General features: G+C 46.2%; 2 protein-coding genes across 5 annotated transcripts in view; both read left to right on the plus strand.

Annotated features, from left to right (window-relative positions):
• Positions 1–16,921: 16,921 nt before the first annotated feature.
• On the plus strand, positions 16,922–37,737 carry Slc22a8 (solute carrier family 22 member 8). Of its 4 annotated transcripts, none has more exons than XM_031389562.1 (12): positions 16,922–17,073; positions 18,810–18,889; positions 19,509–19,865; positions 30,719–30,822; positions 31,472–31,626; positions 32,126–32,294; positions 34,070–34,193; positions 34,382–34,497; positions 35,368–35,582; positions 36,087–36,195; positions 36,332–36,535; positions 37,252–37,737. In XM_031389562.1, the coding sequence occupies exons 3-12, from the start codon at positions 19,533–19,535 to the stop codon at positions 37,331–37,333; spliced, it is 1,611 nt and encodes a 536-aa protein (XP_031245422.1). In that variant the 5' UTR covers positions 16,922–17,073; positions 18,810–18,889; positions 19,509–19,532; the 3' UTR covers positions 37,334–37,737. The 4 variants fall into 4 exon arrangements, with proteins under 4 accessions (XP_031245422.1, XP_031245423.1, XP_031245421.1 ...); XM_031389563.1 differs by having other exon boundaries at positions 16,922–17,070; XM_031389561.1 differs by lacking the exon at positions 16,922–17,073 and having other exon boundaries at positions 18,515–18,889.
• Positions 37,738–44,775: 7,038 nt separating this feature from the next.
• Positions 44,776–52,247, plus strand: part of Slc22a6 (solute carrier family 22 member 6) — an 8,818-nt gene continuing 1,346 nt past the window's right edge. Inside the window, exons 1-8 of the mRNA XM_031389560.1 lie at positions 44,776–45,538; positions 45,879–45,982; positions 46,207–46,361; positions 48,106–48,274; positions 48,704–48,827; positions 48,959–49,074; positions 50,512–50,726; positions 50,869–50,977. Of these exons, the coding sequence (XP_031245420.1) occupies positions 45,170–45,538; positions 45,879–45,982; positions 46,207–46,361; positions 48,106–48,274; positions 48,704–48,827; positions 48,959–49,074; positions 50,512–50,726; positions 50,869–50,977 (1,361 nt within the window). The 5' untranslated portion in view covers positions 44,776–45,169. The remainder of the gene's footprint in view (positions 45,539–45,878; positions 45,983–46,206; positions 46,362–48,105; positions 48,275–48,703; positions 48,828–48,958; positions 49,075–50,511; positions 50,727–50,868; positions 50,978–52,247) is intronic.

Below are 52,247 nucleotides of genomic sequence, written 5' to 3' on the forward strand. Positions count from 1 at the left end.
ACTGAGGACATGAATGACCACATTACAGACATGTATGAGAGTGTCATAATGAAACATTATGGAGATAGAACCTGAGGACGGAGGACATGAATGACCACATTACAGACATGTATGAGAGTGTCATAATGAAAACATTTTTGTGTAAAACTAACATGCTAACAAAACTGGGTATGGTAGCACATGCCTATAGGATTTGAAGAAGTCAAGGCAGCAGGATTAAGTTCAAGACCAACCTTAGTCTGTATAGTAAGAACCTGTCTCAAACCAAACAGCCATGATGGCCTGGTAGTGTAAATGAGAATGGGCTCTCCTAGGCCGTAGGCTCAGAAATTTGAGTATTTGTTCACAGTTGGTGGAACTCTTTGAGAAGAATTAGGAGGTAAGGCATTGTTGGAGGAAGGGTTTCACCAAGTAGGCTTTGAGAACACAAAAGGCCCATGCCATTCCTAGCTAGCTCATGCTCTCCGCCTCCCGTCTCTTCCCCCGCCTCTCCTGCCACTCCCTGCCTTGTGCTTGTGGGGTCAGATGTGAGCTCTCAGCTACTGTTCCAGTGCCATTCCTGCCTACTGCCATGTTCCCTGCCATGATGATAAACTCACCCTCTGAAAACTGTAAGCAAGCTCCCAACTGCTTTCTTTTATCAGTTGCCTTGGTCATGGCATCTGTTCACAGCAATAGAACAATAATGAAGACACCCGGCAAGGTAGTTCATCGAGTAAAGGGACTTGCTGTCAAACCTGATGATATGAGTTACCTGGCACTCAAGGGTTGTGAGAGAGAACTGACTCTCTCTTACAAGTTGTCCTCTGACCTCCACATCCATGCAATGAAATGCACACACACACACACACACACACACACACACACACACAAATAAATAAATAATAAATCAGTTTAAATATAGATGCTAATAAAAATAATAAAGCCAAAATCAGCCAATTGGAAAACAACAAAACTATAATAAATTCTGGAAGACATGCAATTAAAAAAAAAATCATCGTGGCCTTTAAACCCATCAGTGTGCACCTCTGAGATAACAGAACTCTTTAATGGATGGACTCAACAGTTGCTCACATACCTGAGGTAATAAGGCTGCACTCTTGAAATGTTTTCAAGGAAGGAAGGAGTGAGAGAAAATGCCAGGATGGGCTGGGGCTGATTTCCTGCTTTGTGCTCTACAAAGTCCAACCAGTCCAAAGGACAACAGCTCTGAAAAAGAAAAAACAGAACAGGGGGAGAAGATGAGGAGGTGAGGCAGCAGAGGACTGACCAGGAGTGAAGTCTCAGGCAAGACTGGTGACATCTGAGCTCACTTGACCTTCAAAGAAAACCAGAGACCTGCAGAGTGACTTGTGAGATCCAAACAAACCCTGGAGGCAGAGCAGAGCTTGGGGTGACAGCTTGATGGACGCCTTAAGGTGGTCAAGAAAGAAACTGAAAAGGACACTTGAGGGTGAAAAGATCGACCGTGGTCATGGACCAGCAGAATCTATGCTGAGAAAATGGCTGACCGACCAAAAGCCATCTACAGAGACAATGAAATCACAATCAAAGTCACAGGGCCGTTCTCCTCAGACACATAAAAAGCAATTTTAGAATTTATATGGAAGCTCAAAAGACCAAAGTGATCCTGGACAACAAGAAGAAAAACTACTGCTGATATCGACATACCTGATTTCAGGTTATATAGAGCTGTGTAACCGAAGCAGTACAGAACCAGCAATCAAAACAGCATGTAATCAGCAGGCTAGAATATACAGGACCCAGGTGAGACCACACAGCTACAGCTGCCTGACTTCTGACAGATATGCCAAAAATACACATTAGAGGAAAAACAGCCTCTTCAACAAATGGTACTAGGAAAACTGGATATCTCCACGTGAGATAATAAAACTAGATGCTTACCTCCCACCCAACCCAAAACTCAACACAAAGGACTAGAGTGGTTAAGAGCAATTGCTGTTCTTGCAGAGGTCCTAGGTTCACTTCCCAGCATATTCACAGCAGCTCACAACAGTCTGTAACTCCAGTTCCAGGGAATCTGGTTCCCTCTTCTGGCATTCATCGGTACGAGGCGTGTATGTGGTACACAAACATACAGGCAGGCAAACAGGCATACACATAAAACTTTAAAATATATAAACTAAAAATAATTTAAAACCTGAACTCCAAATGGAGCAGACTTCCATATAAGTTCTAAAACTCTGAAGCTCCAAGAGGGAAAAGCAACAAGCACACTTTAGCCTGTGGGCACAGGCAAGGGCTTTCTGAATTGGACTCCAGTAGCACAGAAAATGAAAGCAACAAACAACAAATGTAACCTCGGATCATGAAAAGGCTCCTATAGACCAAAGGAAACTATCAGCTGAATGATGAGGCAGTCCACAGAATGGAAGGAAATCTTTACCAACTACATATCTGACATAGATAGGTAGATAGATAGATAGATAGATAGATAGATAGATAGATAGATAGATAGATACTGTACGAGCCGTGTCTTGGAATTAACAAAGATCTCAAAAACTAAACATCAAAAAAAAAAAATAACCAGGAGCTGGAGGGATGGCTCAGTGGTGAAGATCATTGGCTGCTCTTCCAGAGGACCCAGGTTCAATTCCCAGCACCCATATGGAGGCTCATGACTGTCTATAACTCTAGTTCCAGAGGCTCTGACACCCTCACACAGATAAACATGCAGGTAAAACACCAACACAGATGAAATAAAAATACGTAAATAATTTTTAAAAAAAGAAAGAAAGAAAACCAACCCAACTGAAAAAGGGACAATGGAACTGAAAAGAGAGTTCTCAAAAGAAGAAGTAAAAATGGCTAGTAAATACTTTTAAATATTTATTACTTATTTTGTGTGTGTGTGTGTGGGGAGGGGTTACCTGCATGTATGCTGGGTGCCATGTGTATGCCTGATACCTGCAGAGGCCAGAAGAGCATATCTGTAGATCTCCTGGAACTGGACTTACAGATGGCTGAGAGCTGCCGTGTGGATGCTGGGAACTGAACTCAGGTCCTCGGGAAGAGCAGCCAGTGCTCTTAACTGCCAAGCCATTTCTTCAGTCCCTAATAAAAACTCTTAAAAGTGTCCAGCATCCTTTTCTATCAGAAAAAACACAGATTAAACTACTTTAAGGTTGTATCTCACACAGGTCAGAATGGCCATCTTCAAGAATACAAATGACTATAAATGCTAGCACAGATGTGAGGAGAGGAGAAACATTCCTACACTGTTGGTGGAGTGTGAATTGGTGCCACCACTGTGCCAATCAGTCTGGGTGTTTCTCAAAACACCAAAAAGACAGCCACCACATGACCCAGCTGCACCACTCCTAAACAATACCCAAAGAACTCTAATTCTACTACAGAGATACTCATGGCACGCATGTTTATTGCTATTCTAGTCACAATAACAGAAGCAGCCTAGATGGCCTCCCACTGAGGAACAGATAGTGAAAAGCAGTACACACACACAGAAGGATATCACTCATCTATAAAGGAAAATGAATCATGAAAGTTGTAGGTAAATGAATGGTACAAAAAACAAAAAAACAAAAAACAAAAACAAAAAAACAGTATACTGAGTGAAATGACCCAGGCACAGAAAAACACTTATTCTCTCTCACATGTGGATCCCAGCATCTCATCATTTGTTGCGTGTGCTTAATCTGTAGTATATACAGAAGCCAGGAAACTACAGTCAGGCCACTGGGGATAAGTGCATTAAGGGGGCCCGGGGAGATAGAAAAGGAAAGTAGAAAGGGTTACTACTGGGAGCAGAAAGTTCAAGCATAGAAGTAGGTAGGAGAGGGAAATGAGAAGATGGTCAAAGGCTTAGCCAAAATGAAAGATGCTTGAAAACTCTGTGGAAGCCTATGGTTTTCCAACATAAGAAACAAAATTGGTTAGCAGAGTCAGTAGAACACAGGCCACTTGAAAGGAGACAAGAGGAATGCTTGAGGTTAAAGGTTTAGGTGGAACTAGGGCTACTGGGGAGAGAACAAGGTAGGAGTAGGGTATTCAAAACTCAGGACACATAAATAAACCTTATAGAAATCCACTAGTTTGTAAGCTAGTTTTTCAAAACATAATAAATGTTTCAAAAAAAAAGGAATTTGAATAGAAGTAACCAGCATAGGCGGACAACATTGTTCCCGAAGGCATGAGTTATTAAACAAAACTCGCAGTACCAGGCACCAGATAGCTAGCTCCCTGCGAGTTGCTTGTCAGCAGGGCCACAGAGATGCCAAAACAACACGGGCTATTGCCATTGCTCTCTACATTCCAATAGAACTAGATGGTAAGGTGGTACAGAAATGGGGGTGGGGTCTCTATTGATGCAGACACTGCTCATGTTTATGGGAAACATAAACAAAATGTATTATCTTTTCTATCAAAGGGTTAAATAAGATAAAAAAATCTACTTTAAAAACATTGTAAAGAAGCCACTCAGAAAACTTCAAATTCCTCTGGGTCAGCACTTCTTGAAATCAAAATATATGCTCAAGTTTCATTTCTCCCTAGGACGTGTGCTATTCTGTATGCTAGAATGTTACCTCTCTAAAATTCCTCCTAGTGTCCCCCACCCTGTCTCTCTCCCAACTTCATGTCTTTTTTTAACTGTAATTAATAATCCCAAGTCCAATCAGTGCTGCCCATATGATCTTGAGGTGGGGGAGCTCCACTGGGGCATGAGAAACCTTCCAGAAGAAAGAAAAGTGACTCTCTGTCCCTCGACAGCTATCAACTGACAACTGCTCCTCTATTAGAGTCCCTCCCATCCCTGCTGGGATTGAGGTTAGCTTGATTTTGTTCAGGTTTTGTGCGGGTAGCCACTACTGTTATGAGCTCCAGGGATCTGCGATCTGGAGCAGATCCTGTAAAATCAACACCCTGATTTTACAAATCCCAGAGTGCTGGGGATCCAAATCCAATCCCATTTTTGTTTCCTGAGATACTGTCTTATGTATCCTCCTGCATCTGTTTCCGGAGTGCTGGGATTGCAGGCAAGCACAGATGCCACGCATGTTTGTGAGTACATTTCTATGGCCTTCTGCATACCCACAGTACTGAGCAATGATCACCACTACCCATCTCTAGACTTTCATGGGAAACAGAATTCTGAACTTATTAAGCAAACTTCCCTTCTAAACCCCCTCATTATGTGCAAACCTCTATTCTAATTCCTGAATATTTTAATTTTCCCTTTCTAGTGCTTCTTATAAGCAAAATTGCAGTTATCTGACTTTTGTGTTTTGTTTCACCAAGAAAAATGTGTGGAGGTCTCATTAATGTTGTAATATGTGACCGCATTTCAATCCCTTTTAATTCTTATACATAATTCAGTTGAATACGTATATCATAATATTTACCCCCATTCATCTGATGTTGATGGAGGGCATGATTTTGCCAAGATGTCTGATTCCAACCCTATGCTAAAGCCAGTGCAGTGACTTCCTGAAGCCACCAGAGGACGCATAGGGACCGCGAGGCCGGCGCTCTAGCAAAAGCTGTTTGTGGAAGAACCAGAAGCCTGGTTTTGTGCATATTAAGTAAGAACAGAGTCCCGCACATGGAGGGGGAGCTGGCCGGGTCTGGACGCAGGCCAGAGAGGTAACCGATCTTTCAAATCTGTTCATTGGATCCAATTGGAGGGGAAAAAAAGCATGGAGATCTACGCGGGAGAAGCTAGCCATGTAATCCTGACCCAACACCACACCCCACCCCCAAAATGGAAAGATTCCACCGACCACCCACAGCTTTCCTGCAAGCTGTCCTCCAGTGTGAGCCGCCCCCAGCGGGAGCTCGGAGAGGAGGATGGGAGAGTAAATTCAGCAAGGAATGAGCTTGGTCCCTGCCTTTTCCCAGCAACCATGCTGTGTTCAACCTGTGGCTTGAATGTTTCACAGAGAAGGAAACTGAAGCATGGTGCTATTGCAACAGTGTCCAGAGCAAATGCAAGAGGCGAGGTCTGAATGCCACCCCATGGCTCATGTAAACTTCTCCAAGCCCACTGATGGGGTTTCTCAGTAATGTTCGTCAGGGGCTTCATTCCACACTTCATCACAAAATGGTATGTGGCCCTAGAGACTGGTCCACAGGGCCTCTGTTATGGTGCCCTGGCTTGATTTTTGATAGCCACCTCACATTGACCAGAATTTCCACCACCCCACTTTTTCTCACATACACTGGTACTGAGACAGCTCTCCCCCACTGCAGCCCTGTGCAGCTGGGTCTTTGGATCTGAGTGCAGGAACTGACATTTCTCCCTGTCAGATTCATCTTGTTCACTGACAAACATTTGTTCAGTGCCTACGCAGTACCAGGTGCTGGTACTGAAATGAGAGACAAGTCCCCTGCCCTTAAGAAGCTCCCACTGACATCAATCCTGTCAATAGCCACCAGTTACTAAGAACTTACTCTGTGCCAGGCACACAAGGCTAGTATCATAACCATGAGTTGTCTCATGACCCCTTACAACACTGCAGTGGAGGTGGCATTGTCTGAATTTTGCAGATGGGAAAGCCAAAATTCAGAAAGCTTATGTGGGCTGGGGAGACTGCTATCTTGGTAAAATGCCTTCTGTGCAAGCATGAGGACCTGGGTTCAGGTCTCCAACACCCACATAAAAAGCTAAGCACGGTTTCTGAGGAAGCAGATAGGTGGATTCCTGAAATGCCTTGGCCAGCCAGCCTAGCTGAATGAATCTCTGAGCATCGGGTTCAGTGAGACTTTGACTTGAAAAAAGAAAGAGAGAGAGAGAGAGAGAGAGAGAGAGAGAGGAGGGAGGGACAGAGAAAGGAAGGAAGGAAGGAAGGGAGGGAGGAAGGAAGGAAGGAAGGAAGGGACTGGAGAGATGGCCTATCAGTTAAGAGCACTTTCTCTTCCAGAAGATCCAGGTTCGAGTTCCAGTCACCATGTGGCAGCTCACACCTATCCATAATAGCACTGCAGTTTACAGACACACATAGGGGCAAAATGTTCATATACATAAATAAATTTTAACTTTTTTTCAAATAAATAAAGGTGAACAGTAGTTGAGGAAAGATACCTGGACTGATCAGTAATTTTGTCAACTTGACACAAGTGGGAGAGAATCTTAACTGACAAAATGCCTCTATGAGACTGGTCTATAGCCGTGTCTGCTGGGCATTTTCTTGTTGTGGGAAATCCTAGCAAACTAGAGTTGGTGTCGCCCATGGGAAAGTTGTCCTGGGTTATATAGAAAAGCAGGCTGAGCAAGCCATGGGAAGTAAGCCAGTAAGCAGCATTCCTCTATGACTTCTGCTTCAGCTACTTCCTCCAGGTGTCCTGCCTTGGGGCCCTGTCCTGACTTCTCTTAAATAATGGGCTACAGCCATAAAGAGAAATAAACCTTTTCCTCCCCAAGTTGCTTTTAGTCATGCTCTTTATCACAGCAATAGAAAGCGAACTAAAGCAATACACACACACCACACACACACACACACACACACACACACACACACACACACACACGTATGTGACAGGCAGGCAGTAGGTGTAGCTCAGTGGCCGAGCACATGCCTGGCATATGTGAGGCCCCAGCTCAACTGTCATCTCTGGAAAAGAAAACTGTTAACCAACTGGTGGAAGGAGATACTGCTACAAAGTAGCAGCACCCAACACTCCCGTTGTTTTGGATTCTGATTCTCTCCTCCTACTTTCACTCCCTCTACCCAGCTTTGGGCTCTCACCAAACTCAGATAAAGTTTACTTATCTGAATTTCATCAACAGTGTTGTAGAAACTGGGCTGAGCTCAGAGCCCTGAGGTAGAATAGCCCACCCTGACACCCCATTAATGGTGAAAGACCCCGTGTCTTCAGCTATGCGAATTTAGCCAACCGGATGCCATGAGATGCTCTACCACCGTCAGCCCCAGTCTCAGATGCTCTTCCTTGTTCAAACAGCTGTGTATCTGGACCCTATTGCCAAGTCTTCCACATGTAGACTCCAAGCTTTATCTGTCCCTTGCCTTCGTCATAGTCAAATTGCATCTGCCAATCTGCTTCACAAGGACCCCCCCCCCCCCGTTCCTTTCCAAAAAGAAAGCCTGGGGCCTAGGGACAATTGAGTTGGTTTGGAGCATCTCCCCTAGGGTCTGTGGCTTCTTCTCTGTGGTACCATCTGCTCCTGACAACTCAACCCATCTTGATCACTCAGTGCCCCTACCACTGACTTCACTGAACGAGACCCACTACAAGGCAAGCCTATGTGTACCAGCCTTGGGAAGAATACAAGGCAGGCTAGAAAAATGCCCAGGTGCTGGATAAATATTTAACCAGGTCCTAATTACACATAAAAAGATAAAACAATATCATGTACAATCACAAACACATTCTATATTTAGCCAGATCAAAATTAAGCCCCACATAAGTATCCCTTTGTACAACCACAAACACATTATAAATTATATGAAGATGGCAATATCCCTTTCTGAAGGACAGTCTTTTAGTATCTCAAACTTAAATATGACAACCACTGAGATCCTCTTAATTGGTATTACATTACTTAATAAAGAAACTGAGGGGTTGGGGGAGGGGATGGCTATAGTGGTTAAGAGCACTTGTTCTTACAGAGGACCCAGGTCCAATTCCCAGCAACCACATGGCGACTCACAGTCATCCTAACTCAAGTTCTAGGGATCCGACAACTTCTGACCTCTGTGAGCAGGGTACACAGAATGTACATATACATACATACAAGGAAAATACTCATACACATAAAATAAAAATAAATCTTTTTTTAAAAAAAGAAGAAATTGAGGAAAGAAAACACAAATATCTGCACAAACACATTCCTAACAAAATATGACAGGAACATTTATATCAATTATAATCTTCATTTCTACAACTGGTAATGTGGTCTTAGCTTGTATTATAACTGCCTTCCCTACTGCCTATTCTGTGTTTCCTCCACCCTCAGCAAGCACCGCAGCAGGTCTAGTTGCCTTCATGGAGAAGTGACCCATACCATCATTTATGAAGGATCTAAGCCCTTTGTCATCCTGCTTGGATTAGGTTGTTGTATTTTCCCATTGACTTTAATCACAAGGACATGGTAGCACCAAGAGATGCTCTAAATGATCTCCTGGGCTCCAGACATAAATTTTCTTACCTCCATTGTGGAGAAGCAATTCAATTTCCCCCTTGGTAATCTGGATCAATTACCCTTCCTAACACTGTTATTCCTTTCTTAGACTGTTGGTTTAAGGGCATCAGAAGTCCAGGGGGAAGTCTGAGCTTCCAGTTCAATGGAATATTTGTTGTGGCTCCTGTCAGGAGTGCTCCCTGCTCATAGTTAAAGTAAGACCAGCAGAACTTAAGGCTGTAGGATCAGGAAGCATACTTTTTCCTAGTGGGTCACTAGGGATGATAGTGTGTGGAATTATTCCCTTTTCCATGCCTTGATTCCTGGATATAGGAGAAAGCATACCATATATTGGATGCTGATTCAAAGCACATACCATCTTCTGAAATCTGCCCCAGACCTCCAGGCTGCTACCACCTAATTGTGTCTTCAAAATACCACTCCATCTTTCTGTCAAGCCAACTGCTTCAGGATTGTAGGGAACATGGTAAAACCAGTGGATTCTATTCCATGATTACGGGCCCACTGTCACATTTTCCTGGCAGTGACGTGAATTCCTTTGTCAGAAGCAATACTATATGGAATACCATGAGAATGGATGCAGCATTCTGTAAGTCATGGATGGTAGTTTTGACAGAAGCATTACACGAAGGAAAGGTTTGGTGATTTGTCTAATTCTTGGCCCAGGGAGTAGCACTACTAGGAAGCATGACTTATTGGAGTAAGTGTAGCCTTGTTAGAGGAAGTGTGTCACTTTGGGAGTGAGCTCTGGGACCCTCCTCCTAGTTGCCTGGAAGTCAGTAGACATCTCCTAGATAATCTCTCCTGCCTTCTGATCAAGATGTAGAACTCTTCGCTCCTCTAGTACCATGCCTGCCTGGATGCCACCATGCTCCCTCCTTGATGACAATGGACTAAACCTCTGAATCTGTAAGTCAGCCTGAATTAAGTGTTGTCCTTTATAAGAGTTGCCATGAGGGGGCTGGAGAGATGGCTCGGTGATTACGAGCACTGACTGCTCTCCCAGAGGTCCTGAGTTCAATTCCCAGCAACCACATGGTGACTCACAACCATCTGTAATGGGATCCGATGTCCTCTTCTGGTGTGTCTAAAGACAGCTATAGTGTCCTCATATATCTATAAAAGAGTAAGAGTTGCTGTGCTCATGGTGTCTCTTCACAGCAATGAAAAAAACTAAGACAAAAGGCATATCCATACACAGAATAAATATCTACTTCAGTAAGGACAAGCATTGTCCTTTCCATGGAGGAAGTGGTCCAATGTAATCAGCCACCAGGTAACCAGCTGGTCACCCAGGAAAATGGTGCCTTATCTGGGACTCAGTGTTGGCCTCTGCTGTTGACAGATCTGGCACTCAGAAGCAGCAGTAGCCAGGACAACCTTAGTGAGTGACAAGTCCATGTTGTCAACCCCATCTCTATCTGCCACCATGGCCACTTTATTCATGGAATCATTGAACAATGACAAGAATGAACAGAACAGAAAAGAGCAGAACAGGTCATCTTATCTTGATAATTGAACTCATCTGCTAAATTCCCCTTTTGGTGAGCGTTTACGTGGGACACAAGTATCTTCATATCCTTTGCACAGTTGGAGAGATCTATCCACATACTTCTTCCCCAGATGTCATTCTCATCAATTTTCCAATCATGCTTTTTCCAAAGTCCCAGACCATCCATCCAATCCATTGGTTACACCCAATGAATATATTCCATGTCTAAAAACACCATGATTGATTAGTCAGTACCAAAGGTCCATATGTATCATGCATAAATAAAATTCCCTTTGCTTGTGCTGCACATTATGGGTTAAACAATTAGGGCCATTGTGTTGTCTGTGCTGCCCATTACAATAACTACAGTCACCTTGCTTTTGGCAATTCGGTGCTGCCAGCTGGGCCCTGCTGCTTTGAGACCCAATTAAACCCATTGCACTTAATTCATCTAACTGGGCAGCAGTGTCTCTAACCCTAAGATCTGGCACAAGGAAAAGTGCAATAACAAAGCTCTTCAAATGTGCTGGTGCCCCTCTCACCAATTTGCTTCTTATAGGATTTGTGAAGGGCTAGTCTTCTGGGCCTTCCCATTGTGGATTAGGTTTTACACAGTGTATCCACTCTAGCACTGCAATTTCCCTGGGCCTTAAAATCCCATCACCACCAAACCAAAGGATACCATGCATGTCCAAGCTTCTCAGTAGGCCATCTTTTGATAAATGCCCCCACCAACCATTCAGACATTTGACCCTTTTAAAACTGTGCGAGCATCCATATTAAACCTAGAATCTCCACTCAGAGGACCCATGTCAATTAACTCAGCCTGATCCAGTTTTATGTTCCTACTTCCATTATCCCACACCTTTAAAATCCATTCCCACACATATTCTTCAGACTTCTGCTTGAATGAATTAGCAAACTCATTAAGCTCCTTAGTAGTGTAGTTCCCCTCTTCATGGACTACACTTTCTACCTCCCCTCTAGGAGCCTGCTTAACCGTAATTCTGATTATAGATCTAATGATGGCTACAGGTGGGGCCTGAGGGACATCAGTAATTGTCTTGCTTAACTTTTTTTTTTTTAGAGAAAGTCAGGGCTAGTTTAGCAGACAATGAAGGATTAATTCCCTCAGTTGAAGATAGAAAAGGCAATATTTCAGGGGGTGGAGGTGGGAGCACATTTTCCGCTGAGGGCACAGAGACTCCTTCCTCAGGTAAGAGGAATCCTTGAGAATCTGATGTTCCAAGTTCTCAGCTTCAATAGGGTCCTCCTACACATCTCTATCCCAAGTTACAGGATTTCATTCTGTACCAATTAATGTCCTTATTTTACTGCCAACACCATCTGAAGCTGGGGTTTGAATTTTCACTGTAATTTAGCCAACCTTAAAGTGAAGGCTTCAGTTTGATTTTCTGCACCTTGAGCCCTGCGACTACTGGCGAGAAGGTCTTCTCCAGGGCACACTTAGAAACCTGTAGAGTGTTTGTGTGCATCTGGAGCTCTCAGTTTGATCACCGAGTTCCTTGTCCCTCACTGTCTTCTGAGATGCTAGAAGCTGGTTCATCTTATCATGGAGCTCCTTCTTCTCCTCTGTCAGTTTATCCAGAGATGGTAGGAGCAACCAAACAGCATCTTTTTTTTTTTTTTTTTACAAACTGTCAAAAGTGGTATATAGAGAGAGGGAGTCACCAAATCTTCTGTCTCTCGCAATCAATGGATCAGGATAATCAAATGTATTTGTTTCTTTAGTTTTGTAAAATAGTTTACCCCATGGGCTTTCCAAGCTTCAAGAAGAGGCTTCAGTAACTAGGTGTTGGCAAATTATAAAGCCTATTCCAGATACTTTTAAAAGTTATCCTTAGCCGGGCAGTGGTGGCGCATGCCTTTAATCCCAGCACTTGGGAGGCAGAGGCAGGTGGATTTCTGAGTTCTGAGTTCAAGGCCAGCCTGGTCTACAGAGTGAGTTCCAGGACAGCCAAGGCTACACAGAGAAACCCTGTTTCAAAAAAAAAAAAAAGTTATCCTTATACTTCATGTTGTTCTAGAATCACTTCTGGTACCAAAATCTGTAGTAGTCAGAGTTCTCTAGAGAAACAGAACTCATAGAAAGAGTTTACATAGAGAGATTCAATGTGTGTGATGTATGGTGTGTGTGTGTGTGTGTGTGTGTGTGTGTGTGTGTGTGTGTGTGTGTGTGTGAGATTTATAAGAACAGCTTACCCAGCTAGTGCAACAATGACTGTCTACCAACAAGAGATTAAAGAATCCAGTAGTTGTTCTGTCTGTGAGGCTGGATGTCACAGTCAGTCTTCAGTAGACATCGGAATCCCAAAGAAGTTGGCTCTAACGCCAGTGAAGGATTGGACTTCCCATCAAGCGCAAGCAGGCAGAGACCAAGCTTCCTTCTTCCATGTCCTTTATATAGGCTGCAAGCAGAAGGTGTAAACCAAATTAAAGGTGAATCTTCCCACCTCAGAAGATCCCATCAGGGCTGGAGAGATGGCTCAGCAGGTAAGAGCACCACTGCTTTTCCAAAGGTCCTGAGTTCAAGTGCCAACCACATGGTGGCTCACAACCACCCATAATGAGATCTGACACCATCTTCTGGTGTCTCTAAAGACAACTACAGTGTACTTATTTATAATAATAAATAAATCTTTGGGCCGGAGCGAGCAATGACTGAGCAAGCAGCGTTTACTGGAGTGAGCAGTGTTGATCAGAGTGAGCAGAGGTCCTAAAGTCAATTCCCAACAACCAGATGAAGGCTCACAACCATCAGTACAGCTACAGTGTGTACTCATATACATAAAATAAATAAATCTTTAAAAAAAAAAAAAGAAGATCCAATCAAAAGTAGGTCTTCCCAGTTCAAATTATTTAATTAAGAAAAAAAAAATCCCTTGTTGGGTTTTAATTCATTCCAAATGTAATCAAGTTGACAACAAAAATGGCCTTCCCAGCCAGCAAAAAGGGGGCTCAGGAACAAGGCTGAGGCAGCACACGGTCCTACCTTTCTCTCCAAGGAATCACTGCATGGAGCCTGTGGACCCCATGAGTGGTAGAAACAGAGAAGGCGATGGGATTCCAGAAGGTAGGAGGAAGGGTCGCCTACACAATTGGAAAATTTTCACACACAAAAAAAAGTCCGGATTTCTAGCTATTTTTAAAATATCTGAGGATCTGGCAACTCAAAGTCTGCATATCCCCATGGCAACAGCAGCTGGTGTGGAGCAGCAGCTATCCCCCTGTAAACTGGACGTGTGCTTTACAGCTCTTCACGGACATAAATGCACATGCATGCACACACACTTCCTACAGCTCTTCACAGACACATGACCCCCCCAGCTCTTTATGGACACACAGTCACACACACACAGTCTGACCTAGCCAATTCATTCACATACCCCTCAGCACTGAAGTCTGCCATCCCTAGCATGAGGCCTTTGATGAGCAGAAAACTCTGTTCAGGAAACTGAGACCATGGCATTTGGCTTGGCACCTTGGAGCTCAGTACTCAGCTTGAGATCCCCTCGCTTTTTGTAGTAGTGATCATTTTTGTTATGGGTTGCTGGTGGTTTTACAATGTTATTTGTTGTTTGTGATGCTTTCAAGAGGATTGTTTGGGTGGGGGAGTTAGGAGGTTTGCTGTTTTAGTTTGGTTGGTTTGTCGTGGTTTTTTTTTTTTTTTTTTTTTTTTTTTTTTTTCAGACAGAGTCTCACTCTACAGGCCAGGCTAGCCTCATCCTCCTGGGTGCAGCACTGACACCAGGTCCTCTCCCTCAACTCCTCAGAGTGCTTACCCAGTGTAGGGGCAGTCTTCACTCCCTCCAAATCATATAAACCAGGGCTGGGCCCATTCTCCTCAATAGCCTCCCTCTTCAAGGAAGAAGTGCAGTTTGTGATGGAAACCAGAAGGGGGCGACTCTCCCTGAACACTCCTTTGGAGCTGCCCATGAAGAGCCATTCCTAGCCTCATTCAGCCACCAGGCTCCTGTTATAATAACATCATCTCTATGAACGTAGGTCCAGGAAAGGTCTTGTAAACCTGGGCTGTGCCCACTGAGGTGACAGCTGAGGTCCAGGCTGCTTCACTACATGGTGGCCTCAGGAAGGAATGGCTGAGTCCCATTCCTCAATTATAGCCCCATCTTGCAGGTAAGAAAATTGAGGTTTAAATGGGTGACTATCACTTACCCAAGCCCAGCTAGCAAATGGTAGTGTCAATACTCAACTCATAGCTAGCCCTGTGAAAGCCTCCTTCCCTAGACTGTCTCATCCCCATGACAACTGTAGCATGGGTCTGTGGAGGGGAGAGGAGTTGGGTTTTAAGGACAGAGAACATCCTTTTACCCAGGTCCAGCATGGAGATACCCCACACAAGCCCCTTCTTTTGGAGCTGCTCCAGGATAAGGATAAGGGCTGAATTTGGGGTCTCAAATTAGTTAGTGTTCAATCCCAGGGCTGAGGGGCTCCTGCTCAGCCACTATAGAAATACAGCTCCTGGCCATTGTCACCTATGAGCATTCATTCTAAGCAGCCATGCAGGGGATGCACATGCTAAGTCCCTGCCTTAAACCTCTGAGTGGGTGTGGAACAGGTAGGCGGCAGCTATGGGCAGCCAGTCTGCCCATAGACTAAACATAAGAGGTGAGTGAGTCAGATGCTGAACTAAGTAAACCTGGGTACCACTGAGCCTGACTCAGTTGACTCCCCATACCCCTGATTCTTCATAGGATGCAGGCTTCTGACGCTCTCCCCCTCCCACTCCTGGAGGACAGGAAAGCCCAGGGGGTTGCCAGATCCTCTGAGACTGTCACAGAGACATCCTGGCCCTTAGGCCTAGGCCACCACATTAGATAGAAACAGAGGCTCTACCAAAACGAATTCGTTAGTTTCTCCTCTTGTTACCCACAACCACCCTATGCTCACTACTCTCCCCAGCCAACTCTACCTATTGAACTCGCTCTATCCTGTCATTAGAGCCTGGTGATGCTGCCACCTCCTCTAAACAGCCCATTCCCATCGAGTCCTCCAGTCTGGTCATCTTAGACATTGACCTCCCTGTGCTGTAATGATTTCTGAAATGCTATCCACTCAGAGAAGCACATGGAAGATAAGTTCAGCCATAACATGGGGGCTCAGATATACATACATGCTCATGAAAACATGGCTGGAGAGAGAACTAAGTGACTCCAAGTTCACTTAGTTCAGCATCTGAGTCTCACTCTCATGGTTATTTTACCATGTTGGCTGCCTATAGCTGCGGCCTACCTGATCTGTACCCACTCAGAGGTTCAAGATGGAGACTTAGCATGTGCACCCCCTGTAGGGCCACACATCTGGACACAGACAAGTTGGTGGCCAGGCCCTGCTTCTCCTTGTTCAGATTCTCTTTTTGGCAGTTCCCCTGCTTCAGGGAATTTAGATTTAGAAAGGTGACAATGAGGCTGGAGATCCACCCTGTGTTCCTTTGCATTAGACCTCAATTCCCCTGAGATGAGATGAGGACAACAGACAAGTCACATACCCTTGATTAGACCTGACAGATGACAGAGGAACCTGAGCTCAGCTTCAGCTTAAAGGAGACTGAACAAATTTAGATAGAAATGAAAAAAAGAAAAAAAAAAAGGAAGAAAAACCTATTTCCATGTCCCAAATTAAAATTACATTGAATGTGTAAGATTTCTTAAGTACATAATTTCTTTAAAAAAAAAAGTCAGCTTGAACACATTAAAATTAGGATCACAGCAGAGGCATCCTGGGACAGAAGACAACAAGGACAAGAGTGAGTAAGAAAGGTGACAGGGGTGCTCATTTTGGCTACCATCTCTCTCTCCCACCTGAGCTGGAGCGCCAACTCTATTATATGCTTGATGTAGAGATGTTGTGTACTCAGTATTCTATTAAATAAGAGGTTTCTGCTGTTTTGCTTTTTTTTTTTCAAAGCCACTTTAACTAATGAAGAGAAGAAGCCCAGGAAGAGGTGATTTTACTGAAGGTCATACAAGTCCATCATGCAACAACCCTCAATAGCCTTGATCCAGGGATCAGGAACCCATGTACATCCGCTGGGGAACAGGGGCGCTGCCCGCCCGGATACAGCGGCCCCTCACTGAGCTGCTGGGCTATGTATACTCTGGCCCAACCCCAGCGGCCTCAGGGAAATCACTAGGCGCCTTTAAACAGCATCCCACTGGGACAGGAACAGACGGACAACCCAGGCCAATTAGGAACTAGAAAAGAACATCTCTGTGAGGGTGAACACCCAGAACAGAGGGTTAGCTGCAGCAGCCCAGCTTGCTGCAAGCCTCCCAGTCAAAACCTTCCTAAAACAACCCTTTGGCAGCCTTGGAGTATAATTTAATCTTCCTTTGATGACTCCAGATCTCACCCTGCCTCAGGCCACTTGGAGAACGTCAATAATTGCTGAGTCCAGGTGGTAAGCAAAGAGGAGGGGCTGGAACAGGGGTTCATCAGCCGACCTTGCCTTGTGGTAGAGGGAAGAGCTGGCAGGCATTTCAGCAGGAGGATCCCAGCCCTAACTTGGAGGCTAGATACCACCTTTAAGGGGCCCAGGAATCCAGGCAGTGGTGGCACAAGCCTTTAATCCCAGCACTTGGGAGGCAGAGGCAGGTGGATTTCTGAGTTCAAGACCAGCCTGATCTTCAGAGTGAGTTCCAGGACAGCCAGGGCTACACAGAGAAACCCTGTCTCAACCCCCCCCCCCCCAAAAAAGGAAGAAAGGGGCCCAGAAGGACAATGGGAGACCTCAACCAGACAAAACAGAGAACCCCAAGTGGGCCCTTCTCCAATCCTGCCCCCTAACCCCCATATTGCAGGTGGACTAGGGCCTCTCCCAGTAATAGCTAAAAGCAAACTAGTTGTGAAAGGCAGTGCAGGTTTAGCAATTTTGCTAAGAAAGAAGCAGACTTCAAAGAAAACGCTGGTTCAAACCAGAAGCACAAGTAAATGCTAGTGATCCTGACTCAAACACTCCAAGAGGGGAGGAAAGTGGAGAGAGGAGAGGGAAGAAGGGGAAGAGAGGGAGGGGGGAGGAAGGGAGGAAGGAAGGAAGAAGAGGAGGAAGGAAGGAGAGAGAGAGAGGGAGAGAGAGAGTATGAATGCATGTGTGTGTGTGAGTGTGAGTGTGTGTGTGTGTGTGTGTGTGTGTGTGTGTGTGTGTGTGTGTGTGTGTGTTTAGATGCTTAAAAGCAGAAATGGACTTGAAGCCACACCCCTGACCTACTTCCCACTGGGGACCTTAAGCTAGCTACTTAACTTCTCAGTTTCCTAACTGACAATGCTAACAGTAGGGCCTGCCATAAGTGTGTCAACCAAGTTTCAAGCTAGCTGCTAGACCCTGCCTTACACATGTCTGTAGGAGAAAAGACTACCACAAACCACAAAACTCCCTTCCCAAGCTGGCTCTTGGGTAAGACTGAATATACTTAATTGTTTGTGTTGGCTTGTTAGAGTTTCTGTTTTACAAGAATTGGACATTATTAGGTAATTAAACCATACTCAGAAATAAACAGAACCATCGGGACTGTAGAGAGAAGTCAGAGAGCAGCTGGTGGCAGTAAGTCCATGGCAGGTGGAAGAATGGTTATGTGTGTTTTAAGACTCAGACAGGGATGGCCCTGGTTTTTCCAGGAGCCCAAGGCATGGTACCTCTGAGACCATAAGGACCAGTGCTTGGGAATTCCTGTCTGAGTGGGTCCTAACATTCTCCATGAACCTACTCAGGGGCCGGGTAGGAAAAGATGATACATTGCAGGAATGCTGCCCCTCACGCCCAGAAGCACTTCTCTCAGAGGTTGTTCTCAGCTCCAGGTCCTCTGAACATCAGCTCAGAGGCTCTCTGGAGAGACCTGAATCCGTTCCCAGGTTCTTTCTTAGGAAACATGTCCTGGGCCATTAAGCTCTTTGTCCAGCCAGCAGCTCTCTAGGATCAGCCACACTCCACTCCCCAGCCCCCTCTCCACCCTGTCAACAGCCTTGGCTGAGGCAGCCCTTTCAGGAGAGCTGGGCTTGGTGGGTGCACAGCATTCTCGCTGCCGGATGTTAATCTTCCAAAGAAAGTCAAACATTAGCCCAGGAAACAGCTTATGCCTTATATAAGGCACCCCAGGGGAGACACAAACAGCTTGTTAGAGCCGAGCTGTCCTACCACAGCAACTGCCGGACCCTAGGACGGTGCACGGGCCACCACTGCATCTACCTCCAACCCAACTGGATCCAGCTCCAGCCACCAGGTGAGATGGGATGGAAGGCCCCCAAGTCTAGCACTCAAGAATACCCTAAAGCCAGGCCCTGCTTCCTCACTGTAATGCTGTAATTGGTCCCTAATGCCTTCAGGGACCTGCTTGGATTCTTCTGATACTCCAGCACAGGGGACTCACCCCAGGGAACAGCAAGGAGGCTTTGAGCTTGAGGAGATCCTTTCTAGCCCACATGACGCAATTAGGAATGTGTGTTATTCTCACCCTCACCCCCACCCAGCCTGTGCAACCAACATCCAAATCTGGACCCTTGCTCCCTACTATGTGGTGGCCCCATGCATGCACACCTATGACCTATAAGCACAGGGCCACATGCCTGCATTCACATGACCTTCAAGGTGAAGTTTAAATGTACACATAGCACTGCATCCACACTAGTATTCCATATCCCTCTGTGCAGCTGGGTACATCTTTATGCATCCACACCAGAACCCCCACATCTCTACACATACACACAAACATATCTCCACACGTTTCCTCATATATGTAACTAGGTACATCTTCTTGCATGTGATTCTATGATGCTCCATGGGCCTACACATAACACACACACATACACACACCTCTTCTTGGCCTGATGCCTTGCCTACAGTTTTGGTTCATCTTGCCTGGTGCCATGACCGTCTCCGAGATTCTGGACCGTGTTGGAAGCATGGGCCCTTTCCAGTACCTGCATGTGACCTTGCTGGCCCTCCCAGTCCTTGGAATAGCCAACCACAACTTGCTACAGATCTTCACAGCCACCACCCCTGCCCACCACTGTCGCCCACCCCCCAACGCCTCTCTAGAGCCCTGGGTACTTCCCTTGGGCCCAAACGGGAAGCCTGAGAAGTGTCTCCGCTTTGTGCATCAGCCAAACGCCAGCCTTCCCAATGACACCCAGGGGGCCACCGAGCCATGCTTGGATGGCTGGATCTACAACAGCACCAGAGACACCATTGTGATAGAGGTATGTCTGGCACCCTCTCTCCCTCCACCATACCTCAGGTACTTCCATACACTATGCAGCACTCGTGGATAGAAAAGATACACGGGCCTAGATCTCCTGGGATTGAAAGCCAGGGAACTGGGCAAAGAGGAAGGATTCCAGTGCTAATACACAAGAACAGAGTGGCTTGATTCCTTCATGCTCAGAGCCCAAGCATTCCTTCAACAATATACAGCATGGTATTGAACTCCAGTGATTCAAAACTGTACAGTCTTTCCTCTTAGTGGGATGTTATATAGCCTTGCTGAATGACTTGTTACCTCATGTTATGCAATGACCTTGGACTGTGATCCTCCACCCTTGGACTGGTTATAGAGATGAGAAAAGAGTAGCCTGGGATAAAACTACCCTAAAGAGGCGTCCTCAGAGCTGAGATTAGAACAGCAGGCAAGGGGTTAACCAGACTAGAAGAGGAACATTCCATCCTGTGCAAAGCCTTGCAGGGCTGGGGGAGGCGGAGAGGCTGGGTAGTAGAGGGATTTCACATTGCAAAGGTTGAAAGGCTCCTGGGTAGATCCAGAGGGTGTCAGTCACCCACAGAAGTGTCTGTGTGGCCTCACTTCCCAGTCACATTACGGAGTGGCTGATTCCCTCACCTATCATTTCCAGGAACTAGAGTTAAATCAAATTCTTCAGTGAACTGACAGGCTAGTCAGGAGACTGTGACAGGAGGAAGATGAGGAACCTAGAACTGATGTTTGCTGAATGTCAGCTGGCACATCTGAGTGCTCTGTGGGGCTCTCTGGTGTATGGATGTGTAAGGCTGTCTTTTTGCTATTGAGGGTTAGGCACTCAGACCCCAGGAAGAGAAGTGACTGTTCAGTGCCACACAGTTTCAGAGCTGGATTTTAAAGCAAAATGCCCCTTAGTACAAAGTTCAAGGGAAGCCTTAGCCGAAAGATGCCAGGGAGGCTTCATAAAGGGACACCCTGTTATCCTCACAAGTGCAGGATCCAAACATTGCTTCATTAGTAAGACCTTTGCCTTGCAAATACACTCCGGGTTTGCCACCCCATGGGTCTTCCTGGAATCCCAGGGAGTTCAATCCCTTTATCTTCATTTCACAGATGAGGAAATAAAGGCCAGTCCTGAGTCTCTTCTGTGGGCAGAAGAGGTAGGGTTTGAATCCAAGACCATCTACACTGTCTATAATTTTCTGTGTACTTAAGAAATATTTGTTCTCTATAAAGCATTTATTATAGAACAGACACTGTTCTAAATGCCTTGCATTAGAAATATTATCAAAATATTAACAGTTCTGAACCATTTGACAGCTATAAAGTAATTAGTATTCAAGCTCCACCTTTCAGATGGGGAGACTGAAACCCAGGGGAGCTTACAAGCTTGCTCAAGGTCACACTATGAGTAAGTGGTATAGGTCTGAGCATGAGCCCTGGGCACCAGAGCCGTGCTCCTGAGGAGCACATGTGTTATGTTCATGTCCCCTAGACCATACTTCTTCCCTGATACATCCATTATTTTTCTCCTCTGTGCCAACCATGGTGTTCAGAATCACCAAGTATCCAAAACATTAGGCACATTGGTGTTATGGTACAGAATGCTGAGGCCTTAAAGGCAAAGAAGCCACTAACCTTCCAGATGTTTACCATCAGAGGGGATGTGGGTACCCCATAGGGATCTGCAAGCTTCCTGAGACAGGATTCACTGCTGTGTCCCCAGCACCTGGAATAATACCTTGCAAAGGGGGGAATCAATTTTTGTGGAAGGAATAAATGAGTGTTCTGTAATCTTAAGATTCTAAAAACCCAGGGAAGAGGTTTCTAACCAGCACAGGTGTAGGAGGTCCTAGAGGGCTTATGGGAGTTATCTATGCTTGCTCTGAATATAAAAGAGAAGGGAGAGATAGGGAGTGAGTCCTAGTGGGCAGTGTACCTCGATATGAAGCTCAGAATGCTAAATGCACATAAAGACTGAATAGTAGAGACATGGAGGCAGGAGAGAGCAACAAGAGGGCCTGGTGTAGTTTTTAAGGCAAAAGTGTGGCCTCTCTAACAAGGGATTAGGAGTCATGGATGCAGTAGTCTTTAAGAAAGAGTGTGGCAGGCTGAGGTGACCTTCCAAAGAGCCTCACCTTGTGGGACGGAGACTGTCCTGTAGAGAGAGTTTTAGTCTAGCAGCAGAGTAACTCCAGGATGCAGGTGGTAGGTAGATGGAATGGCAGGTTTAGACAGCAAAGAATAGGGAATTGGAATCTGTGGGACCTGGTGGCTAAAGAGATGGGGGCGGTAAAGAGCAGATAGGAAATCAAGACGTGTCCGTAAGTTTCCCAATGGATGCATGACTCGCTATGCATCTGGGAAGACAATGAAAAGGAACAAAAGGCACCACCCATCACTTCCAGAAACACAGAACCCAAGGAATAAACAGCCTAAAGCAAAAGGTAGGCATGGTGCCTCAGTCAGGAGATTGAGGCCAGCCTGGGCTAAATACTTCCAGGCCATCCTGGAATATACAGCAAAATCCTGTCCTGGGAGTAGGGAGAAAGTGGAGAAGGAAGAACTGAAGAAGGAAAAAGGCAGGCAGGTTTACAAGGAATAATGAGATGGTCTCAGCAGGAACATGGTGTGTGAGTTCCTAGATACCAGATGGGAAACGGTGCACACATAAATTCATTGAAATCCTCACAGACTTCTGACTTCCACCTTGATTATCCTGTTTGCATAGGGTGAGGAAACAGAAAGACAGATCACTAGCCAAGGTACCACATTCACACAGGGTAAAGTAGAGAATTCAAGCCTCTAAAGTAGGACTCCAGAGGCTACCCAGGACCCACCTGTAGCCCATGAGATTAACTGTCTACCCTGCACCCCTCTGAGGGAATTGGGTGGTCTGACTTGTCCACAGATGTTCCAACTCACCCTACAGTAACTCCTCCAGAACAGTATCTCTCCCACCTAATATTTGCCATCACAGATTAGGTATTCAGTAAGTGTCTAGACAATGCTAAATACAGGATAGGCTCCAGCTGCATCTACAGAGACCCTGCTGACCACTGAAGAAAAGCTTCCTTTCCAGGTCACTCCTCAGGTGGACTCCTGGGAGCTATGCCAAGAGCAGAGGTGAGAGGGCCTCCTACCCAGTCAAGCTTCATTTTGCCTCTATGCCAGCTAAATGTCCAGTCACCATTCCATTCCTTGAGTATGGTATGAATCTGCACAATGCAAGGGACCAGCAGATCTTCAGGGGGTTGTACCCTTCTCCAAGGCAGACCTCATTTAGCTCTGCATTAAGCTAATAATTCCCTGAGGACTCTGCCATGGCAAGTCTATAAAAAGGGTCTCTGCCCTCACCACCCACTGGAGCATTAATGGACAAACCCAACTATAAGAAAAAACACAGAGCACTCTGATCTTCTGTTCATTCAGCCATGGCAAATACAAGTTCTGTGTGCTTAGGGTAGGGTAGAGCGGAGTTCTGCCTCCCATGTGAGAGAGGCAATCAGGACTTCTCAGGAGCTTTAATTAAGACATCAAGAGGAAACAAAGACCTTTCTTTTATGTCTGGAAGGCATGAGAGCCTGGATGCTGGGCCCTAGATTCCCTGGAGTACAACTCACATACAATGAAGCTCAGCCAGTAGCCCTCTGAGCCTGAGCCCAGCCTCAAGTGAGCAGAGTGCCCCCTGCTAAGCTCCTGGCCTTCCTCTCTGAGCCTTGCACCTTCCTGTCCTGCTCCCAGCACCACAAGAAGCCCATGATCTCTACCCCAGGGAGAACCTTGCAGGGCCCCTGATCAAGCACCTCCGACCTCCCCCATTCTCCTCACCAAACACCAAGATTCAGGACATTTATCCATCTGTCTCTTGTGTTCAGCCCCAGTCCTGTTTCACATCCCACTGGTTGCTTGCCGCCCAGCTTCAGGTACTCTCTTTTCTACCTCTTTCTAAGCCTCTGATCTAACTCTCTTGTAAGGACTTGGGATTTCACTCTGGCCAGCCTGACCCCGGTGACAACCACTATGGTAAAAGTTCCTGATCACCTGCACAGGAGAGTGCCTAGAACAATTCTGTAATCCCCAAAATTCAAGATCTCACTCGGTGGACATCCACTGTGTGCAGGCCCCAGAGCTACTGCTTCACTTTCCACACTTTTCACTGTGAGCAAGCCGGGTATTATCCTTACCATTCTATAGGAAATGGCACCCGGCTCAGATACAAATGGGATCCTACACAACTGTGATGGTGGGCCAGGAGAGCCTAACTCCAGAACCATGTTCTATCTATTACATCATATGTCACATGATATTGGACATATGACAACAACAATAATTAATAATAATAATAACAATAACAATAATAACTATAAGTTGAGTGCACAGTGTCTTCCAAATTTAGGGCTAGGTGTTCTTCATTCTTTTTTTTTTATGTATATGAGTACACCGCTGCTCTCTTCAGACACACCAGAAGAAGGCATCAGATCCCATTGAAGATGGTTGTGAACCACCATATGGTTGCTGGGAACTGAACTCAGGACCTCTGGAAGAGCAGTCTTAACTGTTGAGCCATTCTCTCCAGCCCGTTCTTCATCCTTTAAATCATTCACAGATCCAAGAAGTAGGCACCAGATACAGTTGATGACTCTGGCCACGTAGAAGTTAAATACCTGTTCCAGGGCTGGAGACACGGCTCACTCAGTGAAGTGCTTGTCACATAAGCATGAGGACCTAAGTGTCATACCAAGCCCCGACATAGAAAAGCTGGATGCAGCATTTCTAGTCTGAAATCCCAACACTAGGGAGGAAGAGACAGAAGGATTCCCTAAGACTAAGAAGTCAGCCAACTTAGCTAATCAGCAAGCTCCATATTCAGTAAAAAGCCCTGTCTCAAAAAAAATTGATGGAGAGCAATCAGAGAAAATACCTCTGGATTTCACATGTATCTGCACATATATATATATATATACACACACACACACAGACATGTACACCCATATAAGTGTGTACTGGTATGTGTACACAGACACACATATACACACACATACACACACACACACACACACACACACACACACACACACAATTTATCCCAAAATATACATCTCCTAAGCAACACAATTTGTTGGATTATAGGCTGCCTCCTGAATGGCTTGTGGTGACTATCCTTCTAAGGGACTTCCTGGCCACTCTTCTTGCTGCACTAACTCTTAAACCTGTATCTTTGGACCTTGATCAGCCAGCCCAGCAAGCTCTGACCTTTAACACAATGCCACAGTTAGCTCTGCTATCTCACAGAACAACAGCTGCCATATTTAAGCCTTCTTTCTGGCATCTGGGAGTTGTGGTCCTGGTTGAGGACATCAGTAGATCTTGAAGACCTGAGCTTGAGTCACTGCCTTGAAATGAACCAAGCTATGCTTGAGCAAGCTATCTTTCATGGGAGCCCCAGGTTCTTTGTGAAAATGGGGTCTTAGCAGCACCAGCTTTGGAATGCTGTTCTACCTCCTGAGCCGAGGAGCCCTGCTCTTTCCTCCCTAACATCTTCCTGCTAGACTAGGCCACGAGGGAAGACAAGGCTGAGGTCTCTGTCCTTTTCTTCCAGAACCAGCTCCTTAGGTCTTAGTTATTCTATAAGACCCAGAAAAGAAATCTAACATAGGACCAGGCTATGAGGAGCAAGCAAGAAGGCTATGTAGAACAGACAGGAGTTGATGGGAATTATAAGCCTAGGTCATGCCCAGGGCAGAATAGAAGCACTAATAAGCTAATGTCTGGTTTCTTCCAATGAGCATGTTACCTGTCCCTCTCAGGGTCTCATCCATGAAAGTATGTATAATAGCCAAGCCCTGTTTATTTGTCCATTCATTATTCATTAAACAAACACTAGCCTGTATTATAATCAACTCTTCTAATAGTTGCCAGGGATAAAAAGTAAAGTGAGATATCTTCTGCCTCCAAGAGGCTACAGAAGATAGGAGAGGAAGACATGCCGATGAGCAGCTAAGATGCTTCATAGCATGTACCCTGATGGCAAAGAAAAGGAGCACCTTAGCTACACCGGGAGTCAGACGTCTCAGACATCCTCTCACACATGAATTAACCACCCAGAGAAGCCCCTGACACTTGGAAAAGATTATCGAAGGACAGGCAACATTCCTGAAGAAAGGGATCCTAACACGTGAAAGACAGCAAAGAAATCACTTGGTTTTATAGACTCAGAGTACAACATGATTAAACCCAAGAGCTGCCCCAGCCTTTAGAGTCCCAGTCAAAGGCTGCTCAGAAAACACTCCTGGTGTCTTGAATATTCAAGCTTTCTGCTACAGGCTAGAACAGGACCCTCTCAGGGGCTTTGCACAGAAAGTCTCACAGAAAGCGTCCAGGATGCTCTCTAAAATCTTCCTCTCTCTGAAACTTGGGGTGCCTTTAAACAAATGCCCTATTTGCTCCACACCTGCTTCCCTCATCTGTCCCAAATCCCTTTCTCGCCACTGCCTATCAAGCCCATAGATGTTTCACACACAGCAGAATCACAGTTTATTCATTTCCAGCAAAATTCCCCAGATCGGGTAGCTTAAAACAACACAGATTTTATTATCTCACAGACTTGGAGACTAGAATTCCAAAGCCCACAGCATCAATATGTTCTCTACAAAGAATCCTCCCTTGTCTCTTCTAGCTTCAGGCGGTTGCCAGCATTACTTGGCTTGCGTGTCCATCACTGTAAGCTCCACCTCCATCCGGTCCTGCCTGTCCTTCTCTTCCTACAAGGGTCCACCCTGCCCAATATGGCCTCACTGTAACTCAGCTAATTATATCTAAACAACTTCATTTCAAGTCTAGGAGGTTAGAACTTCTGTGTATTCTTTGAGGGAACATAATCAGCTCATAATGATTGCAGGTCTCAGACCTGCACCCCACAGTTTGTGTTGCTCTGCAAGTCAGTGACGGCCACATTTCTCACTTCTGATGAGCTTTGTCACCCATGAAATCTCTGACAGCAATTTACAGTATAATTGAAGTTCGCTTTATTTTTAATATTTAACCAGTAGGTCTTTTCTTTAGATTTTCCTGAAAAACTTAAGACAGAATGTCATAAAGCGCCTGAAGCCTCTCTAGACACCCCACCATGCTTCTCTCCCTCCCATACTCTGTCACTTCCTGCTATATTCTGTTTCCTCCTTTGCCCTCACACCATATCATGTAGACCCCCTTCCCTGTTAAAAACAAAAAAATGTCCACTGGAATTACTGGACTTGTTTGCTCACCTGAAGCTAGCTGGAAGACCTGAAGCCCACATCCACCCTCCCTCTGCCTCACTTCCAGAAGAAAAGGGTAGAAAAAATAAAGAAAGAAAGAAAAGCTCCTTGGGCTCTGTGGTCTCTCCCTACACTTTACTTCCAGAGTACTCTTGGAAGGCATTTGTAGAGAACATTCTTCAGTTCATTACACAAGGAATTCAGGATGTCTAAGTGAAGAATGTGTGCTGGGATTAGCAGAAGATTAGAGCAGACAGGTTCACCAGGCCAAAGCATAGCAGGCCTTAGAAACCTGTCGGCAGGGGAGTGTCTTTACCTAGCAGACCAGAGGGAACCAGAGAATATTCTTAGCACAGTAGAAACCTAAAAGCCATTCGTGTCATTGGAGAAAGAGTGGGGAAGACTGGTCATGAGCTTATCACAGTACTCTGCCTGTCTTCTCCCCTGTAAAATGGGAGCATCGTACAGACATTGTGAGAGTTGAGAAATTAAAGTATAGAAAAGCTTACTTTCAGGACAATGCCCAGCACAGGGATCCCTTAGTAAACACAGGCTGTCACTATTCAAGGGCAAGAGGCAATTCTGATGAGAGAGAGGGGCTGAGGGTAGGCTGAGCAGTTAAGAGCACTTGTTGCCCCTGCAGGGGACTTGGTTTCTATTTTCAGCATCCTCCTGGCAGTTCAAACCATCTATCTTCATAGCTATGGTTCTAGAGGATCTGATATCCACTTCTGATCTCTGGAGGCACCAGGCACACATATGGTGCTTATATACATATGCAGACCAAACACTCATACATATAAAATAAATAAACCTAGAAAACAGACAAGTCTAGACTCAAAAACAAATATACTGGGTGTGGTAACACATACCTTTAATCCCAGTAATTCAGTAGGCAAAGGCAGGTGGATCTTGTGTGTTCTAGGCCAGATTTGTTTTTGAATTCCAGGATAGCCAGGGTTATGTAAAGAGACCCTGTCTCATATTCACATATACATGTATATACATGTATATAGACGTGTGTGTGTGTGTGTGTGTGTGTGTGTGTGTGTGTGTGTTATACATACTAGAAACTTAAGGATCAAATGACTGGGGGGTAGAATTGGGATCTCTGAAAACACAGGGCCAGCAGAGTTTTGATCTGTGTGAGGCAAGAAGGAAATCCACTTCAGCACAAATCAGTAGTGGATGGGTGTTGGTTTAGATTTCTAGAGTCTGACCCCTAACCATTTATTCTAGGCATATTTAAGTACAGTACAATTTTAGAAAATTTTTCTGGTAACAATTAACTCAATCTTATATGTACAATAAAGATTAAGTAATGACTATATCTAAACTTTTTGCCAAATATATGCAATCTCTTCCATAAAAATGGGTTCTATAGATTGACTGAGAAACAGTGCTCAAGACAAAGGTTTAGAGCAGTGGTTCATTCCCAACCTCCCTTTAATACAGTTCCTTGTGTTGTGGTTTAGCCCAACCATAAAATTATTTTGTTGCTACTTCATAACTGTAATTTTGCTAATGTCAATATTTGGTATGCAGGATATCTGCTATTCGACCATTGTGAAAGGGTCTCCTTTGGCCCACAAAAGGGGTCATGACCCATATGTTGAGAACCACTGGTCTGAGAAGATGTGAAATAAGCCAAAGTGTCTGGGGAAATAAGGCATGGCCTGGCCCTAGATAGCACAGGTCACCAGGCTATCAACTACATACATTCTCAACCTTCTGGGTGGAAAACGGGTTCTACATGTCTTCCTTTGAAGAGACAACCCTGCGTTTTTAATATTCCTAGTTTCTCTAGTGCTAATCTGTGAGCACAAAGACACTATGTCTTCTACAGGATGGGTGAGAGGGGGAGGAATCAAAAGAGGTACACCAGCATGCTCTTATATGTGGAATCTAAAAAAGAGAGTTCTTCTGAGTAGGAGTATAGAACCATATTTTTCAGAGGCTAGCGAATGAGGACATTGGTGTGGAGTGGGCACAGAGAAGCTACTATCAATGGATGCACGTTGTAGCTGTTTTCTTCTTCTTTTCTTTTTTCTTTTTTAAGGTATACTTATTTTATGCATGTGAGTACACTGTCACTATCTTCAGACACACCAGAAGAGGTGGTTGTGAGCTACCATGTGGTTGCTGAGAATTGAACTCAGGACCTCTAGAAGAGCAGTCAATGCTCTTAACCCCTGAGCCATCTCTCCAGCCCTACACATTGTAGCTGAATGAGCAGAATAAGCTTTGAGTTCTGGTGCACAATGGTGTAACGAAGGATTGAATATAAAAACTAAAAGAGGAAACTTTAAATGTTATCAGCACAAAAAATATGAATTAGGAAAAGGGATGTATGGGTTTCTTTAGCACAATGTATTCACTCCATGTATATCAAAAACATGGCAGTGGTCTCCACACATGTGGCCTAATTGTGACTTCATGGATTCAAAGTCATGTAAATTGTAAAAACAAATATTTTTAAAAGGCAGGGTTGCTATTTGGTGTGTATGGAACCTTATGAAGAGTGAAACAAGAAGTCCTGTTAGTCTGAGATGTTCATGGGATGTGATCCAGGTAGTGTTTTCAAGTAGACCACAGACTGATGGTTAAAGGCCAGAAGAGAGGATGGGCTGTAGAAATTGATTTGAGCTCTTTAGTATAAAGAGTAATCCAGCTGGTGAGATGGCTCAGCAGGTAAGAGCACTGACTGCTCTTCCAAAGGTCCTGAGTTCAAATCCCAGCAACCACATGAAGGCTCACAACCATCTGTACAACTACAGTGTATTCACATACATAGAATAAATAAATAAATCTTTAAGAGTAATCTAAGCCTTAGAGACAGGTGACATTGTCTAGGGAAAGTAGATGGAGAGAAAGATCCAGAGGGAATCCTGGAGAAGCTAGACAGGGTAGCCAAGGAAAAAGGAGCCAGGGATGGGGAGGCAGAAAGCAAGAAGAAAAAGGAGTGAGCTGGAGGGAAGCAGCTAAGCGCCAGGTCAGGTCTGGATGCAGACGGTCTGTGGCATGCGTGACAACGAAGCTATGGTGGCTTTGGTGAGCACAGCTTCAGAGTGTTGGTCGGGGTAAAACTGAGAACTGCATGAAGAGGAGGATGGGTGGCGGTGAGAGAATCTGAGGGAGTGTAGACAGGAAAACTAACGAAGAAAACTGATGGAGATGCAAGGAGGAGAAAGGGAGGGAAGGAGGAATCAGAAGATTAGACCTGAAATCTAAGGCCTAGGGAGGAGAGTTGAGGTCAAGGATGGAGGTGGAGGGACTAGCCTTGAACATATGGGGGAAAGGAAGACACAAACTGTGCTGCAGGACACAGATGGACCTTCTGTGGAAGAGGCTAAGGACAGATCGATAGAGCAGCTAAGCAGCCTTTGCAAACCCCATAACAGGTCACACGCACTTAGTGTTATCATCACACAACCATGGGTCAAGGACCCAAGGAATCCCCACAAGCAGAAAGACCCTGGTGCTCAGGGAAGACAAGCTGTGCATGCAGGGGGAGGCACGGGGGACGAAGGGTTCAGACTGAGCATGGCTGGAAGGACTGGACTCCATTGAACTAAGCTGACCCTGACTTGCTTTTGTGTAGTGGGACTTGGTATGCAGCTCCAACAAACTGAAGGAGATGGCCCAGTCAATCTTCATGGCAGGCATACTGGTTGGAGGACCTGTGTTTGGAGAACTGTCAGACAGGTAAGGCTTGGGAGCACATTCTATGTACATCCCCTCTCAACTCTGTTCTACCCATGTACCCCCAAAGAAGCAAAAGCTTGGGGAGATGGGAAGGATGGGCAGGTACCATTTCCTTGCCAGGCCATAGCATTTCTTTGTCCCAAAGCCCTCACTTGAATCGTCTGGTCTCTCCACCCAGGTTTTTTTTTTTTTTTTTTAAAGATTTATGTATTATTTATGTAAGTACACTGCAGCTTTAGACACACCAGAAGAGGGCGTCAGATCTCATTATGGATGGTTGTGAGCCACCATATGGGGGCTCTTAACCGCTGAGCCATCTCACCAGTCCTCCACCCAGGTTTTTAAACACAGTATTGTGGTTGCATAGTACAAACCTAGGGCAGATGAATGGCTCAGAGACAGGTGGTCTTTTGACCTCTGCTCAGTCCACTGAGTTGAAATGGAAGAAATAACTCATTAACTCAATGCTCCTTCTGCAAACTTGTTAGATAACAGCAATTACCAGCAAGGCTCTGGTGAAGGAATTATATGCTCCAGCTGGTCCGTGAGGAAGGATTGGGGGTTGCTTTCAGCCCTTCGACCCAAAGCCTGCAAAGTCACTCAATTTGGCAGATGCACACGGTTAACTTTCTTCTCTTCTGAGCTGCAGGTTTGGCCGCAAGCCCATCCTGACCTGGAGCTATCTCATGCTGGCAGCCAGTGGCTCCGGTGCTGCCTTCAGCCCCAGCCTCCCTGTCTATATGATCTTCCGATTCCTGTGTGGCTGCAGCATCTCGGGCATTTCTCTGAGCACCGTTATCTTGAGTGAGCCACAGTGGGAACCTGAGGAGCAAGGGTTTGGGGAGCACCAGCCAAAAGCTGAGAGAGTAGGTTTGATTCAACCCAGAGACCCCACCTTTGGTTTCTCAAGATCCTTCTGAATTTAAGAACAACCACAAACATGATGTCAGCAGCTATGAAGCTATAGAACTTGCCTTGGGTCTGGGTACTTTACGAGGCCTCTGATCCTACGCAGCACATACTCAGAAGCGAGTGACAGATGATGAAGTTGAGGCACAAAGCAGGGGAAGTAGAAAGACTTGCCAGTAGAAAGACATTAAAATTGAACTGGGGAGAAGAGAGTCCCAGGTTTGAGTCCTATGTCCTTGGGTTTCAAGTGCAGTATCTACAAAATGGTGATAATTGAACCCTTGGGAGCAGATGAGGTCAGGTAGCTACTGGGAGGGAAAAGCTGATACCACTTCACAGAGAGGTGCCTGGGACCTGACAAGACCCTAATCTGGTCCTTGGGCTCCTCCCACAGATGTGGAATGGGTACCCACCTCGATGCGGGCCATCTCATCAACAACTATTGGGTACTGCTACACCATTGGTCAGTTCATTCTACCCGGCCTGGCCTATGCCATTCCTCAGTGGCGCTGGCTACAGTTAACCACGTCTGTTCCCTTCTTCATCTTCTCCTTGTTGACCTGGTATGTGGGCCTTTGATGCTCTCCTCTATCCCCAATTCTACCAGAGACAAATAAGGGTTCCATGCCTAACCTGGCTATCCAACTCCATCTGTTTCCAGCTCCCTTATGCTAGACTCAAGGAAGGCCCTCCAGGGTTGCAGGGTTACATGTGCTGAAGCACACTACACAAGAGAACAGGTGTGGGGAGCACTGGGGGCTTCCTGCAGCTAAAGAAGGAGCATGACTTGAGATGGATAGGAGGGGACTGGTCCAGCATGAGCACAGAAAGCCAGGGAAGCCTTGACTTCACATGGAGGAGGATGGAATAGCATAGAAGCTGTCTATGGGTATGACAGGCCTGGCCTAAGTTCTATTTGTGAAGGGAAAATATGGTCCAAACATATGGACCCACATGGTGAAGCTAAGGACAGAAGTGGGGGGGGGCTGTGTAGAGGATTCTGGGGAAGAAATGTAAAAGACACTTGAAAAGAAGTATCTACAGAACTGGGAGATTTTCAGATTTAAAGTAAAAAATATACCCAAGGCAGAGTCTCAACTTGGAAATCTGTGAAAACTGAGGTGGTTTTGGTGGGGGACCCAGAGGAGGCAGAGGACTCGCTATTAACACGCTCAACCCAAAGCCATACAGAAAAATAGAAAGTTAGCCAGCATAACTCACTACTGACATTCCAGAAGCCACAAACATTCCAAGGAAAAGCTGTGAAACTTTGGAGTAACTATTTCTAAAGTATGCATAAGACTCCATTCTGGGCAGTAATTAATCTTATCTCTGATCTTTCTGGCATCTCTGTTTGATGGGAGCATTATTGTCCCTATTCAAAGATGAGAAAACTGCGACTCAGGGAAGGTGACATGGAAAAGTACAGACTTGAGATGGAACTGCAACTAGGAAATGAGCATAGAACTGTCAGAGATGGATGGCAATCTGAAAGAGGGAAGATGGGACTGGCGTGGGGACAGAAACATGTACACAGCCTGGGGTGGGAGCCGACAGAGTCAGGACACAGGATGGACAGATAGTCAGGAGAGTACAGTTGAGAGCTCCAGGCCCTTTATCCTCTGACTTGGGGCAGGTCTCACCCACTCTGAGGATGGAGAGTTTTCTATATAAGATGAGGATGATATTGCCTATTACCCTAAGTATTATGGGGCTGGCCTACAGGAAGGCTTGTTAACTGGGAGCCCTTATGTCTGACTGTCATTCTCAAGGAGACAAGGCTAGAGTCCTGGACTCAGCCATGAAACATGAGAGGAATTCCTTCACAGCCTTGGTGAGAGCAGGCTCATAGGGCTGTCAAGGCAGAAACGGTAGCTGTAAGTCCATGAGAAACAGACTTAGAAAGCTGGGAGCACAGGGCTGAGGCCAGGTCCACCCTCCAAATGTCCTGAAAGAATCCAGACCAAAGAAGGTTAGGAGGGTAGAGGTAAAGAACTCCCCAGCTTCTCCAGCTTCTCCTGCCTCAGGTATGCCACCCCCTACCCAAGCTACATTGACCTTAGTCTTGTCCCTGGGGCTTTTAGCTAAGGAAGACATCCAACAACAAGAAACCTAAGTTGAAGGCAGAGGAGGGCTTTTTACAAGTAAAGGGAGAAGAGTGCTGGATTTTGTCCTAACGAGAGGCAGCCCAGGGACAAAGATGGGCCAATGCGAAGCTCCACAGAAAGTGCTTTAGTCACCTCAGGTTCTTGGCACCTCCTATCCCATGACCCCAGATGCAGATATCTCAAAAGGGACTCTGGAACAGGAGCTGCTATGTTTTGACTCTGGCCCCCAGGTGGGTACCAGAGTCCATACGCTGGCTGGTTCTATCTGGAAAATTCTCAAAGGCCCTGAAGACACTCCAACGGGTGGCTACCTTCAATGGCAAGAAAGAGGAAGGGAAAAAGCTCACCGTGGAGGTAGGTGGAGAGGGGTTGTAACTGGGTCAGGACCATGTATCAGCCTCTCTTGCCTCTGTTTCCTTGGCTTAGAGCTCTATGTCCCATCTGTTCCCCCAATGAATCTTCTAGAAGAACTAGACCTAAACCTCCTTCCCTTCCACCAGCGAGACCCACTAATAGCACCCATCCTTCTCCTGTGTCCAAAGGAGCTGAAGTTCAACTTGCAGAAGGACATCACCTCAGCCAAAGTCAAATATGGCTTATCTGACTTGTTCCGGGTGTCCATCCTGCGCCGTGTGACCTTCTGTCTCTCTCTGGCCTGGTAACCTGCCACCTCTTCCTATCATGCCCTGCACAGGACTGATGAACAAGGAGGTATCCATCAGGACAAACGCTAGGGTATCTGCAAAAGAAACCAAGAGAATGCCTCCTTGGGGCTGCTAAGAGCAGCTTCCATCCCAGAAGTCCCACATTCAGCTGAGAGGGTCTGCCTCCCTCTGAGGTAGCACTGTGCCACACAGAACATGTGCTCTAGACCCTTCAGTGCACACTCTGAATGACTTCCCCCACAGTCAGACTCTGTCACTAAAGCCTTCCAGCTTAGCTCTGCCTTCTGGAACCACATAGAGCAGAGATGACCCTTCAGGCTGCTGACTTGCAAGAAGCAATTATGTGTCTCCCAAGTTTCCTCTTCTGACTGATTCTACATCTTCCCCAAATTCTTTTTGTGACCTGACTGTGAAACCATTTTCCATCCTAGTCTTCCCCAGGATTAAATTTGTCCTGTGCTTTGCCATAATTCTGAAAGAAGAAAGGGAGTTACCCACTCACTGTTTATAGCTTGACTTTCACCTTTGTCTCTCTGGATGTTCTACTTCTAGTGAACAAAAAACAGATCATTTCCTGCCTCCCTTAGTTTCTGAAAATATCTCCAGTCCTGTTATTCTATGGACCCAATCTTGGGCAACTTTGCCATGAACACACTAGACCTTGACCATGACAGACATGACCAAATCAATCCCAGCACTTTAGCTCAGACACAATCTCACAACTGTACTCAAGCAGTGTGTATGAATCAGTTAGAGACACCACAATAAACAAAACTATTTTTCATCCTGATAATCCATGGATGGCTATGGGAAGAGACCTCAGATTGGCTGCAGGTGCTGACCAATACCTCTCTGTCTCTTAGGTTTTCTACTGGTTTTGCCTACTACAGTTTGGCTATGGGAGTAGAAGAATTTGGAGTCAACATCTACATACTGCAGATCATCTTTGGTGGAGTTGACATTCCAGCCAAGTTCATCACAATCCTCTCCATAAGTTATCTGGGCCGGCGCATCACTCAGGGCTTCCTCCTGCTCCTGGCAGGAGGGGCTATCTTGGCCCTCATCTTTGTGTCTTCAGGTGAGAGGTTACCCTAGGACCTTCTGAAAGAAGCTGCCACCAGCTGGAAAGTGAACTCCAGCTTTGTGATCCCTCCTCCTATTCACTGTGCTGGCCTTGAAAAGATCCCTATTTTCTGTAGGGCTCAGGTTATTCTTTTTTTTTTTTTTAAAGATTTATTTATTATTATAAATGAGTACACAGAAGAGGGTATCAGATTTCATTATGGGTAGTTGCCAGCCACCATTGTTGTTGCTGGGATTTGATCTCATGACCTTTGGAAGCGCAGTCAGTGCTCTTACCCGCTGAGCCATCTCACCAGCCCCAGGGCTCAGGTTATTCTTGTAGGAAACAATTCAGTTGACCCACATAACAAAGCATTAGGAGTAGCAGATGGGTTCTTACCTTTCCGTTTTCGTGTGAGTTTCTGGGCAGTCCAAGTACAAAGGCAACGTTGGCTAAGGAGTGAGAACACTCGGGTGCTTGTGAACACCGAGGTCCATCCCCTGACCCCTTCCTATGCAGAAATGCAGCTCCTGAGGACAGCACTGGCTGTATTTGGGAAGGGATGCCTGTCTGGCTCCTTCAGCTGCCTCTTCCTCTACACGAGTGAACTCTACCCTACAGTCCTCAGGTAGGTGATGTGCCTGGGTCAGGGACTAACAGATGGAACTGTAGCATCCTCCTCCTGCCCTCTATGCAGGGGTCCCAGGATTGTCCTCTAAAAGCCTTCTGCACAGGTTGCCAATCCCTTCTCTGAACCCTCCCAGGCAAACAGGTATGGGTGTCAGTAACGTGTGGGCTCGAGTGGGAAGTATGACAGCCCCACTGGTGAAAATCACGGGTGAACTGCAGCCCTTCATCCCTAATGTCATCTTTGGGACCATGGCCCTACTGGGAGGCAGCGCTGCCTTCTTCCTGCTTGAGACCCTCAACCGGCCCTTACCAGAGACTATCGAGGACATACAAGACTGGTGAGCTCTCTGCCTCTGGCACCCATGTCTCCCCTTTGAGCAAACAAGCCAGAGCTCCAGGGTTTTTTTTTATTTTTTATTAGATATTTTCTTTATTCACATTTCAAATGATATCTCCTTTCCCAGTTTCCCCTCCAAAAAGAAAAAGAAAAAACCCTGTTGCCTCCCCCCTCCCCCTGCTCACCCTCTCCCACTTCCTGGCCCTGGTTCCCCTACACTGGGGCATAGAACCTTCACAAGGCCAAGGTCCTCTCCTCCAGTTGATGACTGACTAGGCCATCCTCTGCTATATGTATGCTGCTGGAGTCATGAGTCCCACCATGTATACTCTTTGGTTGGAGTTTTAGTCCCTGGGAGCTCTGAGGGTACTAGTTAGTTCATATTGTTGTTCGTCCTAAGGGGCTGCAAACCCTTCAGCTCCTTGGGTCCTTTCTCTAGCTCCTTCATTGGGGACCCTGTGGTCAGTCCAATGGATGGTTGTGAGTCTCTACTTCTGTATTAGTCGGGCACTGTCAGAGCCTCTCAGGAGACAGCTATATCAGGCTCCTGTCAGTCAGCACTTGCTGGCATCCACAATAGTGTCTGGGTTTGATGATTGAATATGGGCAAGGAAGACCAAAGTGTGGATCCTTCATTCCTTCTTAGAAAGGGGAACAAAATACCCATGGAAGGAGTTGCAGAGAACTCCTGGTTTTTACTAAACTCTATGTCCCTAGGCACCAACAAACCAAGAAAACAAAGCAGGAGCCAGAGGCAGAAAAGGCGTCCCAGACAATCCCGCTGAAGACTGGTGGATAGGACGCCAGCTAAAAACAACACAATCCTCTTTCCTGCCTTCCAGAGACTGATCCCAAGCAGGACCCTTCCAGGGCTCCTCAGGCACCTTGGGGGTTGGGGAGAGCCCTAGGTGGGCCCATGCTCTTGGAACAAAAACTTTTGAGAGTTCAGTAAAGGTGTTCTACCCTCACCACCTCCACCATAGCCCACAACCCAGACCTGGCCTGTTCACAGCTCTAGCCACACTCATCCCTGCACTCATCCTCTTGCAACCCAGGCCTTGCCATTCTTCTATCTACCCTCTCTGTATTGGCCATTTCCCCCATTGTCCCTTGAGATGCCCTAACAGTTCTAATGGTTTCCTCTCACCGTCCCCAAACTCTCTCCTTGGTAGGAAATTTCAATAAACTACAATGAAGAACCCAGGCCATGCTTCGTGGGAAAGAGGGCTGGCCATGATATGGACATGTGAGTGCACACACATGTCCATCTGTACCACATGGACATACAGATATGGGAACTCAGCTGCACGCAAGGTGGCCTGCTATGAACACATACATGCGTCCTAGTCTGCTTGTGCAGGTATAAATAACAAGCTACCACACGCTGCATTTTCTAAACAACAGAACTGTGTTGCTCATCATTATAGAGGCTCAGAAGTCCTGGGTCAAGGTATCGGGCATTCAGTGTCTGGTGATAACCTTTATACTGTGACCCCACAAAGCCGGTTCCCTCCAGCTATTTCATCAGGCACTAATCTATTTCCTGAGAATAGGGCTGTGTTAGCTTTCTATCACCATGACAAAAATACCTGAGGTAAACAACTTAAAATGAAGGTCTTGTCTGGGCTCTCAGTTGGAGGGTTTGCTCCGTGCTCACTAGGCATTGCTGCCTCAGAGCCAAGGCAGAGAGCATCATTGCAGGGAATACTTCACCCCTCTCCAAGGGTTTATACTCCCAAGGCCTGCTAATCAAATGCTTCCAGAACCCTACACGGTAGGGTTTCTATTGCTTATGATAAAACACCATGACCAAAAGCCACTCAGAGAGAAAAAGGGTTTATTTCATCTTACAATGCTCAGGTCCCACCTCCTCGCTGTGGGAAATCAGGGCAGGAACCCAAGGCGGGAACTGAAGCAGAGGTCATAGAGGAACACTGCTTACTGATTGCTCCTCTTGGCTCTCTCAGCCTGCGTCCTTATAGAACCCAGGACCACCAGCCCAGGCGTGGCATCACCCATAGAGGGCCAGGCCCTGCCGCATCAATCATTAATCATGACGATACCCCACAGGCTTGTCTACATGCCAATCTTATGGAGGGATTTTTCTCAATTAAGATTCCCTCCTCCTAACTTGTGTTAAGTTGACAAAAAAAAAAAAAAAAAAAAAAAAGAGCCAGGACACTCAGCTTGGATCAGCTCCATTCAAGCACTCAGCAGTGGCTATTGCAACTATGTAGGACATGCCAACCTACCCTACTGCTTCCCATTATCAACCACAGAGCTAATGACTGCTCTCAAGTGTGTATTTAGAGATTTGAGGGGGTGCTTAATAAACAGGAAAAGGATTATATTGTACCCTGCCTCCACCTTTCAGTGATTTCTCACGGGGATAAAACTTCAACCCTCTTACAAGACGCCCCAGCCTGCCTCAGCCATTTCAGTTTTAACACTCCAGTTTTACATGCTGAAACCCAGCCTCCACTCAGCTTCTTTCTGCTCATAAACGGCCTCAGCTTTTCACTCAGTATTAGAATTCTCCCCCATTGGACTCCCACTGCATTTGGTTCACCCACAACTTATCTTGGGGTCTCAACTTGTATAACTTCCTCCCAAAAGACAGTTCTGAGGCTCCAAAGCCTGGATTTGGTGTCTTACAGATTAAACAATGAATTGTGGTCACAGTTGCATCTTGGCATAGATTTTTCCAGAAGTAGATCCCAAGACAAGGATCTGAATGAAAATTAGTTTATTGAGTAGGGGAGTCAAGAAAATAAGTAGTGTGGGGGCAAGAGCCAGGAGGAGATCCGGGATTAAGAGGGTGCTACCCACCCTGAACCCCGCCCACACTGACCTGTCACCCAGTCTCATGGGAAACTCCATTTACACTTGGTTTTGACACAAGAGTCTTCCTTGCCAACCTTTAAACAGGGGCTGGTACCCAGAATCAGCCACACTGACTTACGAGAGCTGACTTCTACAGTAAGGTTATCAGGTTTCATTTTAGAACTTGACATCTACTGATGGGGTTTCAACTGTAGAGCCTGAGATAAGCTGATGATGGGGCCAGCCTCTTCCTGGCTTCACTTGATCTCCACCAGACAAAGACCTGGGCTCAGTGTGAATCATTGGCCTCTACCCTCTGCCTGTCTATTATCAGTCCAGAATTCAAGATGGCTCCTGGAATGTCCTAGCCATGACTCTTCCTGCACCGCTCCAGGGTGTCCATTGCTGAAACACAGTGAGGGAAAGAAAGATGCCCAGGAAGCTCTTCCCATCATTGCTGTTAGGATTCAGGGTGAAGCATGTATCCCTATTCCTCCTCCTCGCCATTGGTACTGTTCCTCTTGCTTCCTCCATTCCCTTCTGTCCGTCCCTGAGCAGGGACAAGTGCCTCAGTGGATTGCCATCCAATACAGAGCACCCTCTGGGTTACCTCACAGGTAAATGATCTCGTATCTAGTTTATGAGGTTTGCTGTTTTGTTGAGACAGGGTCTCATGTAGCCCAGTTTGGCCTCCAACACACTGACTAGGCAGCTGAGGATGACCTTAAACTTCTGATCCTGAGTGCTAGGATTGCTTATGTGCCACAATGCCTCATGTTATGTGTAGTTCTGGGAATCAAATTCAGGGCTTCCTGCATGCTAGGCAGGCACTCCATCAGTGAGCTACATCCCCAGCTCAAATCTAGCTTTTAAACAGCGGTTTTGGAAGGGCTTATACTGTCTGCTGGCTGGAGTAGCCAAAGTCCACTTTGGCTCTGGGATTTCTGGCTCAGAGAATGGTAGGCAGCTGGAGTCTTCTGAACTCTCCAGGTCATTTCAACCCCATGCTTCCAGAACATAGTTTGAGCCAAAGTGTCTTCTTTGATCTGTAAATTATTTATTTGAAAGGTGTCACAAAGTAATAAAAATCACATGTAGCCCCACACTTTGAATCCCATTGACTTAACAGATTGTAGTTATACAAAGTCAGCACTTATCCCAGAAAAACTAGCCTATGTGACAGCAACTCACACATAGGGAGAACGAAAGAGTCAAAAGAGCGGAGTTTGAGACTTGCAGTGTGATCATCAGGCACCTCGTTATTCTGTCTGAGCTCGGTGTCGTCTGTGTCAAGAGAGGTTTTCAGCTGAGTGACAGCTCTCAGTTCCAGTGACAGTGGTTTGGGGGGGGTGGCAGCTTCTGCCCATATCCGGACCCCCAGAGCTGACACCCCCCCCCACTGAGAACAACCAGAATTTAAGCCAATGATCCATTTAGCACAGAGGAGTCCCATCCCTAAATTTTTAATGAACCACAAAATCAACAAGGGACAGTCCCCAGATCTAAAAATCTTGGGATCTTGCCACAGATCAGTTCAAGGAATCTCTAATGGAGCCTTTTATAGACTCAGACAGACTTGGGACTGGTCAGGAGCTGTGCTGGCTACTTTTCTATCAATTTAACACAAGCTATGGTCATTAAAGGAGAGGGACCCTCAATGAAGATAATGCTTCCAAGAGGCCCTGTGAAGGTGCTATGCCCCAGTGTAGGGGAATGCCAGGGCCAGGAAATGGGAGAGGGTGGGTCGGTGAGTACGGGGAGGGGAGAGGAAACAGGGTTTGTTTGTTTGTTTGTTTGTTTTTCCTTTTTTTTTTCAGAGGGTGTACTGGCTGGTTTTGTGTGTCAAGTTAACACAGGCTGGAGTTATCACAGAGAAGGGAGCTTCAGTTGGGGAAGTGCCTCCATGAGATCCAGCTGTGGGGCATTTTCTCAATTAGTGATCAAGGGGGTAGGGCCCCTTGTGGTTGGTGCCATCCCTTGGCTAGAAGTCTTGGGTTCTATAAGAGAGCAGGCTGAGCAAGACAGGGGAAGCAAGCCAGTAAGGAACATCATTCCATGGCCTCTGCATCAGCTCCTGCTTCCTGACCTGCTTGAGTTCCAGTCCTGACTTCCTCTGGTGAGCAACAGCAATGTGGAAGTGTAAGCTCAATAAACCCTTTCCTCCCCAACTTGCTTCTTGATGTTTGTGCAAGAATAGAAACCCTGACTAAGACAGAGAGGAAACCAGGAAAGGAGATATCATATGACATGTAAATAAAGAAAATAGCTCATAATAAATAAATAAATAAGAAAATGCCTCTATAAGATCAGGCTGTGCACCAGCCTGGATGACATTTTCCTAATTAGTGATTGCTGAGTGTGGGCCCAGTCCACTGTGGGTGATGCTACACTCTGAACTGTTGGGTTTTGGTGCTATAAGAAAGCAGGATGAGCACACCACGAGGAGTAGGCCTGTACGCATCACTCCTCCATGGCCTCTGCATCAACCCTATCTCCAGGTCCCTGCCATTTGAGTTTCTGTCCTGATTTCCTTAAATAATGGACAGTGATTTGGATGTGTAAGCAAATAAGCCTTTCCTCCCCAATTTGCTTTGGTCATGGTGTCAATCACAGCAATAGTAACCCCCACTAGGGCAGGAACTGAGAAAGACATTCTTCTCCAGAGCAGGATTAGGCACAAGCTTAGAGAGGGAGGGTGCTTGCAGGAGAGTGCCCCACCACCCCCAGCACTCCACCTACTCCTCTAGGAGAGCACTGTCTTGGCAGGGAACTGACCCCACAGCCTCTAAGCTGTTTGTCCAGCTGTCCTCGCCTCCCCAGGCCACAGGTTCTTATATACCTTGGCCTGGAAAATGTATCAGGCATCTGGACACCCATGGAGCCCAAGCTAGAATCAACACATGCTGGGAGGGGGAGGCTAGGATGAATTACAACCTCCTCTGGGTCTCTTCTCTACATACAAAGTTAGCTTACCACCAAAACCCCTTTAGCTTGGCAGCAAACACCCCTAGAGCCACAGATAAGAGTTCAGCTCTGCGGGGCAGTGGTGGTGCACACCTTTAATCCCAGTACTTGGGAGGCAGAGGCAGGCAGATTTCTGAGTTGGAGGCCAGCCTCATCTACAGTGAGAGTTCCAGGACAGCCAGGACTACACAGAGAAACCCTGTCTCGAAAAACCAAAAAAAAAAAAAAAAAAAAAAAAAGAGTTCAGCTCTTTGGCCACATGTAGTACCTCCAGGCCTATAATACCTGCACTTGGGAGGCTGAGATCAGAGAGTCAAGAGTTTGAAGCCAGCCTGGGATGTATAATGAGACCCTGTTGGAAGAGAAAGAAGAGTAAGCTAGCTTTGAAATTAAGACCCTAGTCTAACACCTCATATGTCTGAGGACCTAAGCAAACAATAAATTCCATCCCAATTTAATGCATAAAACTGCTATCTGCATAGACATAGTATCTAGCTTTTTTTTTTTCCTGGTAAGAGATTCTTTAACCCAGAGTATCATCAAGTCCAGGGTGTCATCAAATTCACCCTGTAGCCAAAACTAAGCTTGGAGTTTTGATCCTCCTGCCCAAGTTGGTTTTGAACTCCTGGGCACAATCCTTCTGCCTCAGGCTCCCCAGGAACTGGGACTACAGGCACAAACTTGCATACTTGGATAAAGACTTCTTTAAACTCTTTACCTGTGTTGGCTCACTTAACCCTCCAAGAATAAAATTAAGGGAACATGAAAATCATCCCAATCTTGAAAGAGGTAGACAGGAATTTAATAACTTGCTCTTGTCACACAGCATGAGAATCTGGAAAGAGGACCAACTCCAAAGTTCAATGTTTTACACCAGATGCACCTTACAAATCAAAGCCATACAATATCAGCCTGCCCTCAGCCTCCCCAGTCTTGTGAAATCCAACCAATTGGATCCAACAGAAACATCCAATTACTATTCAACACTGCCTCTGATTGCAAGTAACCAGGACCCACAATCCAAAAACTGTTGGAGGAATTCAAGTCAGGTCCTAAACCTGAGGTTAAAATAATAGGTTCATGCTCATTTAAGAAAAATAAAAATTAGCTGGGCAGTGGTGGCTCATACTTTTAACCACAGCACTCTAGAGACAGAGGCAGGTAGATCTCTGAGTTCAAGGCCAGCCTGGCCTACAGAGTGAGTTCCAAGACAGCCAAGGCTACAGAGAGAAACCCTGTTTTGAAAATAATAAAGAAAATAATAAAGCAGCTAAGTGGTTAAGAGCACTTGCTACTCTTGTATAGGATCCCAGTTCAATTCCCAGTACCTACATAGTGGCTCACAGCTGTCTGTAATGCCAATTCCACAGAATCTGACACCAGATTGGTACCAGGCATACATATGGTGAACATATATACATACATGCAGGCAAAACACCAATACATATGAAATAAGTAAAATAATTTTTAGAAATATAAAACACAAGGGGAAAAAATTGAACCAAAACAATTAAAAGAGGAAACGGGCCAGTGAAATGACAGGTAAAGGTGTGCTGCCAAGCCTGACGACATGAGTTTAATCCCAAAAGCCCATATGGTAAAAAGAGAAAACTCATTCCTACAAGTTATCCTCAGACTTCCATGCACAAGTTACGGCACACACACACACACACACACACACACACACACACACAAAGATAGATAGATAGATAGATAGATAGATAGATAGATAGATAGATAGATAGATAGACAGACAGACAGGTAATTTAAGATAAACAGTGTGGTGGTTTATATTTGTAATCCCAGCATCAGGGAGGTAGAGCCAGGAGGAGCCATTAGAGACCAGCCTTATGGTATTGACCTGAAGGCCACCCTGAGCTATGTGAGACTCTTCAAAAACAAATAAAAAAGAATAATCAAGAAGGTGAAAACTGAGACCTCAGAAGAGGGATCCCACATTCTGTCTGATTTTTCTTGAAGGCATGGAAATCATGCCTTCAAGTGCAACCTCTAACCTCTGTTGTTCAAGTTGTAAAAAGCCATGTTCCTGCAAGATGTGAGCTGTCTGTCCCCAGAAGGCCAAAGATCAGGGTTGCTCAATTTAGCAAATAAGAATGCACTATTCCCAGTCAGATCAGTTTCAAATCAATGCATAATTCTGGATATAAACATGGCCTGTTCAATATTAGGGCTATACCTTTTTAAAATTAACCATCAATATGACATTCAGGTTCAACAAGACTGGCTATGTTTTCTCTGGTGTTATTCCAGAAGACAGACTATGGTATCCACAGAAACCCTTCAGAAGGTCAACATATTTCCCAGAGCCCAGACTTCTCAATAGAAAGAAGACAGGAGGTCCCATCTCGTCCCCTTCTGCATCCTGCTGCCCAAATGGCCTCCCCTGGTGAATCCACTCACTCTCAGTCTCATCCATCCTCCCTTGCTCTTCATACCTACTTGGAGAAATTCCACTGACACAAGGAATACTCACAGGGTTAATCCTTCTGACACCAAGTCACACTTTAACTAATTGTCTTCAGGACAAAGATTAAAAGCTGCCTGAAAAGAGTCAGGGCTCCAACAGACCCTGAAAGCTGAGCTGTCCAGACCCCCGAAGTGAAGAAAAGAGGCGAGGGCAAGGGAGGGCCAGAACCAGGGGAGAGAGAAAGGAGGGGCAGCCCACCAGCCCGCTGTCCCGCCACAGAACCGGCTCAGCTCCAGCTCCAGGAGTCACTCAGCTGCAGACGCAGTGGCAGCCCCACTCCTCAGGCAAAGGGCAGCAGACAGACAGAGGTCCTAGGACTGGAGGTCCTCAGTCATTGACCACTCAGCCTGGCTCAGCCCCATGGCCTTCAATGACCTCCTGAAACAGGTGGGGGGCGTCGGACGCTTCCAGATGATCCAAGTCACCATGGTGGTTGTTCCCTTACTGCTGATGGCTTCCCACAACACCCTGCAGAACTTCACTGCCGCTATCCCCACTCACCACTGCCGCCCACCTGCTAATGCCAACCTCAGCAAAGATGGAGGTCTGGAGGCCTGGCTGCCCCTGGACAACCAAGGACGACCCAAATCTTGCCTCCGCTTTACTTCCCCCCAGTGGGGACTACCCTTTCACAATGACACAGAGGCCAATGGCACCGGAGTCACAGAGCCCTGCATTGATGGCTGGGTCTATGACAACAGCACCTTCCCTTCAACCATCGTAACTGAGGTAAGAATTTGGGGCTTTCTCTCCATGTGACACTACTTCATCTCATACACAGACAAACAGGCAGACAGACAGACACATACACAGAGTCAAGTTTCTCAGGGGCCAAGATCAGAAGATGAAATTAAAACATTCAAGAGGATAGTGTTTGTAGAAAGGGTGGATGTGGAAGTTGCTGAGTGTTGTAGGTGCTCTTATCTCTCAGGAACTGTGAGACAAACAACAAAGAGAATTATTACTAAAAGAGGGTGACGTGGACCCTGGAGACCTTCCTAGAGGAGGTTGAGGGGCTTCTCTGCATCGGGCTCTTCTCTGTCCAACCCTGGCTTACCTCTCCCCACAGTGGAACCTTGTGTGCTCTCATCGGGCCTTCCGCCAGCTGGCCCAATCCCTGTACATGGTGGGAGTGCTACTGGGAGCCATGATGTTTGGCTACCTGGCGGACAGGTCAGTCCTGGGTAAGCCAAAGAGCTGGGCTAAACTGGGGTTGGGGCCCCTGGCTGGTTTTAAGGCAGGGGTGGCTGGCTTAAGTGCAAGACTCTGGCTTTTTCTTAGGTCCTCAGAAGACTGTAGCCTGGGACATTACCCTAGGCAGCTACTCCTCTCCTGTGTAGCTCAGCCTGGGTCCCAGTAGTCCTCAGGCCCCTAACACAGGTCTTCCTCCCCCACAGGCTGGGCCGTCGAAAGGTGCTGATCTTGAACTACCTGCAGACAGCTGTGTCGGGAACCTGTGCAGCCTATGCACCCAACTATACTGTCTACTGCATTTTCCGGCTCCTCTCGGGCATGTCTTTGGCTAGCATTGCAATCAACTGCATGACACTAAGTGAGGACTGCTCACCATGTCCCCTCTCAACACCAAGTCCTGCCAGCCTCCTCCCAAAGCCCTTACCTTCTGAGCCTCACCTCCTCTCAACCCAATATCCTCCCTTAGATCTGCATTTCCAGTCAACATTAACACTGCCTTCCACAGCCCCCAGTTCATACCACCTTGACCCCCTCACTTAGAATGAGATTGCCAACTCCATGGTCAGAGTGCCCAAGACAAGCCAGGTACAGGAGGCCTTAGGAGTAGTGAAGAATGTATCCAAAGGAGATCTGAAGGCTAGTGAAACAGGCCAGGCATGGTGACATGTTCCCACAATCCCAGTGTTCCAGAGTCAGAGGTGGGAGGACTGCCTCAAGTGTGAAGCCAGACAGGTCTATATAATGAGTTCTAGGCCAGTCTGGGATAAGTAGCAAAGAATATGGGGGTTGCAAGATGGCTCGGTGGATAAAGACACTTGCCACCAAGTCTGATGACCCCGAGTTCAATCCCCAGGACCAACATGGTGGAAGAAAAGAACCATCTGCTGCAAGTTAGTAGTCTTCTGACTTCCACACACTTGTCATGACAAGCACACACATATACACAGAGAGACAGAGAGACAGACAGACAGACATATACACAGAAAAGATGGAATGAGTAGATAAATAAAAAAATTGTATTTTTTTTTTAAAAGAAACATCCTATCTAAAATATCAAAGGCATTCCCAGCCATGAAGTCAGATCTTGCTCTTTTTTCGCTGGTATTGCTTAATTGTTTTGTTTTGATACATGGTCTTACTATGTAGCCCCCAACTCACAACACTCAGCTTCCCTCACTTAAGGGCTGAGATTATAGGCATACACCACCATGCCCAGATCTCTCTCAATTCTTAAAATTAATATAAAAGATCATAATTATTTTAATATTGTAGTCAGTCTAATATTTCTAAATAAGGATGAGCCAGCATCAAGTGCACCAAACACACTTAGTAACTGAGAATAGTGTATTCATAAACCATCAGTGTGTTTCCTCTAGTATATTTTACACACCACACACACACACACACACACAAAATTTCCCAGATAATGAATCTAAAGCTGAGGAGAAGAAACAAAATTTACCTGTGGTCATCCCTCAAACCCAGAAGAAATTCAAGAATTCACAATTCTCTAGATGAAAGGAACTAGCTAGGCCTGAGATAGAGCTAGGACATGCCTAAGGCTTCAAAGTCAATATAAATATTCAAGTGTATCCCAGCAGTAGAATCAGAAATCCATCAGAAACCCAGCCTTCCTCTCGAGACCTTAGCACAGTAGTGGACCTCTTCCTACCTGGACTGATGCTCCAGGGTGGAAAAAAGTAGTGCTCTGACCACTGAGGGTGAATCCAGTCCAAGACTGAGGGGAAGGCAGTGCTTTCTGCTGAGAACAGACTCAGTGGTCAGAGTAACTCTGCAGAGAAAGGGGCTGTAGTCAGGCCCTTAGGGCAGGGCCAAAAAGCAGCAGGAGCGTGGAGACGCCAGTTCCGGGGAATCCAGAATCTAACTCCCAATTCCTACTTCCACTTAATGTCTCCACTCTCCCTACCCTGGCACCCAACCTCACTGATACATCTTCTACAGAGTCTGGGAAGAATGCAATTGGGAGGGAGGGAGAAAGGAAGGGAGGGGGGTGAAGGGGGAAGGAGGCAGAGGGGGAGGGAGAGGTCTCTTCCCATCTAGCAGCCCAATTACTCCCACCACTCTACTCTAACCCTTTCTAGATGTGGAATGGATGCCTATCCACACCCGTGCCTATGTGGGCACCTTGATTGGCTATGTCTACAGCTTGGGCCAGTTCCTCCTGGCTGGTATCGCCTATGCTGTGCCCCACTGGCGCCACCTGCAGCTTGTGGTCTCTGTGCCTTTTTTCATTGCCTTCATCTACTCTTGGTATGTGGGATCTGGGGCAGAAAAGATTGCCTGAAGTCTACGGGGCTACAAGGGACAGGCCACTTCCCAGAGCCTGGCACAAACCTCCCCCAGAGAGTCCATCAAGCCATAAAGCTAACTCCAAGCCAATGCTTCTGTTGAACAGATTCTGAAGCTAAGGCTGGATAGGTTTTGCCCTGAAGGAGGGTGGCAGTTCTCTGGCACCCCACAGTTTGACCTGCCTGCTGGCACACCTTTATTGCAGCACCCAAGAGCTGGGTTTCTGGGTTGGGAAATGGGTCTTTATCAAGCTGGTCTTTGTCCTTTAGGGGCTCTTGGCAAGGACCCTGGTCCCCAAAACATAAATAAAACCCTATTGCATACCTCTAACCCAGAAGACTGAAAGTGAGACCATGCCAACATCTGCCCTCTCTCCATCCTCACTTCCAGGTTCTTCATTGAGTCAGCCCGCTGGTACTCCTCCGCAGGAAGGCTGGACCTCACCCTCCGAGCCCTGCAGAGAGTGGCCCGGATCAATGGGAAACAAGAAGAGGGGGCTAAGCTAAGTATAGAGGTAAGACTCATTTGTACTAGATGCTACCTGATCTTCAACCCAAGCCCCAATACCAAGACCCAAGACTCAGAGGTTGGACAAAAGGATCCCCTAGGAAAAGCTCAGGCCCTGAATCATGCCCATCCCATCAGGTGCTCCAGACCAGCCTGCAGAAGGAACTGACTCTAAGCAAAGGCCAGGCCTCAGCCATGGAGCTGCTGCGATGCCCCACCCTTCGACGCCTCTTCCTTTGTCTCTCCACACTGTGGTAAAGGCTCAGACAAACACACTAATGGACAAGCAAGCTGAGAAAAAGATAAAAAAGCAGGCTGGGGGAGGGCATGGATGAAATGGGTGGAAAAGGGAGGGAAGGGGAGGAAATATCATAGCAGATCTGCTATGACGGGTAGGCAGAGCCTCAAAGAAACAGTCATCCTCCAGCTCAACCCAGTCCCCAGGCTCAAACCGGTCACTAATCTCCCAGCTTCTCTCCCAGTCCTGTTCCAATATAAACCACCTCGAAAGAACCAATGGTTTCCAGAGCCCACAGGTTTATGTTATAAGGTCAGTCCAGTGTGATTTGGAACACACTGAGACTTTATTGCTCTGGTGGTGCCTGGGGCAGGACCAGCACAAGCACCAGAGAATATATACATATTCCCCACAACAACTTGGGACAAGGATAACATAAGCTCAAATATTCCTTTCCCTGTGCAATGCTCTCTCTCTCTCTCTCCCTCCCTCTCCCTCCCTCCCTCCCTCCCTCTCTTCTTCTTCTTCTTCTTCTTCTTCTTCTTCTTCTTCTTCTTCTTCTTCTTCTTCTTCTTCTTCTTCTTCTTCTTCTTCTTTTCTCTCTCTCTCTCTCTCTCTCTCTCTCTCTCTCTCTCTCTCTCTCTTTCTCTCTCTCTCTCTCTCTCTCTCCCCCCCCCACCCAGTATGCATCACCATGGTAATCCCATTACAGTTAAGTGGGGCATGGACAAAAGAACAATCTTACCAAAGGATTCTTTGCTTTTGGTTTATTCTCTGTAAAGGGTTCTTTCCCTAAAACTAAGCTCTGTGCACTCCCTAAACATTCATCCCAGAAACACAGATAAATCCCTGAGGATCCCAGCCCTTACCAGTACCTTGATGTAGCTTGATGTATACCTGTCCTCCTTCAGCCCAGCAGATAAGATAAAGACTGAAAAGTGTACAAACCCTACGTAGCAACTGAGTAAAAGTTCTCCAACTCCCTGGGGTGTCAAATTAGCACAGGATTGGAGGAATGCCCCAATACTGCAAGTGTGCAGTTTGAATATGTAGTTGTTGTGTGGTCTAAAGAAGCAATTAACCAAAGCAGATCCTAGGTCTCAAAGAAGGATACTCCATGCATCACTGTATTTATGGAAGAGCATCCTTGATTTTTGTTGTTTTGTTTTGTTTTGTTTTCTTGGAGGTTTTTTTGGTTTGTTTTTTGTTTGTTTTTGTTGTTTGTTTGTTTGTTTGTTTTGAGGAGGATTGGTTGATTTTGGTTTGGTTTGGTTTGATTTTAGTTTTCTCCGTATAGCCCCAGCTGTCCTGGAACTCACTTTGTAGGTCAGGCTGGCCTTCAATGTAGAGATCCACCTGCATCTGCCTTTTCTGCTGGGATTAAAGGCGAGCGCTACCACTGCCCAGCTATGAGCACCTGTGTTTAGCTCCACGTCCTTCTCCCCTACACCAGGTTTGCCACTAGCTTTGCCTACTACGGGCTGGTCATGGACCTGCAGGGCTTTGGAGTCAGCATATACCTTATCCAGGTGATTTTTGGCGCTGTGGACCTGCCAGCCAAGTTTGTGTGCTTCCTAGTCATCAACTCCATGGGCCGCCGGCCTGCACAGTTGGCCTCCCTGCTGCTGGCAGGCATCTGCATCCTAGTGAATGGCATAATACCAAAGGGTGAGCACCTGCCAGTCTCTTGGATCTCAGTCCCACCCACCCTACCCCTTCAGACATAACCCAACTTCTCAGAAGAAGAAAAAACACAGTACCTCCAACCTCAATCCCCATGCTCCCCATTTCCCCATTCCTTTCTCTCTAGGCCATACAATCATTCGCACATCCCTGGCTGTGCTAGGGAAGGGCTGTCTGGCTTCCTCTTTCAACTGCATCTTCCTGTACACTGGAGAGCTGTACCCCACAGTTATTCGGTAAGTGGGAACCCAGTACGTGGAGGGTCTAGGGAAGGATAGTCCCTTGCCCACATTAAAGCCAGAACCCCAGAGTATAGCCTAGTACCCAGGACATCTCCAAAAACCATTCATTGGGGCAAGATATATAGGAACCACTCAGTTACACATGTCAGGGTCTGGCTGGCAGAAGCGTGGCTGTCCAGCCATCACCTAACAACCCTAGAGGAGATCTAGAAGTTGCCAACTCAGTTAGGGTAGAGTCACATCTCAGAGGCCATGAACTGAAGATCCTGCAACACAAGTTACAAGCTGTGATCATATCTAAACTTCATCTTAAACCAACCAGTATATCTGAAATCAAAGACACAAACACACATACAACTTCCTACATGAACCACTCCTGACAACATTCCAGCCATATGAGCAAACTCAGCATGGTATATGGTAAGACAGGAGCGATGTTAACAAACAAAGCAATATGTCTACCTTAAGAATTGAATGTAAACATCACATGAAATGTCAAGGACCTGAGAGGTCATGGTGCTGGGATGAGAACCCTGAGGCATCTTGGATACTATTCCCCGACTTTATGATTTCTAGACAGTGTGTTCTATGTACCAAGCACTCAGATAGAGCATATACTATGTACCAAGCACTGTCTTAATCTTTTCACAAATTCACACAAATTTCACTCGCTTATTTCTCAGAACAGGTCAAAGTAGACAATATCATTTTCCTTTTACACGTATGAAAACAGAAACACAGAGAAGTTAGGTGTCTTCTCCAAGCTCATGTGTGAACCCCAATGCAGTTGCCTCCTGAGTCAATGTTTTTAACCTCTTCTTTCACAGGGAATGTTCTCAGTTAGCAGGATTTATTTTTAGATTTATTTATTTTTATTTAATGTATGAGTGTTTTGCCCACATGTGTGTACATATACCATGTGCATGCCTAGTGCCCATTGGGCACAGAAGAGAAGGTCAGATCTGCTACAACCAGAGTTACAGATGGTTGTGAGCTACCATGTAGGTATTGAAAACTGAACCTGGATCCTCTACAAGAGTAGCCAGTGCTCTTAGTCACTGAGCCATCTTGCCAGATCTCAGAGAGTAAATGTTCTTAACACACAAGCAAGGTCTCTTCCCCTGGGGAATCCTAACAGGTTTCTGTAAGATGGAGACAACTATGATTTATAAGGTATGCAGGAGTGATGGGGTATAGCTCGGGGGCAGAGCAATTGTCTCGTGGGTGTGAGGTCCAGAGTTCCATTCCCTAGCACAGCCCAGAA

Source organism: Mastomys coucha, unplaced genomic scaffold (assembly GCF_008632895.1).
Source record: "Mastomys coucha isolate ucsf_1 unplaced genomic scaffold, UCSF_Mcou_1 pScaffold21, whole genome shotgun sequence".
Lineage (NCBI taxonomy): Eukaryota > Metazoa > Chordata > Mammalia > Rodentia > Muridae > Mastomys > Mastomys coucha.

Excerpts from the sequence above, each read along its gene's own strand:
- Slc22a8 (XM_031389562.1), top strand. The coding sequence starts at position 19,533 with ATGACCGTCTCCGAGATTCTGGACCGTGTTGGAAGCATGGGCCCTTTC. Across the intron at positions 31,627-32,125 it reads TCTGAGCACCGTTATCTTGA|ATGTGGAATGGGTACCCACC; the intron begins GTGAGCCACAGT and ends CTCCTCCCACAG. Across the intron at positions 34,498-35,367 it reads TTCTGTCTCTCTCTGGCCTG|GTTTTCTACTGGTTTTGCCT; the intron begins GTAACCTGCCAC and ends TCTGTCTCTTAG.